The following is a 72089-nucleotide window of genomic DNA, read 5'->3' as shown; positions in this document are numbered from 1 at the left end:
ATCTTGTGGTGGACTGGAAGGTTCACGTTCACAGGTGGGTATTTGCACGTTTCGAGATTTTCTGCCGAGCCACTAGTTAGGTTGCTATCAAGGCATACGACGCCCCTGTTATCCGTTGGCTTCGAATGAGTGCTGTCTATGGGCGCAGGTTTTTTGCGCTTGACCTAGACCATATCCGAGTCTGGGATGGTATTCTCCTCGCTTCGACACAATGCCTAGACCCCGGCTGCTTCGCAGAACTCAGTCTGACTGCTACGTCCTGCGCACTCGTTCACCGATGACGTTGCAAAGGACGCGTCTTTTTTTCCTCTAAAGACGACGAACCCACGGCTTCGACGGCAGCCTTAATTGCGAAAGGCAGTGCTGCGTAGTCCGCGTCTTCTGTCAGGAAGGCGCCACCCCTGAGAGGCCGCTGCATGTGTAGAGGCTACGATAGTCTTCGCAGTGGTGCCTGGCTTTCTCGAAGTTTCCTCAGAAATTTGTTCCTTCAGCAAAACCTTCGTGAGACTGGACTTGTAAGGGTACTCTCTGGCTTTTCCTAAGTCATTTATGAAGCTGTCAAAGCCCAGAAGGCTTTGAATCTGCCCATTCAACTGTCGAAATTCAACCTGTCTTTGTTCTACCATACCGCACAAATCAATAAGCATACTTGTATTCGATGTTCACGATTCCAAGACTGGACCTGCTGTCTTGGCTTTTTCGGATATGTCCGCCCGGAGGATGACCAGCAATCTTATAAGTCGGTCCACGACTTGCCTGTCATCAGAAGCAGGGAGCACGGCGAATCAGGTGTTAGGGCGTGTGATGGCAGAGGTTTTATCTCCGGGTTCTCTTATGGCGAACGGCGTCCAGCACGCAGCCAGGGAAGGCAAAGTTTAGGAGTCAATCTCCGAAATAAAAGAATCCGACGTACCCGAGGCCGCGCATTAACATGCTGGCGCTGCACCGTGCCCCCGGTCCGTTCCTACCAGTTTTCGAGGCACCATGATGTTCTAGGACGGCACGTCAGCGCGAGTCCATGGCTTACCCGAACGGAGTCTAACGGTTTTTTTTGTCTAGCCGCGGATGGTAATAGTAGGTGGTTAACCGCCTTTCTCCTTTTTCTTTAATAGATCCGCAAGAGTGCCTACATTACTAAAATGTACACTCTGGTGTCTCTGTTTTCCCTGTGTCCGCTCGTCTATAGATTGCAGCTTTGGTTGGTTATTTGATTTGCTGGAGGAGGAAGGCGTCAAGGCCATGTGTGCTGCTTTGTTCCAGGTTGTCCCCGGTCTTCTAGCGTATGATAACGTGTTGAATGGTGCATTCTCAAGCAGTTGAGCTTTAATGACCTCATGTTTATCAGTGAGAGGGGCGCTAACTCTTCTAGAGGTCCTCGTATACCTGGGAATCACCGAAGAGGCCCTGGCGGAGCTGTTCGCAGACCAGTGTACCAGGGCCGCTGACACCCGCCTCCAGTTCTTGCGGCCTCGCTGGACGCGGCCCCAGCCACCCCACATGACCAAGGAGTGGTCTTCTCCACAGACATCACACTTCGTGAGCTGCAAGCCGCCCTGAATCGCTGCCCCAAGGGGCGGAAGGCTACTGGTATCTACGGGGTGACGTACCAGATGCTGCGGGACCTGGACGTGACTCAGCTGGAGCCGCTTTTGCGACTGTTTAATCGGGTCTGGCAGACTGGTATCCTCCCGCCACCCTGGCTCGTGGTGCTCATCTCGCCAATTCTCAAGGTCTGCAAGCCCCAGACGGAGCAAGAGTCCTACCGACCCATGTCCCTGACGTCGGCTGCTGGGAAGGTCATAGAGAGTGCAGCCCTGGCCCCTTTTGAGTGGATCGCGGAGCACAGCGGTGTCTTCCAGGAGCAGCAAGGCGGCTCCAGATGGCACCGCTGCACGGCTGACTCCCTGGGGGATGTAATCTTCAATGTTAAACAGGCCCGCCACGACAAGGACGTGGCCTTCCTGCTCCTGCTAGATATGCAGTCGGAATTCGACACGGTCACCGACGGGGCCATCCAAGAGGTCATGAACGGCATGGGCGTTGTGGGGCGCCTCGGAGGCTACATCCGGGCATTTCTACGTGATCAAACACTGCGGGTGAGGGTCCACCGGGCGACCAACAGTCCTCGAGACGTCCACTCCGGGGTTCCCCAAGGCAGCGTGCTGAGCCCGTTCCAATTCAACTTGGGGCTGGCTCCTCTCCCTGACTGCATCCCGCAAGGCTTGCGATACCCGGTGGAGGTAGCGCTGTATGCTGACGACATGGCACTCTGGACTCATGGCCCCACCAATGTCTGCCATACAGTCAAGGCATGCCTCCAGGAGGCTCTGGGAGCTGTTCAGTCTTCCTCGAGAGCGGTGGCCTGCAGCTTTCGGAGGCCAAAACGCAGGCCCTTATGCTACACCCGGAAGGATGCAGGGCTCGACGGGCAACACCACCCATCACGCCCAACAGACGGCCTCTTCCCTGGCGGATGACCGTGAAGTACCTGGGGCTGCTCATCGACTGCCGGCTCACATGGCTGCCGGCTGTCAAATCCCTCCAGGCACGCAGCGCACGGTTGCTCCAAGGGGTGCGGCAGCTTCTGGCTCGAAACAATGGCTGCTCACACCAAGTGGCGCAGCACGTGTTCCACGACATGCCCTCAGAAGCTGTTCTGTAAGCGCTTCCACTCGCCTACCTGGGACCTCGACGCAGGCAGGAGCTGGAGATCGACCAGCGTCACGCCATTCACCTCTGCCTGGGTGTCCTCTCCACGACCCCGGTGGCGGGCACTTACACCGAGGCGGACACATGGCCCATCGAGATGCGGGCCTTGCAGACGGGGCTGCAGCACATCCAGCGCCTGGTGACCCCAAGCGACGGGGCTGCGCTCCTGCAGAGGTACCGGAGCCGGCTCAACTCGCACATGGGTGCGCTGCGCACTGTCTTCGAGGAGGGAATCGAGGTGCCGAACCGAACCCGCCTAGAGCCGCCACCACCATACGCCGGGGAGGCCGTGCAGATCACCCCGACCCTCCACGGGGTCCGCAACAAGCGGACCACACCGCCCAGGCCATCTGCCACGAGGCGGCCGCCCTGCTGCAGGACGAGCTGAGCAGCTACCGCCATCTCTTCACGGACAACTCCGTCAAGCACAGCACGTGCGAGGGGGCGGCTGGTTGCGTGGTGCTTGAGCTGGGAGCCAGCCGGACCTGCCGGCTGCCTTTTCCCCACTTCTGCCGCACGGGGCGGAGCTCACAGCGCTGCACCTGGCCTCCGACCTCCGCCTCGAGAACGGGACCAAGAACCACACCGGGGCGGTCATCCCCACTGACATCCCCACTGACACTGACTGCCCTGCTGCGGCTGCACGCGGCCGACCAGCCCACCAACAGCAGCAACAACCCGGAGCGCTCCCTTGCAGCCAAGCTGCACACTGCAGCCCCCCGAGGCTGCGACCTGCGGCTCCACTGGCTGCCGAGCCACAGTGGCATCCGGGGCAACGAGGACGCCGACACCCGAGCAATGGAGGCTCACCAGGTGGGCACCCGAGTTTCGCTAGACGTCACCGCCTTTGACGAAGCCCGCACCACCCTGGCCCGCATGGTGCAGCCGATGCACCCCGACCCTCGCGTTGTTAGCAGCCTGGCGCCACAGCCGCTGCCTGCACGCATCAGCAGGGATGCCCGCAGCCTGCTTCTGCGCATGCGGCTCTACTGCTGCAATATGACGGAGCGGCTGCACCGACACGGGCGCAAGGACTTCCACACATGTGTGGATAGCCCGGAACCAGAGACGCTGGAGCACCTACTCTGGTTCTGCCTCCGCCACGCGGTCCCGATAGCATAGCTCCACCAAGCGCTCCAGCGTGGAGGCCTTCCCAGCACCGTCATTTAGGACCTTTTGTTCCCGAAGGGGCCTGCAGCAACCCAACGCGAAGTCTTCGCCCATCTGCTCTGTTACCTGGAGACGACCGGCCTCACGCAGCGGCTGTAGCCCGAAGTGCAGTGCCCGAACTGACAGCTTTCTAGTGGCTCTTTCAGGACTGATTGACTGACTCTAGGAATCTGTACCTTTTTCTCTCTCTCTCCCTCTGTCACTCTCCACTTTATCCTGTCACTCCCCCTCTACTTCCCATCCCCTGCACTGGGTCGTATGGAGGTGAATTCCCTGCCGAGCTCAAAATATCCCCAGTGCCTTTCCTTTGCTTTTACTCTCCCGCGAACCAATAACCAAACCAAATTACCGTGCTTTCCAAGCTGAGGCTGATTTGCCTAGCAACAGCGCCGGCAAGAACGGTTTCCCTATCTAAATACGCTAATCATAATATCAGTTTTATTAGATGTGTCTTTCGACTGCATGCGGGTGCGAGTTCTTCAAATGACGAAAATCTCGCGCATGACCAATTACGATCTGCGTAGGCATAGCCATGGAATTCACTGAATATGAGGTTTAACGTGCCGACGCTCCAGAAGCAATGAGGGGCGCCGTAGTGGTAGGCTCAGGATTACGTTTTACCACCTGGGGATCTTTAACGTGTGCCGACATCTCGAAACAATAGGCATTATCACTTTTCGCCTGCATCAGGAAAGTGGCCACGGCGTGGGGGAACTGAAGTTGGGATCAGGAGCACAACGCCTTAGCCACTGAACCACCACGGCCTGTCATAGCCATGAAATTATCGAGCATAGCTTGCTCTATGCTTGTGCTTACACAAACGCCCATGTACGCATATCCTTTTTCTAATCGTCTCAAAAGGGTCTTCATTAGGAAAAGTGCAATTTTCTTGCCGTGGTGGTTCACCGACATGATTGCTGGATGGCCGACGTAGTTTTTTTTAAATGGTGTTCTTTGCACCGTCCCGAGTTTTCAAGTTCGTCGGCGGCAAGACGTACCAAACGCCTGTGAAGTTAAGTGTTAAATTTGGAGGCCCCTCTTCAGCTGTCTCGGGTACAGCTTGACTGTTTTTCCGCTCTATGTGGTGCGCAGGCCCTTCGAAACTGTGTTGGCGTACTACCGTGGAGGTAAACAGCAGGAACTATTTCTGCTGCACAAGATTGTCCTTCTTTTACCCTGCAGCATAATTAACACACTGAGGATGAATATTAAACACAACACGCGGCGGCCTCATCATCAACGTGGGTGCATACCAAGTAGTCGTTCGCGTGCGTAATTCGCCCGGGTTGTAGCCACCCAAACTGTCTCACTCTACCCTACTACACATCTGGAATCGGGCCACTACGTTTTTTTTGTATACGGTGCAGCCTGAAAACTGCCTTACGATTCGACGCATTCATAAAACAAACAATTTTCTAGCTCTGGAATTGAAGTCCCGAATTCTGATTTACCTTTGCAAAGTCTAGAGTGGCCAAATCAATATTTACATTGGCGGCCCTGTAGCAGACGGGCTCTGGCAGCGCTGTTGAAATACGGTGAATCTCTCTGCTTGCCAAACTTAGGATAGCCCATCTGAAAGCTTCTCCGCCCACATTTTTTACAGTCCGCCATCCGTTGCAGCCTTTACGCAAAATAGCAAACCCAATGCCTACGGTAACCTAACTTTTTATATTTAAAACCTGTGCTTCATTGCGTTCAGTCAGCTTTGCGCCACGCACCTCACGAACAATTCATAACAGAAATCGTAAGAAGTTGCGACTGTGGAGCTCAGTTGTGGAATGAAGATTTCTAGTGGCTTCCGGATTTGAACGGTGGCACCAGTTCGGTCAATCAACAGCATGGGAGTAGCACATTCGGTTGTATGGCACGAACGCAGCCATGAGACTCCGGTACTAGTCAGGGAGCATTTGCAAAAAGAACTTCCAAAAAATGGCTGACGATTACTATACTCCCTAGCGACATTTGTGCGCAGGGCGAAGTACAGCCTTCTCCTTCATGGCGCACAGATGCCGCGCCGTGATTGCGTGATTGCGTTATCCGTGGACGCACGGCGACAGGCGGTACTCTGCCGTTAACTCGAAGAGCGTCGTCGCCTCTGAGCATGTTTTGCAAATCGTGTTAACCTACCACGCAAATGTAACGCGGTTCGGATCATCCACGCAACGATGAGCACCCCGGAGGGCCAATGTGCGTGCAGGGCTGCTGTGGTGCGGCCTCGTCATACTGCCTTCCCCTCCCTCGCGCATTCGCCATTATTTTATCCTCCCGTTGCCTGAGGGATGATATTCCGTGGCGTCTTCGTTCTCTCGGTTATCTTGGGGCGCCTCACCACCGAGAAACTTTTCACGCCGCCTCGGCATAACGCCCTCCCCCTCACACTTCCTCCACACTTTCCTCTTTCGTTTTCTTTGTTTCTTCCGTGTACGCTTGATTCGTTTAGTTGCGAGGCCCGCGACGTCGTCAAACCGCAGTAGCCAATGCCCAAGTGCTGTGGACTAAAACATTCGCCAATGCGCGTGTCGGAGCCTGCAATTTGCGTCTTAAATGTCCCCATCTTCTATATTTTGTGTGATATGACGCAACCATTCTTTGCCGACTTTAGCTGGAGCGGCCTTCATAAATGCCTAAATATACATGACCAGAATGGCATCAAGTGACGAACGTGAAACTTGTGGTACGCCGAAAAATGTTCGGCACTTTTTGTGAAAATATCGCGGCACCTTGAATTTCGGCTCCATTTTCTGAGGAAATATCACGGCGCTGGCTCGCTTCGTGGCTGCCGGTACGCCTTAGGAACGTTTTTCCTGAGCGACCTGGAAACTACAAACCACGGAGCAAGATCTAAAGAGGAGCGCCGGCTGTGGCCCAGGAAAATTTTTTGTTCGGGCCGATAATGTCCACGCGCCGCCGGCCGCCCAGCTTTCCCTTTGCTCTCTTCCTCCTTCGTTCGCCCTCTCGTCGCTGTGCCTCTGTACATGGCTTTTACCTTCTTCGCTCTCCCCAGAGGCATCGTTTCTTGCGCAGCGACGTCTGTCTTATGCCTGTCCTACTATGCAGGAGGCATGCGCGCACGCGCGGAATTTAATCACCCGTGCGCAGCCGCAATAGACGGCGCAGATAATCGCACGCCGCCGCATACATGGCGATCCCTTATTCCCAGAACGTTTAGTCGGACATTATGAATATCCACTAAAAATATTGTACTAAACCAGCACATGTAAGACGCAACTGAACGACGACGACTTCAGAAGCACCAAAGAATGAGCAAGAGTAATATAGAACGCCACAACATACAGTCTAGCGTTATTCTGCTTACGACGAATCGATGCAGCGCAAAGATTACCCTCTGTTGTTAGCCCGCTCTCCGGCCGCGTGCTTAAGTATTTATACTGCTTCTGCGCACGAACAACGCTTACAAGGGTCGCCCGGAGTTTCCATCGGCAAACGGCAATAATGCACATTTGTGTGCCAATGAGTGAATTGGGCGGCTGCCCTGTTGTATCAAGTATACAAAAACACTGTCACCTTGATAAGCAAACCAAGAATATCAAACGCAATCTTCATTGTACTCATGCCGCAACTTACCTCCCGATGTTCGCTTTCGCTCTACGGTCGTGTTATCTGGTCGATAACACCGAGGACTCCAAATAATGCTGCGATTTGTATGGCTGCAATTTTTAGGCCTACCAGGGTTCCCGGCGTATTTTTTTTTTTTCTTTAGGCGGCTGACCAGCAAAACAACCGGCTCGTTAAACCTTTTCTTTCGGCGAGTCATCACCACAGAGATATAGGGTCCGGACGAATTCAAATATCGCGAAATGAAGGCTTGTGAAAAGACGGCACTGTCAGGGACTTGATCTTCTGCAGATTGCTACGTCGCGGGCAGTCGCGGGTGATGTTATCGCATTTCTGTTCTTTTCTGATGAGCGTGTGAGTGCCGGCCCGTGTTCTAGGCACACTCTGTTTTGGACGTAAGTAGGAGAACTGGGAGAAAGCTGGGGGAGAGAGACAGAAACAACCTTTAATAGAAAAGGATGACCACTGGTCACGATGGGGGAAAGGAATGGGGACGGAGAGTAAGGGAAAATAAAGAAATTAATGCTGGTCGTTCTCAGTAGAGTCAATAACTGGGCCAGTTCTTGGAACCTGCAATTCATGGGCCATTTCATGGTGATCGCAATAGGATAAATTTTATAATCGCTAGTGATCAGAACCAATTGCTCCTTTTGCCGTTTGTAAAACCTGTTAAAACACAACCGAATTGGTATTCACAAATTTACAAAACGGAGCCACATTTTCGGCAAGCACTGCGCAACAGGTAGTGTTTGTATAGCAGCCATATGTTTGTATGTGGTCTCTACATTTTCTTTTCCCGCCATGCAAACCAATCCTTAACGTATCTTTGCCGTACGACCACTCAATTCCTTCCGGTCCGGGTTACTCAGAAGGTGCTGTCGAACAAGTTAACTGTGCAAAGGAGGCGCGCAATGAACGCGAAGCGGCGCCAAAGCTAGCCCAAAGCGGTCCGTGCCAAAAACTACCGTCGCCGAAGCAGACGACAGAGCCGACGGAATGCGTTCCGCCAACGCGCCCGCCGGCGCTCGGGGAACGCCGGCCGCTTAGCCGGCCGCTCATTTACTGCGCCATCTACAATGTGCTCCGCGAGTTATGGACATTAGGGACCCGCCGGAGAGAGCGAAGTCGGCGCTCCTATTTATCTTGCTGCGTGCTACAAACCTATACAGGCCGCTACGTTACGAACCGCCCTAGTTGCAATCACTGAACTGTAACATGTAGTGCCCTTACGCTGGGCACACCTTTCACAGCTCAGTTCCTTACGCGTTTATTTTGTTACTGTTGGCGTCAGTGTTCATGATGGCGCAGAAACTCGCTTGCCGTAAAATTAAAGACCAACCCTAAACTTAGGTTCAAGTAAGTGGCCTGTCTTTTTCGCGGCAAGTCTTTGTATTGATACATTTCTGCCCCATTTCTAAGCAACACAAATCTTGTCTGCGTTTTTTTTCTACTGATCTCCGGTTCGCAACATAAAATTGCACCTCAGCTCTAAGTGTGCTTTTCTACGGTGTCTACGCATTGTATCGTTACGATGTCCGGAAAGTTATTGTGTAGCACCAGTGGGCCACCACCGTTGACGAAATCGTAGCGAAAGCGTCGCTCAGGCCGCGTGATTATGCGCCCCAAGAGCGTGATAACAGGGCCCGCTTGCTCGAAGCCAAATAAGACAGTCTTATTCGCAGTCTAAACTTATTGGCAGTCTTATTCTGGGTCTTATGTTCCCTAGGCTATAAGACGCTTTCTGGAAACCTATAAGACAGTGAATAAGGCTCTAAATAAGAACGCAATAAGACTGTGAATAAGTCTGCTCCAAGCAGTCTTATTCACAGTCTTATGCTGACGTGGTCGGTCATTTCATCATAAAGATCGACTTCCATACCGTGAAAAACGAGCACAAAAGCCGTAGAAGTGGCGAACGATGCCGCGCGGCGGCCGCTTTACCGTCTGTTTCGAACAAATACAGTCACACCCGGCTATAACGAACCCGGATAGAGCGAATTATGCTATATATCGAACAAAAATATTTCAGTTACGGAAATACATGGGAAACATATTCCTTATAATGAAGTTCACATCCGATATATCGTACTCTGGGCGCCTAGAATGGCCGCCGAAATGCATGATCTCGGAGCGGCGATTGAGATGTGGATTGGCCGCGACCATGGAGCAAGAGCCGCGACTGAGACATTGCGCCTCGCACGGAGCGACGTGGCGCCCTATACTTTCCGTAACTGTTTCCGACGCGCGGGACTCGCGACGGAACCCGCCCAATCAGCGCGTCCGGACCAAGATGCAGCATCGGTGAACTGTGGGCCAACGTTCCCGGTGAACTGTGGACCAACGCTCGCCAACGTTCCCGACGATGTCGCGAGTGAAATCCGTCCGACGCTTATAGTGAAGCGCTTTCGGCAGTCGATGTGCTCCGCCAATGCTTCTTAGATTTTTGAGGACGCGGGCTCGAACTGGTGCAAACAATGTTTCGTGTAGAGAATGGTATGCTAGTGGAAGCCGCCAATACGAAAGTGAAAACAGGAATCAACGCTTTCTCTTTTTTTTTTTTGCAACGTGGGCAGTTAAGGCGGAAAGTAGCTTTATTACTTGCAATAAATGCATTATTTTGGTATGGTAATGGCTACTGTACTGTGTTCGTTTCTGCCTACGCGGATGGCGGAGTTGGGGAGTGGGGGGGGGGGGGGGGGTGAAGGGGCTCCCTCGAATTGCGAACTCGTAACAATAAGCTCGTTATATCCGGGTTCGGCTATATCGAACTATTGGATATATCGAACCAATCGCGGTGCATATTGCAGTTCGCTATAAACGCGTTTGACTGCAAATGCCTGTTCCGAGGAGATCGACGCCGTTGGAAACGCCGTCGGGAGAGAGGGTGGAAAGGGACAGACAACGCCGGTGCCGGAAGCCGCTAGGCCTACCTACTTTGATGTGGCACCGATGGCTGCAGCCAACCACCGTTTTCAACTTTCGCTCTGCGCTATGGGCGTGTGCTTGTTCTTTCCGGGTAGCGCGGCTTTTTTTCTCGCTCACTTCAAACAAAGATGGACAGGAATGATAGTCTGCAGCCTGATATTAGTCCCGAGCAGACATCGGGCGGCCAAACGCGCGATGTGAATGTGTGATCGTCTGCTATGCCAGCTGTCACCACAGTAGCTACGAGAAGGCGGCACGGAAAGGACGGAACAAATCTATTGTTTTATAAAATCATGCCCATTTACTCAGGAACAACAAAGAGGCATTCACAATAGAACTAAAATGTGACAACAAAATTACACACAACTGCAAAACTCCAGCAGCCTGAAGTTCCTCTGCCCGTGGGCGTCAAATAAAATCGCGTTTTCAACGAGAAGCTGCGCAGCCTTCGATTCTTTCCCATCCATGTTTCCATCCTTCTCTTCGAAAGTGGCGGTTACAAAGCTTGATTGTTTGGGTTTGTACTTTGATTCCGCATTCTGCTTGAGCATTGGGATCCGGAGGCGGCACGTAAAAGCTGCATGCATAATATCAACATTTAGCTGTATTCTACAGCGTGATTGTTTACAGCCGTAGCCCTCGCTAAGCGTGCTGCCGGCTAGGCAGCGGGTTGTTGCAATCGTGTCGCGTGTCGCCGTTCCAGGCGGCGTGAGCCGCTGACGTGCTCGTTGCATCCGAGTCTACGACGATGAACCCGAAGCCAATTCGCAACTTTCTAATTCGCGGTGAGATGAAAAGCACGACTCGGTGTTGCGACAACGTAAGGCAACGTCGCTGCTTTTTGCGTCAGCCCAGTGGGTTTCTCGGGCCCACGCTTCGAACCAGACGATCTTCGTTTATGACTTCGTTTACGCGGCCGGGCCAACGAGGCCCGGCCGCGTGAGTTGGCCTACCAAGGATGGCGGATCATTGTAACGTATTTGTGACAAGGCCCAAATACGCCGTCTAATGGTCAAAAGTTCAAAATAAGCAAGTGCCCAACGCCGACGACGGCAACAAGCGGTTTCGCGGCGTATTCTCCGATTTTCCCTAGGGGCCTCTCTCGTGCTCATCTAGGTAACTGATGTCCCTATAGTCTCCAATAAGACCGCTCTGTAGCCTGGCCCGAGTGCTTTCGAGCAAGCGCAGTAATCCGAATCTTATTCGCGGTCTTATTGAAGTCCGTGAATAAGGCTAGACTGTGAATAAGACTGCCAATAAGAACGTGTGTTCGTGCAAGCGGGCCCAGGTTTTATTTTCGGGAAATGTGTAACAGTGGAGCTTTCCTGCAATATTGAAGTGTCATCGTACAACAAAATTTGTTGGCCATATTCTCGATCTTCGGGTCCAAGTAGGTGACGGCGAATTTGAATACACCAGCACCTTCAATTGAAAGAACGCAATACTGACGGGACAAATATCACAAACTTTGCTGCCGAGTGGCTCCAATGCGTAGTGTTTATTTGTAACGCCTTTTTGTCTGATTTTCTAAGCTACGGCTTCCTGATTCTCTCTCTCTCTTCATTCAACAACGGCTTGGTTGTAATGGCCCTTGGGTGTCCAACCATGGCTACCTGCAAAAAAAAGATATTTTTTAAACAATTCAGGCTGCATCTGGTTCTAACTTGGTCACATTGGTTGCGTGTTATATGTATGGTTGATTTTATAGCGCGGAAACAGAACCGTATACCGTTTCGAGAAATGAAGTAATAGCGAGAATTCCTTAATAGATTTTTTAGGGGTGGGTGAATTTACAAAGACGGCCTTATCACTGCAGACTGCGAACCTGTGTTACATGAAACTCAACTCAGCGGCTCATTGCACAGCAGTTAGTGCGAAAGAAAGGAGGCTACAAGTAGCATCCCGCAAGCAAAGGATTCGAACCATCTAGATAAAACATTTTGCTATGGTTAATGGTCAGTTAGCCTTTTTGTTTCCCACTGTATATGTTCACACGTGGCGTAACTGCGTCGTACTCCCCTCCGAGCACGTGACCCGAAATTGCTGTTTCAGTGCGGTGCGCTTTTCTGATTAAGGCGGCAAGCAAAAACGCCCGTGTGTAAGATATTTCGGAGCACGTTAAAGATCCCCAGGTGGTAAAAAGTATTCCGGAGCACTCTACTACGGCGCGCCTCATCGCCGGTGTTGCGTCGGCGCGTTAAACCCTGCCATCAATTATTCAAATTAATCAATGTTCCGGTGCGGTGCCTTATTCGTACCTCGGCTTATTGGGGCCAATAGTCTTTCTTGAGCTGCCCAAACCCAAAAATAGGGTCTGTATGTTCATGCCAGTCGATTCAGTTAGCCCAGCCAAAAATAACGGAAATACGCGAACCGTAACTATGTGATGCCAACGATGCTTTGACCTTCTGATACTCGTTGCTTGCTATATGCATGTAAATATTATTCGCAAAAGAACCAGCGACATATTTGGGCACCGCAATACTTAAGTACCAGTAGCCACAATAAATATGTAAACAAAGACGTGAGATTGGTTTCGGCGAAACAAATAAAAACGCAGCAACAACGGTATTGAGAGCACCGGTATAACGAAATACTCAGTAAAAGATCGGTCCTCCGGTTGATCAACCACAAATGAAGAGAAAACGTTCCAACAGGTGGCGCCCGCGAAGTGCGAAAACGGGAAATATAAATTGCGCAAGCTTCCAAGCATCCACAATGGGGGTATAGAGACACAAGTGGAACAGCATGAGAAGGGGGAAAATAGCTGTTGCGAGGAAGTCGCGTCCTCTGCTGCTTTTTACATCAGCAGCAGAGGTAACAGATGCCAGGCGATGTTTGTTAAGGTACGGCAAAAACGTCAGAAGCTATACTCAGCACTTTCCATTTATTCGCGCTTTACTTGGCTGTTTCTCTACATTCCTTAAAGAAGCTTCAAGCCGCATCTCATTCTTATTTCGTTTGTGGCCAGTACGAAAACGAGTCGTTCAATTGGAGGACAGGGAACATTGAGCTGAAATTGGTTGAGCTTCCTGAGTGGAACCTTCCGGTATGCGAATGGTTGGTTGGTTGGAACCAAAAATCAGTGGTGCGTACCCACTCTGTGGGATTGGCCAAGTCAGATTGGGGAAACTGGTCAAGAATTCAAGCTAAGGGTAAAATAGAGCTGTGGAGTGTGAGGGAAGTGACGTTGGAAATTTTGAGGGGAAAAAAAAGCTATAGCATACTGAAGTAAAAACAGATACTACACGTACAAGAGAAAGAAAGTACGAAGTGTCTTTTAACAGGGTAGGCGACCGGATTGTGAAATAAAAGCGCGAAACATAAACCCGATGCCCCAAATGACAATAAATTCGATATAGACAAGGAAAGACCCAGGCGCCGGAGGGGAACCTCCAGTGTGTAATGCACACGGAGACAATAGCTTGAAGCAGTACTTCAGTGCCATCCAAAATTGTTCAACCGTTGCAAAGTGCGAGCTATACTCCTGCATGCAGCGGGTTTAAAGGGACACTAAAGTCAAAACCGAAGCTGGTCTAAATAGATTGACTGGCATCCCCAACAACGAATATACCAGACTCTGGGGCGGTACTTTGAAAATAATCCCGTAAATAATCAAAACGTGGTTGTCAGTCACCTAGCAGAGATGACGTCAACGGCGACTGAGCGGATGTGCCAATAATCAGGTGACGAATAACAGGACAAGACCCGCACACACAAGCTCTCAAAGAAACAAAAAACGTTCTTGCCAGAGAACTTTCATGAGTCATGGACAATTAGAAATGCACAGGTATAATTGAAGCCGCACCGATATTCACAACCTGCCAAGCCGCGGCGCATATTGCGGTTGCGACAGTTATTGCCGGTTTGGCGTAGTCACATGCCTGTTATCTCCATGTTTACATCAATGCAGCAAGTAGCGCATCGGCCTTCCGCTGTTCGCTCTTCTGTGGAGAGCAATTTGCATCTGATAGAACCAATGTTTGGCTCCCTTAAGTGGCGCTGTCTCCCCGAACGAAGATTTGCACCCAGGCCAGCGTCCAAAGCTGTGCATGTTGTGATCGCGTTTGTTTCTCGATGAAATGCGACGGCGAGCTAAAGCAGCTGGAATGTGCTCACTGTGTTGGAATTATTGCTCGCGACGATTCAACCCTGCACCGGGTATGTAGTTCGCGATTTCTAACAAGCCTACTTGACTTGAGCCGGAGTGAAGTGATATGCTCGTCCCCCTAAATAATCGAAATAAGCGAGTTCTACCCTTACGACGAACAAGAGGCAATCGATCCCGTGTTAATTTTGCGCTTCGGCCTTAAAGCGCTTGCCAGGACGATGTGTTTGTACAAAACCATTTCTTCATTGTATTGGGAGTTGAATGAAATGTGTGCGTGAAACCGAGTATTTAGATTCAGGAAATTGTGTGCTGCTGTGCATCTGTTACAGTGGGAACTTAGGTAAAATAAAATATCTATCAGGTTATGCACGTTTTTCTTTCCACATTGGCGCTAAGGTGTCCGTTAGTAGAGGTTTGGGCGCTCGTAAAAGTGGTAAAAACTCTAGAAAACACTCCTGGCAGATGGGCTATTAGGCAACTCACTTCGCAAAACAGTAAACAAATGCCGCAGTAAGCGTTATGGTATCACGGCGGAAAATTGTCGAAACGTTCAACTAAAACGCACGCCGTGGTGCCGACGTGGTGGGCCGCACAAATTTAAAGGGCACGCTGTTACTAGTTAAACTAACGGTATTAGGCGGAGTACATCGAGGTGACCCGACTCTCCATGACGAGAATGCCAATCAAAAGAGCGTCTCTGCATTCGGGCTGAGGTTGCGCTGTCCGCTAGACTAATTTAAGGAAAAAATAAAAGGCCGCGCGGCGCATTTACAATGTTTAACCTCCATCTTACGTCCCGTGCTGCACCAAGATTGAAGCACCGAAAACGGCAGGTAATGGAAGTGCACGCGGGCAAGTTGGTTTGTGGTATGCGCCGTGTGCGCGACCAGTGGCTCCTGTGGCCGCGATGGTTGGATCGCTAGGTTTTAGTTTTTCATCTAGACCACACCGCTGTCTCACTAGCTTTCGGTAATCGTTCATGTCACACGAACATGATGAAAGAGCGCGAGGAATAAAAGGCTTTTTTGAATTGGTAATTTCAGAGCAATTAAAGCATCGTTAACTGCCCAATGTACGGTGACAGTGCTTCAGGGCAGTTGAGCTTTCGTCTGAGCCCGAAGGACTATTTATGTTAATGTGCATTTCCATTGACGACTCGGGCACGGCACGCGACGACGCGCTACGCGCGTCGCGCGATGAGGCGGTGTTCGAACTTGCGACGAGCGACGATGCGACTGCGTTTAGCGGACCTGTTAGCCGACTAGTACGGCTTCCTTGGCGCTTCAAGGATTCTTAGATAAGCTACAATAAATTATTCGACGGGTTCATCCCAATGTTGTTTTTTGCCTTTTATCCGTGAGGGAAGGCAAGACTAAATGTGGGACGGTAGCTATCAAATGTGTTTCTTGTAGGCAAAACTGAGCGCCCATGGCGATGACCTGTGAGCGAAACAAGCTGCAGTGGGCGCTATTCCGAAAGATTGCCAAAAGAACTTTACCATCCCTTGCTGAAGAAAGATGAGAGCAGCAGAAAAGCTTTCTCGCTTTAAAACTGCGCCAGAAGTTCGTCAAAACGTCCGCTAAACGTCCGTTCACCTTTCGCTGAAAGTGCGCCCAATCGATCGCCAATTTATAAAAGACCCAAATCACAAACAAAGGACGAACACATCAGACTATTTTTCGAGCACCATGGCAACGCATCTACGAACGATCTAAGTGCATACCTCTAGGTGGTTTATAAGGTAGAGGTATTCAGCATTGTTTGCGTTGTCACCAACAGAAAAAAAAGTAAGACGGGCCAAACATACCTCGACCGGTTGACAACTTTCGTTTATCCCAAGCTTTCGCCACAATCGCACAAACCATTTGTTAAGGTGCTTTACATGTGCTTTTGGCTGTCTGTGTTCACCTGTAGTGAAAAAATGACAATAATAAAGCGCAAGTACTATTCCCCCAGTACATTATCAGCTTCTTCAAACTTCTTCAAATTTTTGCCCGAATCCTTGTAGAAGCCCACCTCCAAAACCGACCTATTAAATTTTCTACTTTTTGATACAGACGACATACGCTTTCAAAAAAAATTCATTAAGACAACACTATCAATGATGTTTTTAACATACCTCTCCCGCTATTACACACTAGTGGTAGTACCCGGCGATGCCCGGATAGATCGCTATACTAATGACACTAATAGGTATAACAGGTGCTCCTTTGTTAGTTGTCGTAATTGGCTACTTGATCATGAAGTGGTACACAAATAGGAACTCTTTCCTGCTGTCAATACATAGGCTTCAACCGGAGGCGTGTAGCGCTAATGGGAAACATCAGTAACTCATATTTTAAGGAACCCCTTGCTAAACAAATGGCACTAAGATAGTGCGCTCAAGCGATTGAGTCAGTACGTAAAAATGTTTTATTGAGCCGGTCAAGTGTGAGTGGTTCCCTATTTTAGGAAGTCATGTGATAAGCGGACAGCCTTCACTCTGAAGAGCAAGATTGTCTAAATATCCGGATAACTGTTAGTCACCAGTTTCTCTTCCAGCTCAGATGTGGGAAGGGGGCATGGACGAGGAGGAGATTGGGGTTTTGGAAACACTCTGATATGATATAAAGAAGAGTGCCGCGTTGTAAACAGAACTTGCATTCGGCAGGAGATTGCGTTGGGAACATACGATGGAGGCGAACTGGGTGAGGGAAGATGTTCCTACCAATGGGAAGTGTTATCCCAGAAGGTATGAACGATGCGCATCGGTCGCATTTTTATGATGAGTAAAATGTGATCCTACAGGAGGCGCGTGGTTGCAGAACTTGTAAACAGATGTTCAGCGCCATGTCAACGCGGGAAAATTCTACTGAATGCCGGGTCCAGAGGAATGTAAATTAAAAAATCTCGCTGGTGTTTTGATCCGTTTGTGAGGACCAAATCATTCAATCTATTTTTTTGGAGACTGGATGTGCAGCATTTGCAAGTAAAAATTAATTGGATATGTCAACAGGCTGTGTAGTTATTGAGGACTGTAAAGACATGCCGCTTACACAAAATCATAAGTCTCTATCAAGTGGGTGTCAGACAAAAATGCTGTTGAACAGTGTTTACATACCTCAGAACGTTAGCTATATAAAAAAAACCACTTCAATACCGGAAATGGCGTGCGATAAAAACATAAATATCTGAAAGATTATTTGCGCACTTTTCACTCTCTGCGTGGTATAATGTTTAAAATTTTAACCAATATTGAGCTCCAATATTGTCATCACAATGGGCTGATAATATTGGAAGCCATTTGAACCAGCAGTTTGGCTAGGCGTGTCACTCAGTCACTCAATCAGCCAGTCTGTCACTCAGTCACTTCTTTTTATAGGTATATATTCTATCAGCTCCATTCGCACAATACATGACTTGGTAAACTTGCATTTCTTATTTTCCGTTTCTTGCTAGCGCAGAACGAAGCGGAGAACAGCGCAGAAAACAGCACTCTTTCCGAACCTTCCGTTATGACATAAGGAGGTCGTTAGTTCTCTTTCTCCGAACGCTTCCCATCCATCGCTGTGCCAGATCGGGTGATGAAACATTTCCTGGGCACGCCATTCACACTATGCATGAAAAGCAAGTTCCCACGAACGTTACTGAAACGTAGTTTTGTTTATTCTTTGTTTGTCGTGTTTCTGTCAACACGTTTGGTGCGGGGTGTTCTTTCCAAAGAAAATAATGGTTGTGAGCAAAACGCATAAAACAGAATGCGAGGGTGGAATGGTCGTGTGGCGAGGCCTACCACTGCTCGGATGCTTCGTGATGCACAATTTTTGTGAGCACATTCAAACCCACTATGGTTGTAATAAATTAATGAAGTCCTAAATGAGTAAATGAATTGTTAAAATGAATGAATCGGTGCTAAACAAAAAAATGCTCACAAGAGAGCATTGCACATACCCGATGCGAGGCTAATGGCGAGTCCAAGAAAAACTGTGGCAAAAGTACTGAAGAAGCAGCTCCAACAGGGCGATAGCCGAAACAAAGGTGCGTCACTGTACGATGTATAAATGAGAAAAAAAAGTGAGTATAAAATGCATAAAATGTATACAATGTATAAAATGAAAAAAAGAGCAAAACGTATATTACTGTACGCATTTCGCCACATACAGTACACGACATCGAAATGAATCTAAGTCATAGTTCTTAGCCATAGTTATATTTGCACAAAGTGGTTCACCCAAGGGTGCGCAGGGCTAGACAGAATGACGGGTACCCTTAGGCTAGTGCGAAAACCGAGGGGGTACAACAAATGCATTCACGCAACGCTGTCATCATGTGTTTTATCTTGCGCCCAGGAGATTGTGTGGCACCTTTGTTGCAGCGGGGACGACAGCTGGGATATATCCCCAGGTTACGCTTATCAGTACTGCAATACATGAACCGCTCATACGTGCATGCCGGCGCGCAGTCCGCCAATGGGAATTTTCTGGCGCCTTTTGGACCCCGCCACTTCCACCCGCAAAAAGATCTAGAAAGTACGCTACGTGTAGATATGATGGTGCATTTGCCGGTCGAAAGATTTTATGCTCTCATCGATATCCTGGGTGAGATAAACAGAAGTGCAATGGTCGCATGGGTCGCATGGGTTGATTACCTATTTTACACCATCAAAAAAACGGGCAAAAGAAAGAAAAGTATGGTATCTGTGATGCATTCAGCTCTTAACTAGTAGCGCAAGGAGAACACCCGGATGACTGGTTCCTCCAGTCCTACGAAACAAAACAGTACAATGTTCTACAAGTGACCCACTGCAGAGCGGCCAGCATGCGGTACAGCCTTTTTGTGAGGCGCAAAAGTCGGTGTTTAATACCCCGTAATAAATACCGACATTTTGAACGCCACCGAGCATGAAGAAAAGAGAAAATAAAAGTCCAGTTGGTTTTTTGGTTAACAGTGTCTCTTTATAAATTGACAAAACTAAACTCAACCTAGCCATGTAATAGGTTTGTGAATGAGTGAACAGGTTATTAGAACTCTGCTGAAATACTGTGGAGCTCAACGATACGCCGACCGGTTCACTACATACTACGGGATCGAGAGTACGTTTACGCCATATCAAGGGTAAACACTTCGTGACTGGAATGGTGGTGACACCTGAGAGGTAATAAAACGTTATTATACTTTCTCTAAAAAGCTTAGCCGTAAACGGACCGGCAAGTACGATCCCGTTGTTAACCACACAATTTAGCGTGCGTGCATGAGGTATAGCTAGGACGTTAAAATGCTTCTTTTAAAAAGAAAAGGGGGGTTAAAACAAATCCCAATCGATCCATTTTACAATGGCGTTTGGATTCCAGAACTGGGGAACAAGTCCTTCTCTATGCCTCCCTGAAACCTGAATACTGCTAGTTGTACTACACAATGTGTCAGCGTCAGTCTTAACGCTAGTAACCTTCACGAGTAGCAAGGTCATTGAAGAACGTTTTTGTCACCGGCAGAGTTTATACACCGAAAGCACAATTATCCTGCACAGGCGGAGTTTTACATGTAGTTCGATCGGGGATGCCTCCGTTCTTTTCGAGGAAATAACCCGCTCGTGCAAACGGTAATGTCAGCCGTGGCAGTGGCTCAGTTTTAAGGCTACAATTTTAACCCTAACCATTGTACATGCCACGCAACGTCATGCTTTCAGGTGTAACATCCTCAAGCGAAACCTACGGGAAAGAGTACCGGTGGTGCTCGCTATGCATCAAGCTTCCAGTACCTGTCGACGCCGTAAGATATCAAAGCAAAATTTCTGCCCAAAGCTTAGGTACAGACCCAACATTTGCTACGTTTATTTAAGTAAATGTGCTTAAATGTACAAAGGGGACTCACTTAACCGCCCCCGCACGGGGCACCTTGAGTAATCTTGGTGACGGTATTGGCGACACCGCGGACCCCGAGCCACCAAACATAAGCTGGATCCCACCGTGGCAGTGTGTTGTGAGGTGAAGGGTAGAAACCTCAAACGGTGGCCGTCGGAGCCCAGGTAAGGCTCCGGCGGAGGGGCTCCCTGTCTGTTTACCAGGCAGGGAGCTCCGGGACCTCTTTCGGTATCAGGGTAACCCGAGCGAAGGAAGTACCACCGTCCCCTGCTTCTATACTATGCTATATGGTATTTTCAAAACCCCCCTCCAAATGATCGGGTCCTGAAAAGGGCCCGCACCGATGTAACTCTCAAACCGCAACCGACCATTGACCTTCGAAGCAAGGACAACTATCTTGGCTTCCTCCTGATGCAATCTGTAGATAAAAAACCCCCGTAAGTGAAAAATCACTCTTCCTCGTAGCAAAGTTCATCGAGAGTGTTGCAGGAACGAACTACAAGGCAAAAAAACTTTCTTCAGGAGATGTGATCATTGAAGTCACCCACAAAGAACAGGCGAATAAGCTTCTGCAACAAACCAGAATCCATGATCTAGAAATAACAGTCACTCCCCATAGCACCCTAAACTCTTCCCAAGGCGTCATCTCCGAACTCCACCTCATCGATAAAACAGAAACCGACATCCTAGAAGGACTGCGTGACCAAGGGGTCACAGCAGTCCGGCACATCACAATAAGGCGAGACAAGAAAGAAATCAAAACAAAGCACATTATTCTGACTTTTAATAGAACCCCACTACCAGAAGCCGTGACGGCAGGTTTCCTCCGATGTCCCACGCGCCCGTATGTGCCAAATCCACGCCGCTGCTTAAAGTGCCAGCGTCATGGGCATGGTACGAACTCCTGCTGCGGTAAACTCACATGTGCGCAGTGTGGGAAAACTACCATCCTACAGACAACTCTGATGCTAGCAACTTCACTTGTCCCAATTGCCATGGACCTCATGCCGCGTATTCACGACCATGCGAAAAGGTGAAGCAAGAAAAACAAATAATCACTTTGAAGGTCAATGAGAACATCAGCTTTCCTGGGGCCCGCAAGAGGTTTTCACTCTTCAGCTCCGGAAGGTATGCCGACGCTGCTCGCCAGGGGGCGGAGCGGCGCCTGGTTTCGGCGGCGACGCAATACAGCGCAGCTGATTTGCTCCCGCGCCCGCTCCACACGAGGCTGCCAGTGGCAGCCGCCCCGGTCACCACGCCACTTGCCCAGCCAGCAACGGCTGTGGTGGCAACCACGTCTGTTGGGGATGCCGCTGCATCCACTGCTTCCTCTCCACCCGCCCAAAGCACACGCAAGGGCACGGAGAAGATGGAGAAAGAGGCAGTAGCAGCGACCCCCTCCGCCGCCTCACTGCCTGGGGCATCTGTGGTGCTCCCCACGCCTTCGGCACCGGCAGTGCAGGCAAAGAACGCCCGAAAGGGTACCAAGTCCAGGGGGCCCAGTCCGCTGGGCATCCCCTTGCCTTCAGATGATGACATGGACGTCGAGCCATTCCGGCTTTCATCGCAGCGAAAGGAACGGACTCCGGCGTCCAGGTCAGTAGACAATTCGAAGAAACCCCTCTAAAGAGTCCAAGCCCAGAAAGTCGACACATAAACACGCACATATTCCAGTTGCTCTAAACCTCTAAACATATTCCAGTTGCTCTAAATGGGAAGAGAGAACATCATCCAGTGGAAATGCAAATGCCTCCTTAAACATCTTGATGATATCTATGAAATATTTCATTCCAAACAGCCAAGCCTCATAGAAATACATTTAAACTCGAAAGATACAAATTTCTTAATCAATTACATGGTATTTAGGAAGGACAGAGGTGGTGGTGGTACATCCTCCGGCGGTGTGGCCATCATTGCCCGAAAATCCTTGGCGTGCCACACTGTCCAACTACCGGCCATTCTTGAAGCTGTTGCCATTCGAACGATAATCTTCAATAGGCTTATAACACTATGTTCTGTGCATCCCTCCTGACTTCCAGCTCTCCAGCTCAGGTTTTGAGGGTCTGGTAGATCAGTTACCCGCAGAGGTCGGCGAACTCACTCATGAGTCCACTCACTCAGACTCCTTTGGACTCAAACTCACGCGTGAGTTTGAGTTTGAGTGAGCGCGAGGCTAGTGTGGCATGGTGAGTTTGAGCTTGAGTGAGTTTGAGCCGAGTGATCCCGATTGAGTTTGAGTCCGATTGAGTTTGAGTACGCCTGAGACCTAGGGAATTCTTAGTCCATTTTGAGTTCTGAGTCCATTTTGAGTTCTGAGTACATTTTGAGTTTGAGTCCATTTTGAGTTCTGAGTACATTTTGAGTTTGAGTACATTTTGAGTTTGATTACATATTGAGTTTTGAGTGCATTTTGAGTTCTGAGTACATAGGAGTTCTGAGTCCATTTTGAGTTTGAGTACATATGAGTAGCCTAGCAGGCAGCTATGGTTGGCTGTTAAGTTTCATGCGTCACTGTGGGCTCGGAATTCAGGTTACCTGCGGGTACGGCACCAATCGCGATCTGCATGATCGGTTGCGAGGGAGGGGGTGTCTGATTTTTTTAGTTTCTTGTTGAATTTTCATGGCCATAAGCACTTGCTGTATACCTAATTTTCGCGGCTGGGCGCGTGAGTGATAATTGACTGGTGAGGTCATAAAAAAAGGGCTGTCTTAACTTTTCCTTCTGACGGTTCCACTAAGAGCGTGGGAAAGGGTGGTGGGAAAGCACACGGCGGCGCTGGCGTGCTCAGGGGGGTAAAGCGAGCTCCGAGACCGTACGAATCGTGGGCGCTGACATGATACAATTCCCATGGTTGCCAGATCAATTGTATTCGGTTTTGTAAAGAGTTGTTCTTTAATTATTTAACTAAAACAAAGAACTGAAGCAAAACAGTTGCAAATAGTTGCCTCCGTAATTAAAACTAGCTCTACAAAAAACTTTTAGTGTAATTAAGCTCTAATTTGCGAACAAAAAGTAAGTGCGTAGCTCAGTTTTGGTTTCGATTTCTTTAAGTGTGCTAGGAAGTGGCGAGGCTCTTGCGCCTGACTTGTGCAGTGTGTGTGCAGCATCCAGCTCAAATCTGCGTGCGTGCAAAACGCGTACAACTGGTACAACTCGGATGCACGCTGAGCAAGTGCTTCCCGGGGCGCTTGCGAGGCTGTCATTTGTTTCTTCACGTTAAGCACCCTGTCTATTGCCCCGGAACTGACGCCGGAACAGCGATTCCGATCTGACCTTGACTACCGCAAGTTCACTACAGGCTACGGAGTGACAGCCAGCGATTGTTTCCGTTGGAAGAGAAATAAAAGGAACTTTTATAATTGTTCGGTTCCAGTTGTTTTATTCATGGAACTTCTTACAGCTCTCCGTGCTTCGAACTTTCGCGCAAACGTTCGTGAAGGTAGAACGAAAAAATAGGTAACGAAATGCGGTTTCTTTTTTAATCAGTCACAATAAATCAATACGTCAGTGTTCCCTCCTCGCGCGCTCTGTGCGGGAAATTACTGCCCATTCAGTCCCGCAAGCTTTCCCTTTGAAGTGGTTGAAAGCAGCTAGAACTTGACGAATACAGACGGAAAGGAAAACGGGACACGCCGCTGACTGTATTTCGCATACTCCCTTGGCATGCATTCTACCACTCCGTTGGCCTGCGATCGACCGCGCTCTTTCATTCCTGTGCTTCAAAGCGCCGCGACTCACCGGCAATATCAGCGTTGGCCCATGCGATAACGTTTTTCTTTTTTTGTGTGTGTCAACAAAGGTTTTACATTCAGCTACAAAGCCACAGTTCTTCACTTCACTTCGTTTGAAAAGCATTGAGCGACTCGCAAAATGTCACAGAATAGCAAACAAAGCAGCACAGCGCAAAAATGCACGGAGATCATGACGGAGATACATTTTTTCTGTGCGCCCCAGTACGGATCAGCTGATTCCTTGACGTCCTCGCGCATGCGATCAGTCGCATTCGAGCTTGCGCGCAAGTGTTGCGTGAGCGTTGCCACATCTTGCTCAAATAGCCTCAGTACATATAAGCCACACACTACACCGAAAACACGTCGGTTACCTACCCACAGGAGATAAACTACGCAATGCTGTCGACGCCGCCTATACAAAATCCGCCTGGCCAGCGGTCCGCCATGTTACAATTAATCCCGGCATGCTTCGCTAGCCGGACGCGGAAACGCCACAGTAGCCCGTTGCCAGATTACAACCCATCGCTTTCGCCGTTTTTAGCAAGCAAAAACTCAGCTGGCAACCTTCAAATCGTTGTATCATGTCTGCCACTGTGTGTCGTACGGTTCCAATGCATTGGCTCAGCGGCGCGCTTTCCCTCTAGAGTCAGTATATTATCTCTATGGGCGTGCTGGCTGCTCGCCTGCTACTGCTAACTTCTTGATATACTAGGGGTCACAAAGGAAGAGGTGAGAGCCGGGGGGAAATGGGGGGCGGGGGCTGTCCTTTCTGCTGCTTCAAATTAATTATCTGAATTGACTGGGCAGCGCCCCTTAAGACAGAATAATACCACATTAGATTGGGTGAAAAGTGAAACTGATGAGGCTAAGGCGTGTGAGGTATCAAATGAAAGGTCCGGATTAACGGAATCAAGCGGGGTAAATAAAAAAATGCTTCCTGATTGTAGTCATCAGGTAGTCATAATGAGTCATAGATTGGGTTAAAATTCAAAATGACGCTTCGAGGGCATGTGGGGAATCAAATTCAAGGTCTCGATGTGGGGAATCATTCGGGACGAAAATGAGTTATGGATATATCATGACGTAGTTATGGTAAGTCATACATTCGGTTAAAATTCCAGTTCATGACGCTAGGGCATGTGGCATATCAAATTAAAGGTCTCGATGAGGGTAATCATGTGCTTCCTGATTATTATCATAACATAGTCAAAATGGGTCATAAGTTAGGTTAAAATTCACAATGGTGCCACTATTTGTCCGGGGCATCAAATTGCAGGTTCCAATAAGGGAAATCACATGGGACAAAAATGTGGTAGGGCTATATAATGCGATAGTCATGGTTAGTCATTGATTGGTTTAATTACAAATTGATTCCGCTAGGATGTGATGGGTATCAAATGAATGGTCTTGATGAGCGGAATCACGTGGGAGAAATACAATTAATACTTCCTTGTTATAACCATTAGATTGTCATGGCGAGTCTTATATTGGGGTAAAATTTGAAGTGACCCCAATTGAGCGTCTAGGGTATCAAATTTACGGTCTCGAAGAGGGGAATCACGTGGTACAAATAAAAAAGGCTTCGTAGTTCGAATAATGAGATAGTCATTATGAGTGATAGATTGCGTTAAATTCAAGGTGAGACTGCTGAAGCATCTGAGGCGTCAAATTGAAGGTTCCAGTAAGCGGAATCACGTCGGACACCTAAATAATTCGTCCTGGTTACAGTCATGAGAGTCATGGTTATTTTGACTGGTATGAATTCCATATGACCCTTCTAGGGTGTGTGAGGTATCAAATGAAAGGTCTCGTCGAGGGGATCACGTGAGACAAATATAAAAATGCTTTCTGGTTATAATTATGAGGATATAGAGAAAGGTATATAGTAAAATGTACACACTCACACTCACACTCACACGCTCACTCACTCTCTCACACTCACTCACTCACACTCACTCACAATCACACTCTCGCTCTCACTCACACTCACACTCTCACTCACACTCACACTCACACTCACGCTCACACTCTCCCTCACCCTCCCACTCACACTCACATTCTCACACTCACATTCTCACACTCATTCTCACACTCACTCTCACACTCTCACACACTCACACTCTCACGCACACTCACACTCTCACTCCACTCACACTCGCACTCACACTCACACTCTCACTCTCACGCACACTCACACTCTCACTCCACTCACACTCACAGGCACACTCATACTCTCACTCTCACTCCACTCATGCTCACACTCTCACTCTCAGTTCCACTCACACTCACACTCACTCTCTCACTCTCACTCACACTCACTCACACTCACACTCTCACTCTCACTCTCAGTCACACACTCATACTCTCACACTCATACTCTCACTCTCACTCACACTCACACTACCTCTCACTCTCACACACTCACACTCACACTCTCACTCTCACTCCACTCACACTCACACTCTCACTCTCACTCACACTCACACTCAACTCACACTCTCACTCTCACACTCTCACTCACACTCACACTCACACTCTCACTCACACTCTCGCTCTCACTCTTACTCACACTCTCACTCACAGGCACACTCATACTCTCACTCTCACTCCACTCATGCTCACACTCTCACTCTCAGTTCCACTCACACTCACACTCACTCTCTCACTCTCACTCACACTCACACTCACACTCTCACTCTCACTCTCAGTCACACTCACACTCTCACTCTCACTCTAACTGTCACTCACACTCTCACTCTCACTCACGCTCTCACTCTCACACTCTCACTCTCACTCACACCCACACTCCCACTCTCACTGTCATTCTCACTCAGTCACACTCACACTCACACTCTCACTCTCACTCTCAGTCACACACACACTCACACTCACACTCTCACTCTCACTCACACCCACACTCACACTCTCACTCTCACTCACTCACACTCACACTCTCACTCTCAGTCACACACTCACACTCACACTCTCACTCTCACCCACACTCACACTCACTCACTCTCACTCACACTCACACTCACACTCTTACTCTCACTCTCACTCTCGCTCACACTCTCACTCTCACACTCTCACTCATACTCTCACTCTCACATTTTCACTCTCGCTCTCCCTCACTCTCACTCTCACATTTTCACTCTCGCTCTACCTCACTCTCACTCTCACATTTTCACTCTCGCTCTCCCTCACTCTCACTCACACTCACACTCTCACTCTCACTCTCACTCTCACACTATCACTCTCACACTCACACTCTCACTCTCACTCTCACACTCTCACCCTCACTCTCACACTCTCACTCTCACTCACACTCACACTCTCACTCACTCACAGGCACACTCATACTCTCACTAACAGGCACACGCATACTCTCACTCTCAATCACACTCTCATCTCACTCTCACTCTCACTCACACTCACACTCTCACTCACGCTCACACTCTCACTCTCACTCACGCTGACGCTCTCACTCTCACTCTCACTCACGCTCTCACTCTCACTCTCACACTCACACTCTCACTCACAGGCACACTCATACTCTCCCTCTCACTCACACTCGCACTCTCACTCCCCTCATGCTCACACTCTCACTCTCACTTCCACTCACACTCACTCTCTCACTCTCACTCACACTCACTCACACTTTCACTCTCACTCTCAGTCACACACTCACACTCTCACACTCACACTCTCACTCACGCTCACACTCTCACTCACTCTCACTCACACTCACACTCTCACTCTGACTTTCACTCTCACTCACTCTCACTCACACTCACACTCCCACTCTCCCTCTCACTCACACTCTCACTCTCACTCACGCTCTCACTCTCACACTCACACTCTCACTCTCACTCACACCCACACTCACACTCTCACTGTCATTCTCACTCAGTCACACTCACACTCTCACTCTCACTCTCAGTCACACTCTCACACTCACACTCACTCTCACACTCTTACTCTTACACTCTCACTCTCACTCTCTCACTGTCTCACTTTCTGTGAGGCCATTTGACTTCTGAAATCATTGTGAGTTCAAAGCCCATTTTCAGTTCTGAGTTCATTTTGAGTACATTTGGAGTTTTGAGTCCATTTTGAGTTTTGAGTACATTTTGAGTTTTGAGTTCAGTTTGAGTTTGAGTACATTTTGAGTTATGAGTACATTTTGAGTTTTGAGTCCATTTTGAGTTTGAGTACATTTTGAGTTTTGAGTCCATTTTGAGTTTGAGTACACTTTGAGTTTGAGTACATTGTGAGCTTTGAGTACATTTTGAGTTTTGAGTCCATATTGAGTTTGAGTACATGTTGAGTTTGAGTACATTTTGAGTTTTGATTACATTTTGAGTTTGAGTACATTTTGTGTTCTGAGTACATTTTGACTTCTGAGTCCGAGTGAGTTCTGAGTTTTGCGCTCAATGTGAGCTTTAGTTTGAGTGAGCGCAGATGTGCTGCTAAGCATTCAGTCTGAGATTGAGTGAGTGGTGATTCGAAAAAAAATTGTAAGTGAGTTTGAGTGAGCCGCGCCAACTTTGCCGAGGTATGGTTACCCGAACCATACATTCTCATAGGTGACCTGAATGCGCATAACTCTCTTTGGGGCTGTGCTCGCAAGGATGCCAGAGGACACCTCATTGAGAAATTCTTAACATCGTCGGGAGCATGTCTTTTCAACCAGAAACACCCTACATACTATAATATAGGACAGAACACTCATTCACACCTTTACTTGGCTATTGGGTTCTCAGTTCTCTTTCCTTGTCTTGAGTGGGGCGTGGGCACGGACCCATACGGTAGTGACCACTTCCCCACTTCACTAACATATATAGTTGAAGGCCCGAGAAGTCCATCTTCCCAGAACCGGTTTAATGAAGCAAGAGAAAACTGGAATACATTTACAGATTCATCTAAACTACACTACTCATCCATAAGACACTTACAGGTTGAACAGGCAACCCAACTACTCAAGGCGCACATCCTCGACGCCGCTGAAAAGTCCATTGCCCACGCCTCTTGTGCTCTGCGCAACCAGCGGAGGCCGTGGTGGAATGAGGACTGTAGGCGGGCGCGAGAGGCCAAGAACAAGGCGTGGGGTATCCTCCGTCGGTACCCCACGTCGGGAAAGCTATTATTGTTGAGAAGGGCAATGGCGATGGGAAAACGTGTGCGCCGTGAGGCAAAACGAGATAGTTGGCATTTATTTATAACATCAATAAACTCCTACACTGACATACGAATAGTATGGACAAGAATACGCAAAATCAAAGGACAACAAACCCACAGCCTGCCCCTGGTCAGCCCAACTGGGGACACACTCGAAGATGAGGCTGACACATTCGCACAACACTTCCAACACGTGTCCAGTTCAGCACACTACGAAAAACTTTCATAAAAAACAAACAATCGGCCGAAAAGAAGCCTTTACTAGATAAAAATAGGTCAACATCTTATAACTCAGAGTTTTCACTGCATGAGCTGAGGGCTGCTCTGAGCACGTGTAAACCCTCACCTCCAGGCCCAGACAACATCATATATACAATGATACAACACCCACACGCTGACACACTTGAAACACTGCTACATCTATATAATAAAATATAGCTTTCGGGGCAAATTCCACACTCCTGGAGGGAGGCCATAGTAGTGGCGTTCTTGAAGGAGGGAAAGGACCCCTCGTCCCCCTCAAGTTACCGACCCATAGCCCTGACGAGCTGCCTGTGCCAGCTCTTCGAAAAGATGATAAATCGCAGGCTCGTGTACTTTCCTGAGTACAACGGTCTTCTCAAGAGCTGCCAGGCAGGCTTCAGTGTGGGGCGATCGACGAATGACCAATTGGTAGCACTTGACTCGTACATCAAGGATGCCTACGTGCATAAGCTGTATTGTTTAACTGTGTTTTTCGACCTCGAGAAGGCCTACGACACCGCTTGGCGTTATGGGATCCTTAGTGACCTCAGGTCATTCAGTGTTTCGGGTACCATGTTAAACACTCTTGTTAGTTACTTGTCAGACAGAACGTTTCGAGTGGGAGTTGGTTGTGCACTCTCCAAGGTTCACGTGCAAGAAAATGGCGTGCCGCAAGGCGGAGTGCTGAGCTGCACTCTCTTCATAGTTAAGGTGAACTCTCTTGGAAAGCCATTGCCACCTACAATTTCTTATACTATGTATGCAGATGACGTCCTGGTATCAAATAAGTCATGCAATACGTCCATCTGCGAACGTCAAGTCCAGCTTGGTGTCGAAAAACTTGACGGCTGGGCAGACAAGAATGGTTTTAAATTTAATGCTGCAAAACGTTCCTGCGTTGTGTACTCCAGGAAGCGCGGGGTCCATCCGGACCCAGACATTACTCTTAATGGCGTGTCGCGTCCTGTGAACAAGGAGCGCAATTTCTTAAGTATTGTGTTTGACCACAAACTCACATTTATTCCGCACATCAAGAAACTTAAGAATAAATGTCTCAAAACAATGAATATCCTTAAAGTTCTCTCCCACCAATCCTATGGTTCCGTCAAAGAACTCCTAATGCACTTCTATACTGCTTTGGTTGGGTCTCGTTTGGACTATGGCAGTGTGGTGTATGGGTCGGCGACTAATACAGCGTTGCGAATGCTTGACCCAGTGCTTCACTTGGGGCTCCGTCTCGCATCGGGTGCTTTTCGCACTAGCCCTGTCGAGAATCTGTAAGTCGAGTGTAATAAGTGGAGCCTTGAGAACGAACGAACGTACATGGACTTGCTTTATGCTTTTAAAATTTCATCGCTGAATAACCATCTTTTTTATCCTGTCTTTAACGATACATCCACATCTCTGCTGTTTGCAAATCGCCATCCGTTCCTCCGCCCTTTTCACTTAGAGTAAGAGAGCGAGCCTCGGATCTCAGCGCTTCGTTTTTAGATGTGTACAGATCATCCTTTTCAGATATTACCTCCTTGGAAAGTTCGTCCTGTGTCCTCCGACCTTTCTTTTGTGAAACTTGACAAAAATCGGGTACCACGAGCTGTAATACTGCAGAACTTTCTGTCTGTGCAGTTAAAATACCTATGTGCTGAATTCTACAGTGACGCATCTAAAACCTCCACTATGGCGTCCTGCGCTGCTCATGGTCGGAATTTTAATGCAGCCAGAACCATGAGCGTACACAGAACCATTTTTTCAGCAGAAGCATATGGAATTTTACTCACTGTACAGCACATTCTTGAAAATCAAATTCCAATTCCGTCATCTCTACGGATTACTTGAGTGTTGTACGCGCACTATCACCGCACAAGTCCCTAAAAACCACATAGTTAATCTTGTGTTCAACACCATTATGTCTGTGTATGCTCAAAAGCATGAGCTGCTCCTCTGCTGGGTCCCAGGACACGCTGGGATCGCTGGGAACGAGTTGGCAGACGAGAGGGCCGCTGCTGCTGCACTCAGGAAGACTGTAGACATTACAACGGTACCCTATACAGACCTCAAGCCATACATAAGACAACACTTGCGCAGAGCATGGCAAACACACTGGAATGAACAGACAGACAACAAACTACATGTAATAAAGCCACACTTGGGACGGTACACAACTGACTCATACAACACATACACGGAAGTCAGCTTGGCTAGGCTACGGATAGGGCACACCCATGCAACGCACTCGTATCTGCTGACGGGATCTTCTAGACCCCAGTGCAGCAGGTGCAGCAGTGCTGCAGGGGCCCTATCCGTAGTTCACATACTAATCACATGCAAGGCACTTCACACCACACGACGCAAGCGCTTTCCAGAAATCTACAGACGACACATTCCACTGCACCCATTATACTTTTTAGCAGACGAACCAATGTTTTCTCCTCAACGTGTTTTAGGTTATTAGCTGAGGTAAAATTTCTGCAGCTCTTGTCATATCACGAGTAATTATCCTGGCCCTATACACCAGCCATATTAATAGTCTTTTGTTTGCATCATGTTTACTTTTAGTCACATGTTTTAGTATTTACAGTCTCATCAAAATTCAGTAACTTGTTCTCTCGCGCTCCTTGGCCTTAGTCGGCCTTGCGCCACTAAACACTAAACATCATCATCACTCACTTACCCGCAGTGGTATATTATATAACTCTTTGTGATGAGGAATATATGCGGTCGCAGCACATGTGGCTACATATTCAACCGCCGGGGGTGCATGCTACGGCATACACCAAGCTAATAAGTACGGAGTCTATTATGTGCAGGTAAAAGCCGACTTAGCGATGCCACCGGGAACAACAAATAATTTCGTTAGATTGAGAACTTTGTAAAACTGGGACTGTGGGTTTAGAAGCAGTTGATTCCATAAATTCGTTTTCTAAAGTGTGCCAAATCGCAGTAGCTACGATGACATCATAATTGTTGCTACCGCGGCCATTAAGTTATGCCATTTAGCAAATTTAGCAATTCGCGAAAAGTCCTCGCTGAAAATAATAACAATAAAGGTAGGGGTTCTGAAGAGGCGAATTTATTGCCGAATCTAAAAAAAAACGCTTTTCTCATGCTGGTAATCCGGAAGAACTTTTCGCATGCTGGCAATTCGGACGAACGAGCGTGTTCAACGCGTCCTTGGTTCTTTAGTGAGCCCCAGTAAAGCGCCTAAGCAAGTTAATACTGTCCATTTACTGGCCCCGAACAGGAACAGGAGCTTTAGCAATTTTTGGGTTGTCAGCTTCCACTGATAGCAATTGTGCTTCGGTAACCAACTGTGCAATTTCTTTATAGTTCAAAACCTCCGTCGTGCCGGCGGGTGCGCTCAGATAGCGGTTGAAGCTCAGATTTGCTCTCACCTTTTTAAGCCCACGGAGCTGTTCCAAGGAACTGGGCTGGATTTGTTCTTGCTTTTGTTGAGGGCTTGCGGAATTCGATGCAGCTTCGGCAAGGCCACCAGTGCCTATTGCTGTTCGTACCGCGCGCACTATCCTTGTTATAGATGCACAGCAGTCCGGCACTTCGGGGTTGTCTCTCACCACACTGGCCGATTCGCGTTAGCGGCATTGTCTTACGTGATCCTGTTTGTCGAGCATACCCAGTGTTTCAAGAAACGAATACAACCAACCGTTACAAAAACAAGCAAGGTGCATATAAGGTCAGAAACATTGCGAGGGCGGACAGAGGTCCTGTGCAGTATGGTGGCGCCATTAGGGTGACTGACGGTATAGACTGCTTCGCAGTACGCTGCAGACCAAACAGCGTAATAGCGTTATTGTGTACCTGTCCTCGTCACGTCAACGCAGACGTCACAAAAGACACGATTTTTGCGGGAGAATCAAAATTTTAAGCTAAATTTATTAATGAATGAGCGAATAAAGCATTCCTTGTTGCCGGACAAGTGCTGGCGGCACTATAAAATACCAATTCTTTTGAATAAAAGAAACTTGTATTTTGTGTGCATGGCCCATTTATATTTGGTTGAAATGTTGTGTCCGGCTTGGAAGTTCAGTAAAATGGTGCATTCTTAACGCTGCGCACGAGAGGGTCTCCCATCCACTTACCCCTGCGCCCATTAATGCGGCTGCCAGTGCCTTGACACCCCAAAGTTGACCACTTCACTGTATGATTACACATGTATTTCCAATCCCCGCGGCCACGTCTTGGAGCTGACGGTAAAATTCTACCAGGGGCGAAGCATAGGGACAAAATTTCGTGAATGACTTCGCCAAGAAGCTACCATACTAAGATTTCACAAAGCTCCCAATTGAGATATTTTGAGTTTTGATAAGAAAGGTTTCAGTGGCCATTAAAGAGATTTCCCAAGATCTACAAAACACGAGATATTATGTCGAAACAAAACAGATCCAGCCTTACAATAATTATGGCAGCCTAGACTGTAGTAGTTGCTGTATGTGCTAGGATAAGCTTTTTTTAGGATAAGCTCTACCTTTTAGGTAGAGCACCTGAAGAATTGTTCTTTCTCCCGTAAATGAAGGTACGGTTGTCTGGGCAGTCGTTCAACGTAGCAGGCATACGAGGTGCCCTTGGTCCATAGTGAACGTCTTGCCACAGAATAAACATTTGGAAGGCCAGCATCAGCAATGTCGAGGTTCCAGCTCCCTATGAGAAGGAGGCACCAAAAGTGTCATTTATGGTAAACTTTTCAATATTGATTTCAATGCGAAACTTCCTCTTGAGTTATAGTAGCCTTATAAATATGAGTTTAAAGTCCATTGTTTAGGATTACAGCAGTTCTTTTTCATATTGCCATTACCATAAGCTAGTCTTGGTTGTTCCGGCCGAAGTGTTTGTAAAGTGTCACATTATTTCGCTCGTCAGATATATTTGTGCCTTTTCCGTTACATTTTTTATACTACTATTCAGCAGGACCCCTGACATCACTGCCGTTCACGTCGCTAGGCTCAGTAACTCTTGTTGGTTTAGCAGGCCAAAGGTTTGGTTCCGTACGTTACACTTATCGAAAAATTTACGTCTGTATGTCTTAGAATTAAGTCAAAAAGTTCTCAAAACTTTGGTGCTCCTTCTGTGGTTTAGGCCTTTTGACCACAACGTGCAAAAAGTATCTTTTTTATCTTTGAATCTGCATATGATCATATACTTGCAATATATCTACTATGATAGCATCACGGCGACAAAAATTGCTATATTTATGACCATGGTAGTGTGGACCAAGACCGATAAACTCAGTTACAACTTTGAGAATTTTTAGTTGAATAACAATTGAGCTACCCCATGTTTGGTCGGCAACCACACACAATAAAGTACTTTATTTTCTAACGCAAACTGATATGTAAAAAGAGCAACACAAGGAATGGAGGAACAGTCATAAAGTTCTTACATTGCGCACTATACTCACAAGGTTAAGTCATGGTATCTGAATTAATATTGTGAAAAGGGAAGCCTGCTTATTCTACAATGGACTGCTCCTAGGTGTAGGGTTTAGGAGTTACCAAAATGAAGTATCAAAGCATAGTTCCCGCATGGGATTCACATACGAAAGGCGCCTACCACATCCTCATAGTAGGAAATCCACGAGCAGAAAAGAATGCTGATTGGCACTCGCGCAAGTTTCACAGCTGCAGATTTACGCTGAATAAGCTGGATTTAAAATAGCAGAAAGAACGAAATGTCTGAACGTTTTATGCTGTAGTGCAGGTAAAATATTTTCTTGAATGTTTCAATTGATGCGAAATTTTTAAAATTATATTTAGTATTTCTCAGCCAATACCAATGATTCTACATAAAACTGGACACCTGGTTTCTAAGATTTTATATTGGAGTTGCCTTTATTGTTTCAAATCCCATTTGGTACATCAGATCACGTAGGGTACAAAACTGTAAGCGTATAAAATATCAAAAATATTCTGCGCAAAAATACATATCAAACAAGCAAAAACAAAATATCGGATATTGTGGTTAGCCAATTGTGGAGTGCTTCGGACATAGAGAAGGCGTTGTCCCCGCTTTTTGTTATTTTACATGCTCGGGATTTCCTTCGATCTACATGAAAAAATTCGCCACTATGGTACAACAAAAATTATTTTGTGTGTGCGTTTATTTGTTTATTACTCTCTACAAATATTTACGTGATTTGAAACGTGCGCAGTGTATCTGTAACAATTCATTCGTCCTCGCCTGTCCTTTTATAAAAATGCCACGCCATAGGTTCCTATTTGCAAGCAGCACAACAACCATTGGTGGCAGACAACTGCGTTCCAAATCTAAGAAAGGCAGTGTAAAATTACTGTATGGATTGTTTGTTCCAGATAAAAATATTAGTGTGCCATTCTGCAAGACGTCAGCGCATCAAAAGGGGCGTGCAATAAGCAATAATATCCATTAACTATCACACACCTTTGAGTGTACGAAAGGGAAGCCGACGGCGAGTAATAGGAGGCCAGTGAAGGGACCCGTAGCTGCAGACTTCACCATCAAAATGACCTGCCAATGAATAAAATGTTCTTTGAGGTTCTTCGCTTTGTTGACGCGCTGCGATTGCTGACGTGATGTCCTATAAAATTCTTACTCTGCAAAAGTAATTGCATAGCCAGAACACCTAGGTTTGGTTCGTGCAACAATAGGCAGGCGGGAAATTAGTTGGTGGTCTTTGGTCGTGACTACTGAGGAGCTTCACAGACCCCAATGTCAAGCACATAAAACGAGATACGCAAGCTTTCCTCTGGAGATAAGTGGAAGAAGCTAAAGCCAGCTGCACGCCGCGGAATAAAGTAAGGTGCTACGTGGTCGCTGCATTCTATCGTGCAAGTAGAAGTGAAGGCCTCCCGCGCTTGGAGTCTTCGAACGTACTGGTGTAGTTACAATTTTTATGAGGGGTGGGCTGGTTAGGATTTCTTTAAGTAATGGTAAACCAGCAGTCAAGTCCTCTGTTTCCAGCCCCAACTTCCGTTGACTTAAAAAAATTTGCCAGCTTACACCTACGTATAACAAATCATCACATTTCTGCTAACTTGTACAAAGAAGTGTCTGAACCTGAATATTACTTGAGGGCAGTGTTCCTGTCTGAATAAAAAATTGGACTGTTGGGTTCTATACTCAAATTTATTTCATGCTTATAACCCTACGACCGAAGCAGAAGTTAACACAGTTTGCGTCAAAAATATCACTCAGTAACAACCACATCTGTGTTCAGAAATTGGGCTGCATGTTGTACAAAACTCATCCGGCCGAGTGTATTTGTACAGAAAGCCGAAAAGCTGAAAAATATTTTCTAAGCAAGACCGAAATTGCGATCGTGTCATTTGTCCATCACAAATACGTTTTTTTTTCTTGCAGTTGCAAGCACCAAAAATTTACCAGTAAAAAACTCCCACCTCCCCTCGCGGGAACCCCTGTGTAGATGAGACGCATAGGCGGAGCGGCGAAGCGACCGCTTTTTATAGCGCGAATAACGTTGAGCGGACTGCGTAAGCAGGTCCCAGTCGATGACGACGTTGGCGTACTTGTAAAGCGGCGTGGACTCTAGTTGTTTGAGCCAAGCGTGGATGTTGCTTCGCCGGAGAACGGCACACCGGTTATATGCGCAGCGTGCCCAAAGGAGAGGAAACCGCGGAAGAGAGAGTACTGCACATGCGCCGGCCCCAGCGCGTCTGCCGCCGCTATGACGCAACGTGCCGCGGCTATGACGCAACACAATCCAACACAGTCCACTTTAATACAATCCAATCCAAATTCAATCCAATCCAATTCAATCCAAGCCAAGCCAAGCCAATCCAATGCCCCTCGCGATAGAGTGTTCGCTATCGGAGAGGAGAGGGGGTGAGCGGCGGATAGCGCAGCTGGCTCGGCGAGGAGAATGGGGGAGGTGTGGACAACGCCGAAAACGACGACGACGACGACGACGACGACGACGACGACGCCGGAGGGACAAGGCGAGTGAATCAGATGCTCTGCATCTAATAAAGTTGCGACGGAGCACGTTTGGAATGCATGGCTACACTACTAACGCACAAATTGTGCAGGAAAGCACTCCTGAAAGGGGTCGTGCAGACAAAATACATTTGTTTTATTCGAAAGATTTGGGGTTTTACAGTGCCTACAGTGCCAGTTCGGCAGCAAGGGATGCTTTATCACTAAGACATTATTCAATTTACTTTAAAAGATTGATTTTCCAGCAAAATAGAATTTCGGGACTTCGGCGGTGGCGCAACCAATACAGGTCTTCGAACGAATGTTAGTACGCTTTTTGTCATCAGGGGACTGCGGAACGTTGTTCACCGTCAGTCTTCGTTGATTGCGCCACCATACTGCGCAGGAGCGCTCTCCACCTTCGCTTTGTTTCTGAGCATATTTGTCTCTGTCTGGTTTTTGTTACGGACTTTAGCAATCGTTTCGTGAAATATCGGGTATTCTCGGCAAACAGGGCCACGTAAGATAATGTCGCTTACGCCAGTAGGTCAGTGTCGCCTGAGACACCCCAAAGCGCAGGACAGCTGTGCAGCTATAATCAGCATAGTGCGCGCAGTACCAAAAGCAGTACTAACAGCTACTACTATGTTTTGTGTACTTTTGTAACTTTCATTGTTTACCTCACAATTCTTATCGCTATAAAATGAATACGCATTAAATCTGAGCGAAAGCAGTCCATTCCGCAAGCTTATAAGCCGTGCCTAACTTCCGTTTGCTTTTGCTGACCGCAACCAATCACACGGCTGTGAACATTATGGCGTACGTTATACTGCGGGAAATGGGCTGTTGAGTCACATGGCCATTTTGTTTCCTACTAATTATAGAGCATATCAGCGCAAAATCTACGTTAAAAGTGGTGTCTGTATGATGCGAAAAAGGGATTATTTCGAATGAACCAAACGTGAGTTTTGTCTGCATGTCCCCTTTAAGGGTCGATTACATGAGCAGAAAAGGACGCGTCCGCGCACCCGCCGCATCTGCCGCTTCCGCACGCGTATAGCCTGCTAGATACTTTGCCGCGACGCGTCTGAAGCCGAATTTCTCATACGGGAGTGTGTCTGCCACTGTCAGAGCTTGGTCGGTGCTATAATGCCAGTAACTTTCAACAACCCACCAAAGTTTTCCATAATAACATGTCTAATTACGTCTCAGTGGCAACGTGACGGACATAACAATTGTTCTAAAGAATACAGGGATGGTGCTTTTCACAAACAATTGTTGGTTTACACTACCCGTGTCGATGATTTCTGCCTCTTACAATATCTTGTAGCTTCTGCATGAGGTCGTTCCTGTTCATAAAAATGGTTGCGGACTTTTTACAATGCAAATATCAAAAACAAATTTCTTGCCCATTGAGAAATTGCACATGATTAGTACTCGCTGATAATGTTCTTCTCACCCTTGTTATGGATCCCAGGTAGACACAGACACAACTGTAGAGTGTCATTACCGCACCGAGGAAGAAGGCTTCAGGAGAGAGAAATGGTTTGCTCTCTTAGCACTACACAATTGCAAAAACAAGAATTACTGTTACATTATTACATGATTAAGGCATCTTCGTTCACGCCACAACGCAAACAAATTAGCCGATACTTTGAAGGCATGGTAACAAGAAGGGCAGTAGAGGAAACACCACAGTCTTTTTTACAACTATTTCCAATATTTTAATTTCAGCCCGACATATTGTTCGTGCAATAAACAAGTTTTAACAAGAATTAACACCGCGCACCCAACTCTGCATAATATGAATAGGCGCTGTGCTTCAACGGTCTCGATTTGATTTCACTATTTAGCCCTCGATACGTATTGTCTCCGTCTACTCAATTATAAGTTTAACTTAAAAAAACGGAGAAAAGGTAACAAATATTGCTGTTCGTGTTGCTGAATGGCGCCAGCGGCAACAGTAGGCTCGATCCTCGCACGCTTCTGCGATTGTAGAGCAATGACGCGCTAGTATGCTACAACGTGCTTTGGTCTTCCAGCCTCCAACCTAAGCGTTGGTTGATGTTTTTAAGCAAAACATCTAGACGTATGTACTTTAAAAAGTATTCTGCGTGTCGCTTGCTTTACAGCGCTGAAAGAGACTGCGCAGCTGGAGCGCCATCGATTCGGAGACCGAGGGACCGTGCATTAGCGATTACGAAGTTACGCCCTCGAATGTCCACATGACACGAGAGCTATGTGGTTTCGAGAGAGCCCAGTGGCGACGCCTTGCCGATGCGAAACACGAGGCCACACGCCGCACCTGCAACACTTGCGCTCTCGAGGCTAAAAGTTGTTGCAACGCTATAAATGACCTCGCGAGACAGCGTAGTACAATCTTCCCTCTAATAAGCGCTCTTTATACCTCTTAAATATTGGCTATGTTTCGTCGCTGTCGCTGTGCTAATCTGTTGATAGGAGCACTTGAATGAAAAGAAGAAGATTATTTCAATATAAAAGCAAAGAGAAGCGAGAAAATCGGCTAGACATACAAATATTTGCGTTCTTCGAAATGTACAGCAATTTTAAAAATGTACTACTAGTGAGAGCGAAAGCTTTTCATTGTTTAGTTTCTTCTAGAGCTGTTGCCACTTATTTTCTTACTATTGTATGTGTTACCTTTATAAAATCTTTTTATGGAAATGCAGAACGTGACAGGGTTGGTTGGTTCCCAATTTTTTGTTTTTTGTGTGTGTGTTTTGGGGACTTTTACGTCTGTCTCGTTGTCGCGTGTGGGTAGCGAAAGTACAAAATACATGCTTGATTTTATGAACTTATATTTCAAGCATTTTCTTAATTTCTGTGTTTTCAAAGTTTGTTCCTCCAATCCTTTTCATGTACACTATTACAACAATTTACTCATATAGTTCTGCAACCATACATTTTGTGCATATGGAGGGGGCTCTGAGGTTTTTACTTTTCCCGAATTTTTTCGTGTACGGGTGTTTTTTTTTTCCGGCATTGCTTATTTTAGCCTTTCACGTGCAGTTGCAGTGTTTATTCATTGTATCTATGAGTTTGTATCTTGTATGGTTGTTTTTGAAAATTTTCTTTCACCACATATTTGAATTCACACTTTTTATGGTTATAAACTGAATAGCTATACCAATTCCACGTTCTTGTGAATATGCAGCGCGTTACACAATTGGTTCATTTTCGCTACGCCGATGTTCCTGCTTCGGATTGTTTTCTTGCAGCTTTATAAAGGATAATATTTCCGGGCTGCACAAACGCAAAAATTTCAGTTGCTGTGTGTGTCCTTGTTTTTCAACGAGGCTGCGAGATATTGAAACATTGCTTCCGCAATAGCTACATAAAGCCAAGACCGTTTCAAACAACAAACATATTTGGCAAGGATCCTTGATGTAACTTTTGTGAGCCCCAAAAAAACGACACCTGTCTTTGGGGCGAAATGTTTGCGCATAACATGCAGCAGAAATATTCATTTACTTGCTAACGCATGTAATCTTTACCAAGTAAATGAGGAACAACGCCGTATAATGGCAGCATGGACGCTTTTTCACCACAATATTTTTTTTGTTTTATGGAACTAGTTATGAGAATTCACTTTTTATGCTAGCTATATTGGTTTCTTGGTAATATTAACTGCAGTTAATAACTCGTAATAGAAGCTGAACCTGGTGAAATTCTGGGCTATTCTTGGGAAACAAAAGGGTATCCAGGACTAGGTAAAAGGAGAATCGTGTGCAGGGTAATGAGAGAACCAGACTCAGCAAAGTCCCTATCCGACCATCGCTCAGTGAGGTAGGCATCCAACTTTCAGATGCCGTTGGATTTAAGCTTAAAACAAATTTGAATGAAAAAGCAGCTGAGGTTAGTCGAAGGAGGAGAAAAAGTACGCGAGAAATAAGCAGAAAAGAAGCCAGGAGTCCATCTGAGGAAACTATGTGTGTCTATCCCTCAATTACCATGAAGTGTAAACTGCCTAATGCTTTTTGAAGGCGAGGGGACTGTAAAGCGGCGTTACGTGTAAAGTCACTGTGACAGATGGAGGAAGAAAAATAGGAGAGGGGCTGGTGGCTACCGGTACATTGAGGAAAGTGTGGAGGGAAATGTGTTTTTTTTTCACGCTCAACGGTGGTCAGTGGCAAACGCGTCCCCGCAATCAGACCGAATGCCGCCCACCCAGGCCCTAGGTCTCTGCGTGGCCCAGCCGCCAGGCAATGTTCGGCAGCAGGAGACGAAGCGGACGACAGTGAAGCGAACGAAGGGGGAGAACGTCTTGGGTACTCCCAAAATACGAGCACGAACCGGCGGCCTCCAAAAATGACACTCCGGCTTCAGTAGAGGTGACTTCAGGGCACTATGAACCTGTTTTTTCAGCATCATCATCATATTCACGGGAAACTGAATTGAACTGACGAAGTTCCAATTGCTTGAACCATCGAAGGAGCGATATGCAGGAAAAGGGTGTGAAGGGGCGGAGAGGAAAAATGAAAAATTGGTTAGGCTGCATGGGTGTCACAATACTATTGTCTGTCGACAACATTTGCCGAGAGGCAACAAGATAAGCGGAAATCTTTGAGATTACAGTTTTTAATCGTCGTAAAGGCAAAAAGTTTGGTCGGTATGCTGTTGGTCTGCCTGTACCTCGATTGAGTGCGAACATGTCAAAGTTGAAGTGAATTAGCAAAGGTGTATTGCGTATATCATGAGTGGCCCGAGACAAGCCGAGAATAGCGTGAGAGGTGGGAGGGGAGAGAGGAGAGACAGCTATGGGGCGGGGACTGCGGAAGAATATCGTCCGTCGAAGACTTCTGTAGCAAGACAAGCGCAACCCGGGAGTCTGTTTTAAAAGACGATAATCTTTCTTGGCTTACTTAAACGCGAAAATTTCATTTTGTACTATGTCTAGCCGTCTCTGTCTTTCGATTTACCCGCCCAGCCGAAAGCGGAACTTTTTGAAGAAGTCGTTTAATACGCAAAACATTTACACTATACTAAATGCGGTTGCAATGTCCCCACTGCTCAGAATTTTTGAGCGAAATGAAACATTGGGCATGTTTGAGGCAAAAAATCAATACACAACTGACATTTGCAGTGTTCTCTTACTTACAAATACAAGGATGCTTGACTTTCCTGATAGCAAATAAAAATACGCCTCGGATAAAGTATTTTGTCCGAAAAATAGAAGAAGCGCTCCCTGCAACCCCTCCAGGCCGCATTGCAACGAGCCAAGAGTTAGGAAACGTTCCCGTGTGAGCGCAGGTGTTGTGGAACGCGGCAAAATATAATTTACTTGAGCGTACCTCCACTTCGTGTATTGTTGCTGGAGCTAGACTGTAGGCGAAGAGTGTGAGAGGCGGGCGTGAGAGAGAAGAGAGGGATGTACATGGCAGAGGCAGCAGAAGACTATCTTCCTTCTGCGGTGTTTTCAGCGACATGAGCAGATACTGTGCCAATGTTTTGTTTTTGCCACCGTTGCTTGTGGGCGGTGAAAGAAAATGTAGTGCCAATTCCGTCATTCGTCGCTACATTTTTTTATTATCTGTAATTTAGGAGATTTTAATTCTTGCGTCGAGAATGCGCTTTCTTCAAAAATTGGGGAGTTTTTGTCGATGCCTGTTGTTTAACGGTTTCTTACGGTGGGTACCCAGCAATGAATCCTTGTAGCATAATGATGATGATGCAAACTTTAGTGTTGTATTTCTTTAAGTTCAGTTTCCATGAAATTGCTGAAATCTTTGATGCTTACCAAGTGTGCGTGTCACCAGCTTCAAGTGAGAATCAATGTTGGGGAAGAGCTGAGACAAAGCATCCACGTACAGCACAGCCGCCTGAGAGTTGATTATTGAAGAAGTTGTGCTAGTGGCAGGAAACAGTACATATTAAGTCATTAAGTCACACATAAATAACAAGCAAGAAAATACCCTTATTAAGTAAATATATTTATAGCTGTGTGCACACTATGACACCCCTAATGCCCCACAAAAGAACGTCTTTAAAGCAAGAACATCTTTAAGCCGGTCTAAAAACACGAAATTGATACGTAGTGTTAGCCTTGTAGGCATGATCAGTCTTTTCTGCACGGCGTACGAGATAATATTATCGAGACTTTGCTAGAAATGCTTCAGTAAAGAAGAAAGACTCATTTAATAGTTTCCTTTTTCTGTCACATAAAAATTTGACCTTTTTTCCTTTTACCTGGTAGCAGCACAAACTACAGCAGCCAAGAAAATTCCGGTGAATCCTTTGAACTGCCCAAGGTAGTGTTTCACATAGAACGGAAGAATCTGTCACAAAATAAAACCAATAGCTGTAACGTGGAGGTACAAGGGTTATATTACATTTCAAATCAGATAATAGCACTTATTTTCCATTTTACAAAGGAGGGGCAGCTGCAAAAAAGCCCCCGGTTGAGTCATCTTGAGGAGGCGACTGCTCCAGTTTGTGGCAGCGGCAACAGTACTCGTGTACACAATAGAAGCAAGGTGGCGTACCTTGGAAAGTAAGAAGCAAATATAAAAACACTCGCGAAACATCATGTGACATAAATGGAATTTATCAACCTAACAGTAAACGCATAATAAAACACAGCTCAATCAGAAACTCTAGCATCTTGTGAAAGTCATCAGTGCTTAGCAAGTTCTATATTGACAGAAGAGCCGGCACAGATACACACTCTTACAGACAACAAAATTTTCGTTTCTTTAAAAGTTTATGAAGAAATTAAGATAATCATTATGGCCTCGAAGGTCCGTAATAGCATGCGAAAGCATAATACAAAAGAGCAAAAAAACATCATATGGACTGTTGAAGTAACAATGCAAATTCGCATGTTTGTATGGGTTTGTCACCAACGTCTAACTTCAGCAACCGTCTCGATTTTCACTGCGAATCTCATTTGCCTTACAGCATTCCGCTAAACCTTATGTGTTGTTGGTTTTTCCCTACTTCAGTGCATTCTTTGATTCTACAACCTTGCTAGCCACGTAGAAACTGCATCATATGGAGTAAAAAACTCCTTTTCAATTGAGCTGTTCCCCATTGGAACCCTTCAACAAGATTTGCCAAGACTGCAGCCCGCTCTTTACGGCAGCATTGCTATCGCAACAACCGGGGGGTTAATAATTTCTCTGCGGAAAATCGTGTGAAAAAACACTGTAGCAAGGTGGCACGTTGGGCGAGTTGGTGTACTTGCATCTTGGGGAACAGCGCGAACTAACAATACACAGGATTCTGTGTATGTATAAGTAGTTACGTCTTTTTCAATAAATCCAGTTGTAAGTCAGCGCTTTTCCTGTTCACTTCTCTCTTATTTGTGTCCCTGTTAGTTCGTGCTGTTCCCAAAGATGACAGAACACTACCGTCACGCTCACATATCTTACCGCATGACGTCTGCGCTGCGTCCGTCCCCCTCCCCCCCCCCGTAAGAAAAAATACATTTGTAAATCCTAATTTTGTTTAAGAAACATTGGGCCTACTTGGAAGATGCATGCCATATACGGAAGGTACTATAAAGGGCCCCCACAATCTCGCAAGACATTATTCGCGTATTATGTGACCCTTCCTTGCGGGGCAGCCATTAGCACTATTCACATACTGGTGGCCGTGAGTTTAGGGCGGGCTCAATGATTTCCACCGCGAAGATCCTGCAAATTGCAGTCACTACACAGGCGCGAAGTGGAAGAGAACAGCTACGAAAACCAAGCAGATAGACGCAAACTGACAGTAACAGCATCCAACACCCGACGACGCATCCACGTTGCCCTCCGCGGAAATCTTTGCAATTTCCGCCTTCCGAATACCATGCACCGTACCCACAATCCCAGTTGCTCCCAGCTCACATTCCTCCCTTTCGCAAGGCTTTAAGCAACAACACCTAACACGTTCGTTATATGGACGCGGCTTGCCATCTTAAGAAGCCGGAATAAGCAAAAGCGGTGACTGCAACGCTTTTTATACCCCATTACCTTTATTTACACGCATAGCGCAGTGGCTGAGGAAGGGGCTATTGCCTTCTCCGCTGCCAGAGACACCAAGATTCTTTTTTTGGTTACAAACCCCAAGGAATCGTGTCATCATCTCTGCGCGTGCCGTATCATTCATCCCGTCCATCGTATTCTCACGACGACTCCCGGTCCTACTGATTTTCAAGTCGTCAAGACTCCGGCAAAAGTTAGAAGTGGGGGAACTAGTGTTCTGATGCTACAGTTCGCACAAACAGCTTCCCAGCGCGAATATCGGGGAAGGCGATCATGCTGCTCCCTGCATTTTCCCTAGAACCCCACTCGCTATCGCGTCTCATGGAATGCGCTCTCGCTACCAGACTACCGATCCACTAAGAAAAACGCACTGACCATTCACTTCTGCAAACCAACATCTACTCCCCAGAGAAAGCTTCTCCGTGCCATCACCTTGCTTTATATTCCCGTTCGTTCATACAATGTCGATTTAGAGTCACCTTCTGCCAGGTGCTTTGAGAATGCCTGCCACCTTTCACTATTATTCCCATTCCCTTCGCTACAGCAAGCAGTTATCCCATGCGCTGTCTAGCTAGGACCCAACCCACAAGCTTAAACTAGACAACATGACCAACCTGGCCAGCACAGCCAAAAGAACCATGAAGCAGGGAGCCCTCCCACGGCTCCCGGACATCCAACAGTGCGATACTGCTATATGCCCCGTCGTTTTCCCTATTTGTCTACTGTTTTTTTCACTATTTGCATATAGGAAGACTGCTATTGTTTTGGATCAGGAAAGCTTGCTCCGGGTCATAGTCCTGTGGAGTAAATGTTTAGAACACCTGCCAATGTTGGGGCTCCAGTAAAACATAAATAGGAAAGGTCCGGGTACTCGCCTGATCATAACGCCTAATAGCGCCAGCAAGCTGGGGGTCGCATCCTTGGAACCACACTATTAGAGTCAGGGTCATTGCCACGCTGAATATACAAATGATGAGAAGCATGCCCGCTCCCATAAACAAGGTCCTGTGCGTAAAAAAAGTGAACATAGGTTGGCCAGCGTCAGTGGTAACAATCTCAGTAGTTTGCTTCCCTTAAGTTTGCTGCAGCACCATTCTTCCATATGCTGGGGGTTCGGGGCCCCGTCGACGGTTTTAGTATGTAGAGTATTAGGTAAGCCAGTGAGAAATCAACTAGGTAGGAAGAGCAGTTAGTAAGAAATAATGGTGGGTATAGTCCACTTAGTATCCATTTCGATCCATAAGTCCCTCCAGGGGTGGTATTCTCGCAACTGTCCCTTTTGAAAACGTCCCTTTTGCGCCCCTTTCATCGTGACGTACTTCCGGTTGAGCAGTCGGCGCTGGCAGTATGTTTGCCGCACTTGCGTTACGTCACTTCCGATTGTTTGCTTTTAGCCAATCAGGACTCGCTAAAAGGGACACTTTTGAAAGGGACGCAAAAGGGACAAAACTCAAGCATACCGCCCCAGGTGTGTTTCGGCTGTGCAGGCCCCTCTTTTGCTTTTTTACTGCAGCACTGATCGCATAGATTCACTGGTTGCCTACTACCGATTGGCGAAATCTAACGGAGGTTTTCTGTGTCGCGAAATGTGTTTCTGCTTGTGAAAGTTTCAAGCGAGTTCAATTTACCTACCTTCGGGCTTTGGAGAGGGTTCTACAAGCCATGTACCTCTGAACAACGACCTGGTCTAAACCCAGTCGATACAGGCAAGCCATTGAAGATCCCAAAAGAGGGCCCCAGACATTTTCATCGTGAGTGATGTCGAACGCCGTGCTAGATCAGAAAAAAGCTACGCGATTAATAAAGAGTTATAGCAGAGCGGAGAACCGGTACCGGTACGGTACCCGGTAGGCGACCGGCTCCACTGCGCGTGCGCCGAGGCGAAAAAACAGCTTGTCCGCATGCGCAAGCGTACCGGGTACTCTACCGGTAACGGTTCCCCGCTCTGCTATAACTATCTAATCTGCGAAGGAATACAACATGACGTTTTCGGGTGGTGTAGGTAAAGCAGTGGCCCACAAAATACGACCAAAAAACGTGGAACAAGTGTAGCAAGGTGATCTATGATATTGCTGCGTGCTCCAGTGTCCTTTTTAACGGGGCACTACGTTACAACAATTACGACGGTGCCACTAAACAGGGCACGTAAAGACCTCACTTGGCGTTGTGCCGTCTTTTCCTGCCTTGTTTAGTAGGGCCGTTTTCACTAAACATGATCAGGCACCAATTTACCCATATCCCGCTTTTGCGGCACTAGGCTGTGCTATATGTAAAACTGCACCAAGTCTTTACTGTGGGAGAGACGTTGTCGGATATACTGAGACTCAATTCGATGTTAGTTTACGAAAGTCGATATGATAGTAGCTAAAGCAGATTGCTTTAAAACAATCAATAAAAGTTGGTCATTGTTCAGTGGTGGCATTGTTCAGTGGTGGAAGCTTGTTTCTCACATTGAAATGCAGACGAAGACTACGATTTTTTGTCGTAAGTAATATCAAAGATGGGAAATTCTGGATTTAATGGATATCTTCCCAAAAATACTATGCCTATATTCGCTGCTACCTGGGAAATCCTCGTTGCACTTCGGTTCACCGCAGCCTCGAGTAAATAACTCGATAATTTATCACAGTAGGCTACGAGTTTTGTTATGCTACAATAGCTAAGAAGTATCTGTAGGCAACTATCTTGCACAAGCGGCGGGATTTCGTTTCTACTCGACGGTTTTTCCAGTTTAGTAGGCAGCAGGGTGGCCTCCACCCAGCCTCATGTGAATGATCTGAACCTTTCTATAGATGTTGCATAGTTGTGTCCTGAATGAATGGCTATCCCTTACCCTATGAGAAAACCTTCCTAGTGACTACTAGTGCCGTAGGTGAAAACATACGCGCAGGGAAACCTATCCTTGTACAAGGATACGCCACAGATTAAAAATTGCTTTCTGTAGTTCTTTCATGCAGGCGCTTTAAGCTGTACAGGTTAGATAACGTTTTATTTGTACGAAAACGCAGTAATTGCTAAAACAACCAATTATTCTAACTTTCGGAGTCCGAGACATTTTGACAGACGTGTAATTGCTGTCACCGTGTAAACAATATTGCTGTTTGACATCGATAGAATATTTTGTCAGGTGTTAATCTATTTAACCAAAAGCGCTTTCGATGAAACCTTGCTCAACCATTCCGTACTAATGACACGATTGAAGAACTGATGTAGCGTAAAAAACACTAGCTCAATCAGCATGTCGCAAACTAAATCCGATATTTGGCTGATTCTATGACACGTGTTCGGCATTCCAGAAGTTTATTTGTCAAAAAAGAAAGGTTACAGTTCTTTTACTTTAGAGGCGATGGGCGCGACATCCAGTGATTTTCACGGCACCCTCGATGAGCAAATGCAATGCATCAATATGAAGCTAACAGCAAAAATGTTGCGCAGTGTAATACAGAAACCAATAATGGCATCAAAATTAGTAATCGGTAAGAGCTTGAAATTAATGCAACATAAATGCTGGTAAGGACAGGTTCACAGTGCTTTGCAATTCGGAACATGAAACATAGAAGCATGATAAACACAAGTTTAAAATATCTAACAATACGCGCAATTGCGGGAACAGTTGCTCTGGAAAATTCAAATATTCTTGTCAGTACATGGATGTGACAAGAACAGGTGCTGTGATGCAACACGTGGAAAGGCTATTTAGAGAGTGCTAAATGACCCAAAAGAAATGCTAGTTCTGCTGAACAAAATGATTTTTTGCTGTTTTAAATACAGATAAGGACATGCTGGAACTAAGGTGCAAAGTTTAAGGGTTCCACATAGAAATAGAAGTAAAGTGAGCAATCCGTTCTCCGTAAATGTTACACACTCTTGACAATAACAACTTCCAGCAAAGGGCGAACCTTGTGGTTATTGTAATACGGAAACACTGAATATCGATAAATTGAATTAAAAGTTTGTTGCTAATTGTTATTAAGAACACCACAGCATGGTTTGAATAAAAAGAACGATTGAGTGATATGTTGTGCGAATAATATAGTTGTTTTTACCTAGGTTATGATGCCATTATTAGGTGGCTGTAAATGAATAAAAATAAAGGCGCAGCAAACCGGGAGTAGAGAAGTGAATCGCCACCGCTGCGGCTGGTGCTTTCCTCCAGTTTCTTTGCTAGCCCAAAAAAGACTAATAAATGTAATTTCACAAAAATAAAGATGTAAAAAGTCGAACTACTCCCCGCTACTTTATATGGCGCCCTGGACGGCTTGGAACGCCAACGCCCCTGGAACGCCAACGCCAAAAGGCGTTGGCGTTGTAGACTGCCAGCGTTTCTTTCTGTATTTTCTAACGAGCCCCTCATTTCCAAACCCTATATATATATATATATATATATATATATATATATATATATATATATATATATATATATATAGTGAAAGAAGTCGACTGACACGTTTCCCGTTTTTTTGTGTCAGTCGACTTCTTTCACTATTTTTATACTGGCCCATCGAACCTCATGATCTCGATATATATATATATATATATATATATATATATATATATATATATATATATAGACAGAAATAAGGGTTGGCGGTCAAGAATAGAATGCCTCGGAAAGCAAAGGGGGAGATTGTGGTGGGTCATTAAAACAGAAAAAAAAATTTGAAAGACAGAAAGAAAGACTAGAAAAAATGACCACAAGGCGGGAATTTTTTCTCCACTTTCTTTCTGTATATGTGTCTGCATGTGTGTGTCCTTTGGTGTGTGCATATGTCCGTATACGTACAAGTGTATGTGTGCCTCTGAGTGTATGCCGCACCTTACTGCGAAGAATATGCACCACTTAAGCCGGTTTTTAAGGTTGTAGCCAGTTTGTTTCTCCAACATAGCTGTGCATTTCGGGATGGTATGCATTTTTTTGCCTCCCTAAATCTAAGAAAAGACGTCAACATTTTTTGGTGCACACAATTGTGTAGCATAATGAAAAATTACTGAAAATTTTGAGTAAACATTATTGTACCAAAAGCAAAGGACTTGGTGGTTTTGACCTAATTTCACCGCAAAATTAGGCTTCCAATAAGCAATTATTAGCGGCTGCTCTCCGCTTGGTGCACTTTGTGTTTGCACTAAGATTTCAAGGTAGCGAAGCTGTACGCACCCTTCACGACCATCATGAAGGTTTAAGTCCACCATTGCGGCCGATTTCCTTCTTCGCTGCCGCAACGACGTCTACTCCATAACTGTTGCTGTAGGTGTCAGTTTCTTTTCTATTTCGGAAGTGTTAATCATTGGACATCACCTTGGAGAGGTGCACGCTATAACTTGTCTTTCTCGCTTAGTGCAAGTGTTGCCCCGATGACGACCGAACGCTAGAGTCTTTCTCGTTCCGAGCAAGTGTTGCCACGATAACAGCCAATGCTGGAGTTATTTTGGCTAGTCTTGGCCAATCTTCCTAAGTGGGTATGCTTGGCTTGACAAATGTGCGCAGGGGACGTTGAGCGGCCGCCGCGAAGCCCACGCTCACGTGTGCACGCTGGGAATTTCTAGGTATTATTACCGCGGACACAAAAAATTACGATTTGCTAAACATTTTTAACGTGAAAAACCTTTTGTTTCGCTCACCGTTTAGCATTCCTGGGGAAGTCCAGGCCACCGTTCAAAGTATTTTACTGAATAACAATGACGTACTTGCCAAAGTATTGCCCAGCGTCCAATGTGGCAAAATGTTTGGGGGTGCTCGTGGAATGTTTCAAATCGAAGACAATTTTTGTAATTACGGCTCCAGGTCCGAGCAAAATCAAAAGCAGCTGCAGGCAGTCCGTCCAAACGACGCCCCTAAGTCCACCCTTGTTTACGTCAAAGAAAGACAAAAATTGTTTCCTGCTAAACGACACGTAGAGCCCGTTTTATATCAACGCAGCACAACTTTCCCAAATTACAAGACAGAACTATCAGCGTCGCTTGTTTATCGTTCTTCACAATATTATTGTTATCAATTATCCTTCGAATGGGCCTAGTGATACAAAAATTATTGGCGGTGGACTGTTTCTCTAACCTACAATACCGAGAAATCTTTATTCGCAGACTGCTTATTGTGTTAAGACTGCCGAGCGCCCACTTTCCAAAAATTGGCGGACAATAACTAGCACACCGTAGAACGAGCATGACGTACCTGTTTACACTGCGTTAACAGGCCTCCTCATGTATTTAGAGTGGTGAATTTCATGTAAAATTCAGGAGTTTAAATACTGAAGCTCACGCTTTCCAGGGAGGCATGATTATCTCTCTGTGTTAGGTATCGTGAGGTGGTCTCTTTAATTGCGACAACTTTCATTCCCTCAGTGAGCGGATCACCTGTGCTTATTTTCCTCACTTCCTATTCTCTATCTACAGAAAAAACTGAATATTTTTGGACTGTTTTAGCTTCCCTGGGAGACGGTTTTTACTGGGAGGATGTAAGAATCACATGGTGCCCTTTACTGTCTCAATGACTTACAAAGGCAGTGTAGAGGGTTCCACCAAATCCAATGAGGATATTGCACCACAGTAGAGGGACTTCGAAAACTGGAAAGAATATTTAGTCAGAAATATCTCGTAACAATACTGAGAATAAGGCATCATCGCTGGTGAAAATGAATGATTAAAATAGACGCACCACGTAATGTTAAAGTGCAACAACCTAAGAAATAGCTTTTGCTAATGCATTCAGTATAGTGTTGGGAACCTGTACATTGGATAATCGTAAAAGTAAACATCATTATAGCGTTTTACCATTTTACAATAGAACAAGTTAAAGTACAGAATAAGGCGATGACCACACTTTCGGTCCAATGTTGAAAAGAGCATGCAGGATGATTTTATGCCACAAAGCTGAAGGCAGCTCTAGCCGTTACCCAAAGAAAAGCTGGGGGGAGGGGGGAACAACCCACTTATTTCAGCGTCAAATTGCTTGGAGGTTGTTCTGTGGCACTAGGAGAATTACTGTTCTAAATTAAGAGAAGGCGAGTCGTTGGATCTACCACTACGTTTTTCTTTAGCGTATCCTGTAAGAAAACATTGTTAAAAAAATAACAAAACAACTTCCAGGCGTGTACGATCTTGCGAAAGACCTGGCTTGAGATGGTGGCTGTAACTGCGTTCTTCAGCAATGATCCGGGAACATTTTAGGTTGAACTGAGCACTTGTTGGTCTTATGCTTTTGGTTTACTTAGAGAAAAAAATGACCGCAATAAAAATAGCGCTGATAGGAAAAATAATGCTGTAATTAACAATAATTATTTGAACCACTCTCTTTAGTGTGCTAGCTTGTCGTCTACTTGATCGTGGCCGCTGGTTGGACGTGGCGTAAGCAGAGTAAAGTTGTTATTTATGCACATCACGCCAGAAATAAATGGTAGTGGGGGCACCCCTTGCGGACTCCGAACGCCTATTCACTACTCAGGAGAGTTTGTGACGATGGGGTATTCACACCCCATATCCTGTAGCGCGATCGTATTTATTGATAATGACAGAAAACCTTTCAAGCTCTTTAATCACGACCTGTTACTTCGACGTATCGTAATAGAATTTAGAATTGTCAACCGCAAATTCTTTAAAAGTGGTTATTTAGTTAAAATATGAAGTTACTGGTTCAAGTGAGAAAAAAATTCAGCGTACGTCAATGTGACCAGAAGTATAGTTGCTTTACAATTACTTACCTGTGGCGATCGCTAAACTTGCAGCAAGAATAGACAAGGCTCCTACACTTTGCTGAAAGGACAATGCAGGTGTAAATGGCAGAGTTAATTTTCGCGGAGGCGCTGCTTGACTGCAGGCAATGCGTTCGGGCGAAATCAAAGTGGCAGTCTTTTGGGCAGACATCACGCAGTTAACCACTACACTGTTCCCATTCCAGTGCAAAGCGATGGGCAGAGATTGCTGAACACGCTTACACAGCGTATCCTGCGCTAAATTAACAAGTGTTAAAAAAATTAAAAACAGTAGGCAAGGACCCTGCACAAAAATTAAAACCCCCGAATGGCTACCAAGGGCTGCCTGTGTGTTTTTGTTCATGGCAGCGGTCGTGCTTGCTGTTTTCTTACATTGAATTTCAGGAATTCCGCTTTAGTTATTATTAGACACCCAAAACGTAATTCGTCGAGCATGATAATCCTAATGGCTCGCCGGTTCTGAACGAAACGATGCTGTGTAACAAAATATTTGACATACCTCCGCCCTTTTCATGAACACATGATATGTATTCTTGAGCAATTGTTCCTGAAACGCGTTATTTTATTCTGTCAGCATTTTTTCTTTTGGCATTATAAATTATTCATTGGATGCATTAAACTTTTCGTGCTTTGACGGGCCTGGGTCCTCGTATAGTAGGACGTTGTCGGCTCCATTCACCCACCTAAAACAAGGTTAGCACCAGCCAAATGTCTCGGGGGGGCAGCATTGGCTAACGGTTCGGGCACATGCGTACTGGTTACCGTCCTACATGTAACAACTGAGGTTACGAAAACTTAATTGTTTTAGGTTTTCGCTGAAAGTGCTTTTCGATTGCCTTGGCTTTCTAGAAGGCTGTCACGATATTTTTAGATGCGAAGCATCTCATGCTCGGGGCTGTGTCCCTCCCGCCCTCGTTGTCGTCGTTGTCTGCCGTCCGCACTCTACTGCGCATGCGCGTCTCTTCAGCCCCGTCAGCGTTTGGGCTGACGTCAGCGCAGTCCACTATATAAAGAAATAGTTAGGTGGCGCCCGGTTTCGATCCCGCGACTTTCTGGCCGCAACAGGAGGTACGTGGCGCTCTTCCCACTGCGCTACAAACCGAGACGGGAGCATGTGCTACGAACGCACCTTATGTCCTTTACTCATTCAAACTACCTCAAGAAGCTACTGATACAACGAAGGCACGCGATGCTGAACGTCAACGGAAACGACGAACACAAAACTAATGGGAACTTCAGTCGACCCCATGGCTGCTTCGCATACTACTCAGGGTTCCCCTACGGATGCTATAATTTTTTGCTAGCTACCTGATTTTGTTACGCCGGGCCTTGTTTGACGCTTCGCTTGCAGGTTGACACACTTTATTCTACCAGGGCCTATAGAGGTTTTGTGAAGTGTTGAAGTTTGGAGGAACGGCACTTCAAGGCCAACTGCACTCAAATTTTCGACAACGTAAAAATAATGTCACCTAACAGTTCATATAAAAAGGGTGCGAAATGCAAAATACTGCGCTTCAAACATCAACGCGCGCGACGCAAACGGCTCGCGACATTCGCGTTTTCGGAACCGAAACTGAATAGAAAAGGCGGCCATAGCGGCGGCCGGACGTGACGTACGTGAGGGAACGGAAGCGACCGCGCCAGAGCCGGCGGCCGCTCAGAGCCGCCTTCAAATGCGCGTGGTAGCGCCGCGTTTCCCTTTTTTATTTCCACAGAAGAACTTCCACTAACGTTTGCCCATGATAATGGAGTTGGGCGCAATTCCGGCATCCCGTTGCTATCAATCGAGATGAAGTAGACCGCCAGACAGTAATTTTTTCCATCATAATAACTGCCGGAATAGCAATTTTCGGCATTGCAAGTAAAAAACAGACCCTGATTTACAAAGCCATTTGCTCGTATACGATATCGAAAAACAGCTTTTATTATAGCCGACCCCTCGGCTATCACGTCGCCCTCTCTGAAGGGAACAAATCACACGCGGGCGGAGATAAATCACTATTTCTACTATACATTACATGCAAACAGCTTCGTGAATATCGGCCCAGTATTTTTTCCCCTGTGTGCACATCGAGAATCGAATTATAAAAGGGATCAGAAACTATAAGCCCGCCTCCAGAGCTAAATGACGCACTAAAACACGAAAACACTTCCTATCTACCGCTGTTTTCTACTTTAACCAGAGACAAGTACTGTTGAAAACGTTTTACCTTCAAATAAACTAAATCTAATGCTCAAAGTAAATACTTCACTTGGGAATCCAACAAAAAATATAATCTATTGTTTAGGACAGGAGCAGTTTAGTTTTCGCACTTCCCAAATACGACGGCCAATATTTGTGCGGGTGTATTTGTTACTACGAGAAAGGCTGGTTTTGTTTCACTCAGCTAGCGAGACAAAAGTCGCACAAATGTTTATAGCCGCGTGTACAAGAACTCTATTTGGGTCGTAAAACTTTTGGAAATGTCTAAAGATAGAGGTGGCGTTGGGCCAGCCCAAATGAGGCCAAGATTGGACGCGGAAGTGCAAGTGGTCAATAATTTATACTATATCTTTTTTTTCTGTTGTAAATGGTAAATGCAATAGGAATGACAAATGTAAGGCAAGTGCTCCTTTCGCGCTATTTTTTTGTTTTTTTGCTTGCGAACGTGTACACGTTCGCAAGCGCCTGAATAGGTTTAGGCTTCTAATCTTTTTTTTTTTTTTGCATTGAGAAAAATGGGGGATATTACTGCCTATGCGGTTAGTTTAAACACTTGATGGCGACGCCGGTACAGCCCGCTGGTGTAGCAGAGAAACCCCGGGCGAACGCATCCCTGCGCCCGGCGGAGCGCCCTTCAAGTCGCCGGAGAAGCGCGAGCTTCACGGGACAGGTTCCCCAACCTCCGTCACAGGCCGCTCGGAACCTGTTTCGGCGACTCGCCGCCAGGTGCAAACGTCGTCTGCTCGGAGGTACTTTGAACGGAGGTACCTAGCGCTCTCTGTGATTACCAAGCTAAGGATTTCGCCATGGTGATTTTAAGAGCATAGACTACTTATTTGGACAAAAAAATTTGAGTGCAGTTGGCCTTTCAGCAGCGCCATTCAAAAGCGCTGTGGTGAAAAGACCCTTCTGGGCCTCAGTATTTCATAAAAGCGTAATACAGTTGCAATTTCTCTGGGGTGATGGAGGGCGTGCTGAGTCCCTGTTACATTTTTTACTTCGTAACTTAGAAATACCAAAGATAAAGAAGACGCCCGAGATGGCGCCCATGGGTCAACCGAAGGAAGAAGAGAAAAATACCGCCATTATGGAACCCCATATATCTGCCCGTCATTATGAGTCCACTGTAAAATACAGTTGGTGTTTGCGGTATTGTGGCCTTCGACTGCTTTCTTAAAAACCCATTCTTAGAAACGGGGGGGGGGGGGGGTCGTGTCTTTCTCTGCCCAGAACCTCCCTTTGGAGCCCCTGATCGGATGAGGTTGGTTGCGCGGGCACACTTAGAGCATCGTAGCACCTCATTGAACCGTAATTTTTTTTTTGAATTCTCTGAAACAATTCGGTGCGTGTGATTTGAGCGAGCAGCGCAAACTGTATATTGCCCTCGTGCAATATATTTATTTACTTATTTGCAAGTACCCTCAAGTCCGAAGCATCGCAGAGGGGACTGGTAAGTACAAACATGATGAAAAACGGTGAGCAGGGAAAAATACAATAAATTTCAAGGAGGCTTAAAACCCATAACCTTCAACATAGAATGGGATTTATGCAATGCTATATACAGTTAAACCTGGATGTAACGAAGTAGACGAAAAATCGCAAGTTTTCGCTGCATGCAGCTTTTCGTTACATGCAGGTGTCGAGTTAAGGCCCGCATGAATGAAACAGAGACGAAGGCAAACTGCTAGACATCAGTGATGGTGAACTCGCCTTTAAAAGATTTATTTCACAGCGAAAAACTGCGTTATTTGCGCCTGCTGCTTTCCCACTAACTTAGTGACTGCATGGCACTCCAAAGACTCCAAAGGTCACTTACCCCCTCATTCGCGAACGTTCCTTCAGTACCACTGTTGCCTTTTGACACTTCTTGATGCCTTACCCGTTTCAACAACCAAACGTTTGCTGAAAGGTCGCCTTTAGCGAACTTGATGCTCTTTGCCGCACTCAAAGTTGTGGAGAGGGTGCTAGCTGGGGTACTGCATCTGGCGGCGACGTTCTTCTTTCTCGCTGGCGGAGACGGTATTTAAAATTGCGAGCTTGTCTTCAAAAGGCAAAACATGTCGTTTTCTTGCCACAGAACTCGTCCCCATTGAACCGAGACCTCATACGGCAGTTGATACGCGCGACTACATGCCGACAAGCAGGCCTAGCCCCTTACCGACAGCGCACTCAAACTGTTAACGCACAATAGTTTGCGGTACGCACGAAGCTCGCTAAAGTATTGCATTTCTCCAGCCTATTTTTCAGAAAAAGGGCAACACAAAACTGCTCATCAGCGTGGCGAATTCGTTACATCAAGGTTAACAGTCGCAACGCCTTCGTTAAAAAGAGGTCACACACTCGTGGGTTTCAACAAGCGGTCAATAGGGAAATGAAAAACTTCGTTAAATCCAGGAATTTGTTACATAGAGGTTCGCTACATCCAGGTTTAGCTGTACATACATACTTTTTATTCGTGTGACTTGAATCTCCACCCGTTGTCGCGCTCATTTTGATGTGTAAATTCCATTCTAAAACCTTCTGTATAGCCATCCCTTTAGTTTAAGTTTAAGTCGAGTCGCCGACAATTGGCGCCTCGACGCTAGCGTCTTCGTGTACGCGGGACGAGGGTGAATTGAGGCACCCTCCATCACCTACTGCTTCCGGTTTCGGTTTCAGTTAGGTTTCGTTCACTAGTTTTTCAAGAGGCTGTGGTTTCAGTCGGATTTACGCACTGCTCCGGTGCGTGAAATCCATTGTCAAGTGTTTATGCGTCTAACTGTGCCATACCGACGTAGTATAAATAGCGATGTGCAAGTTCATATGGATGCACAATAAATGCTCTTGTGAAGGCATATTTCACTTTCGTGCGAAAGAAAGTTTGACATCTACCTAAATGCAGACAACGGCTTTAAAGGAAAGCTATACAGCTTTCTGAGAAACTTCGCAGTTGAAGAAAAATTCTTCCTTGTCCAGGATTCCAACCCGGACCACCGCTTAACCGGAGAAGTCGCTCTACCAACTGAGCTAACCAGGAGGCTAGTCGTTTGTAGCGCGAGCGCGAATTGATCACCAGCTCGAAGTGAAGGACAGGCGTTAATCGAACAGATTTAGGGGAAATCCCCAAGGTGGAGTACGCTACAAGCGACTAGCCTCCTGCTTAGCTGAGTTGGTAGAGCGACTGTTCCTGTTAAGCGGTGGTCCCGGGTTTGAATCCTGGACCAGGACGAATTTTTCTTCAACTGCGAAGTTTCTGAGACAGCTGTGTAGCTTTCCTTTGTAGTCGTTGGCTGAATTTAAGTGGATGTCAAACTTTCCTTTGTACAAACTTACTTCACCTTTGGATTTCCCCTAAATCTGCTTGATTTCCCTTTCGTGTTTTACCGATTCCTATGACAAAGGCACCAACCACATTTTTTTATGTTTGTTCCCCTATTTTGCTCGAATATCTTCTTCCCAGTCTCCCCGTCATTGTTTCCGTGAAACGTAAGTTTCCCTTAAAACTGCCTTCAAATTGGAAATTCTTTTTTGTTTTCTATTGGTTTTTGCTATCCATATTCGTCAGAAAAGCGTTACCGGAATTGGCTGCAGTAAGCCCACAGTCTTTTTCTTTGTCTAGTTTTGTTCACTTTTTCTATTATTTCTTTCCGTTCCAGTAGATGTTTATCCATTAGGTAGGTGTTTGTGTCGACAAGCCACAATAGCTAGCTCAGACGACGGCTGGCTACGCTCGCTACGAAACCCATGTACGCTCCCGGCAGTGAGCGAGCTTCAAAGTGCTCTTCAGGCTTTCAAACAAATGACTTGCAGCTGCATCATCCAGCTGCCGGACTTCTAGCCTTAGTTTTTGTAGATGTAATTTTATATTTATTATCCGGCATATACACTGCATTTTACACACCCGCATTACAGTTTAGTCGAAGTTGCTCCCAAATAATTACAAAGTAGCATAATAACCTCTGCTCCACTTACCGTAAGGAATAAGTAGCAGGCACAAGCGGTTAACGAAATCACCAAGTTGAAGCGCATTCGAACGTACTGGAGAAAGAAAGTAGTAGAACGCTACTTAGAACTTGCAGCTACAAGGACCCAAGTGAAAATACTTTCTCACCGGCTGCCGCAGCTTTACAATGTGTACGAATAGAAATTGATGCTGCCTGAAGTGGCTTGGTTCTTTCAATTGCGAAAATAGAACATTATTGAGCCGGAACATGCCGTTATTATGAAAAAAGCGGGCTACTGAAATACGTATTTATAAAACACCAGTTTCAACCACCATAAACCTGAACCGTGGTCATTGTATTTATACTAGGCCACATAAACAAGTTGTCAAGCTCTCGCAGAAAATTGAAAGTAGGAACCATCAGGTTCGGTACGATTGCAACATCACCCACAGCAGTAGACCACCGCAAAATATGCGGGGTTTTAACGCTAGTACATTCATGCGTTGTATTAAAGCGAAATCTTAATCATCTTGGTTCTAAGACGCCGTACTAGTGAAAAGAAGTTGGAGAAAATCGCGATAGCAATGTACTTTGTCGAAGCTTCCTTGAGATCCAAGCAAACGTTCACAAAATTTAAAGACATACTGTTTGCATTCCCTCAAGTAGTAGAGCCAAAGCCTTAATTATGCCCCATCAAATCCAAACAGTGGCTGTCTTCGTTGGTGCCGTCAACACGAATGGTACCAAAACGGCCGCCGCTGAATTGCAGTGTTAAACGCATATTCTTTCATGTGGGATCTGAATCCAGGCCTCCTGAGCAAAAGGCAAGCCTGGTACCACTGCACAAACTCGGCAGCCTGTCAAAGGAGGAACAATAGTTGGCCAGCTGCGTTTCAATTGTAGATTATGCGCGAGGACACACTAACAGCAATTGTTGACGTCGGTATTTATAATGACACGTAATAAATTATTTATTAGAGGTTGACAGTAACTATTGCTATGACACGATTAAGCTGGATTATGAAAATAAACATATATAAAAATAAATGAGACTATTACAATATATTAAGGCGAAAATATCAGGAATTAGGGTATGAATATTTTCGGATATGTTAAATCGAAAACAATAACGTTGGATTAATGAGGTGAATTGACATGAATTTTTATTTCATATCTGCCGCACAGCCACCGAGGTTGCTGCTAAAAAATTTTAACTTAAAAAACTGTTTGTCGTGTAATGCCTGAAATGGAGCGTGTATTCTAGGCACCAATTGAAAGAGATGAGCTCCTATATAAATCTTCAGTTTGTAAATATTCGTTTTCTTGTGTTGTGGACATCTGCTATGAAGTCTCCAACAAACTAAGTATTGACACGTTAATACTAATATCTGCGGGATTGCGCGCCAGAGAGTATGTCGATTTGCAATGCATAGATGCATTGTTCACGACATTGTATGTCATCGTAATGCACGAGAGGGTGTACCGATGTGTAGCGTCACAACCGATTGGTGAAACATCTGAAGATATTTGGCACCCTGAGGCTCACGCGGAGAGCAAGCTAAGCCTACTGACTGCACTTTGGACTCTACGCGGGACGCCAACGAGTAACCAAGCCCTTCACGAGCAGATCGCGCAGCGATGTCCTACAACCCGTGATTTAAATGAGAACAGCCTACATTGGTGACATAAAGTATAGAAGCAGATTCCGATGACACTGCGACCACCCAGAATTACAGCGAAGTCGTTTTGCGCTAGGTTTTAACCAAAATTGCGTGCGTCTATCGGGTTTCGCGCACAACGAATGGCACGCGTTCGCTCCGGACGCAGTGTAAAATGCCCTGTACAATCGACAGTTTGACTTGTTGTTCATACATCTTTAGGTAGCGTTTGAGACACCATGAAGAAGAGATACACACGACGAAGAAGAGATACAGAATAGCGCCGTCGTATGCATCTCTTCCTGCCTCAAGCACTAATTAAAGGAGCCATGAAGAGAAAACACAAGTTTGGTTCATTCAAAAGATTGTCTCGTTAGAATCATACTGACACCACTTTTAACGTAAACTTCGCTCAAATAAGCTACATAATTAGGAAAAACGGGAATGGTCATGCGACCCACCAGCTCATTTCCCGCAACAGAACCTATGATGTCACATGAGCTAAGCTCTGCGATTGGCGGAGGCTGGCAGAAGCAGACGCAAATTAGGTAGAGCTTACAAACTAGACGAACGAGCGATTTGCGCTTAAATTTAGGGCACATTCTTTACAAAGGAATAAGAATGATGGAACAAACAGTGGAAGTTACGAAAGCACATGTAAACATAGAAGTACTGATGCGTTCTGCTGTTCGTACTGCGCACGGCATGCTTGGTTTAGCTGCACAGCACTACGGGGCTTGGGGTTGTCTCAGACGACACTGGCCGATTAACGCAAGCAGCGGTGTCTTACGTGACCCCATTTGTCGAGCGAGCACTGTTTCAGGGAACGAATATTTTCTCCCAGAACAAAAACAAGCCAGGTTTAAATGCGGGCAAAAACAAACCAAACGCTTGCCACGGTATGGTGGCGCCATCTAGGTTACGGAACGTGACGAAACGCGGGAACAAACCAACACCGCTGTACAGGGTGGAGACAACCTTTGAACGGTCCCGTACCGCCGCAATTGGGCCAACGGGCTCAACGCGTTATTCTTTTCGTTTCCCACGAGACCTAGCAACGCGAAACAGACAATATGATTCAAACGTCTTCAGTAAACCGCGTTGCGGCGTTAATTTTAGCGCGGTTTTGACACAATGACTTGCTTCGGCGGCGAGCGAGCAACCGAAAATGGCGGCGCCAGCGTATACGTGTCTCTACTCTGTACGGCGGATGCGCGAATGAAGGTATTATATGCTGCAGAGCGGTCGGTTCCTGTGATGTCACTTGGGACCACGAAAACGCACGATTGAGCGAGAAAATCAAAATTTTAACTTAAATGGTTTAATTTCTCGGTGAATAAAGCACCGTTTGTATCCGGACAAGCGCTGGGGGCACTATAAAACGCGAAATCTTTCGAATAAAACCAACTTGCATTTTCTCTTCATGGCTCCTTTAACGATAAAATATGCTCTGTAGCTACCAATTTATTGTACCGTAAAAACAAATTACGATGGACTTGGTTGGTAAGACGAAGATATCGCTATCATGAGTTTAAATTACTTGTTACTTCTTAGTGGAAAGTGAAGTAACAAGCGTTAAGCTATTGACATGAGGTGCAACGCGCCGACGCTAGAGAGGAGATGAGGCGCGCCGTAGTCGAGGGCTCCGGATCAAGTTTCACCAGCTGGTGATCTTTAATGTACACCAAAATCACGAACACACAGGCGTTTTTGCTTTTCGCATCGAACAGAAAAGCGGGCGCCGGGCCAGTGGGGCACAGCGGCACAACTGAGCCACCGCGGCAGGTCGTTAATAAGTTCCCGGCAGCTTTCTACGCATGGCCGTGCACGGCAGTAGTACCGTTTCAAAAAACAGGTGTTACCACTGTTTCCTAGAAACTATCCCGACAACAATTAAATAAAAATGTTCGCTATTACGACTCATGCGTACGGTGAGTGTCATTTACACAGTCACAATTATAGTTGACAGTGAAGTTTTAAACGGTAAAGAATTGCCATCTTTTGCTAATACATGCCCGCGTACCGAGGGACTATGGCTGCATAAAACGGCCGTTTCATCTGTTTTATCGAAGCTACCGCCAAACAAATTACATCAAAATAATTAATAAATAATGCTGAGGCCGTTCTGTAGATGTTGCTTTATTCAATCAATAAAATGGCAGCATCTCTACTCCGTGGATGATGGCGAGGGTGCGGAGTACGGGGACTCGAAATGACATCCAAGTTGCGCCCCCAAGTGGCATCCTATTTGCACTCCGACCGTCATTCGATTTGAGCCATGAGTTGCACCTTGATTATTCCCTAAATGAAACTGCCACTCACGGCTGAAATCGAATTTCGCTTCATTTTCGCTTGATGGTGGTGTGCGCACGGATGGACGCGGACGGCCATTGGGAGGTCCTAAGGTACTCCGCACAGTTACAGGCGCGGGAATAAGCCGTTTGACTCTAACGCACGGTCGTAGCCCAATGGGTAAGACGACTGACACTAACTCTGTCTGGTTTACCAGACACAGGCTGGAATCCTGCCGGTGCCTGTCTGAGTTTTTCCGATTGTAAATGCTATGCGCGCGGACGCGAACGAACATTGTGCGGTCCTAAGGTACTGCGCACCTAATATAGTAGGTCACTGTGATGGGGGATTGGGCCCCACCACCATTATCACGCACGGCATCTGCACCAATGCTTACCCGACACCACCGTCATGGGAGCATCGGAGTGCCTAGGGTGCACAGGAAGACGAGGAAGCAGAGGGAAGAAAAGGAGTGCGGGAGTTCGAGAACGGCAGCTGTTCAAAGACGCCAGGAAATCGGGTTCAGAGGTTTACGAGCTGTGCTGGTACAATATCCCGGAAAACGTATCGAGTCTCCCGGGGGCGAAGCTCGGAAGTGGCTGCGCACAACTCCGGGTTCTCGAACGCGCCCTAACGGAGACTTTTAGCGGCCCGACGCAATCACCAAACCTCGACCGGCAAGTGCCATCCGTCGGCGCCTTGTTTACTCTCCTTATCTTGGCACTGTTTGACTCCCTTGTGTTCCCCTTGAGACGTGTGGTTCATAGTTCGTGGTTGGCCGTACCCGCTCCAGTCAAATGGGTGTAGTCTCCGCTTCAGCGCCCGATATACGTCTTATCACTGTCAAACGCGTGCAGGGGGAATTAGTTGGCCACCTGACCAGCAATCACAACTCAGTCACACAACATAACTATATGTAGTTTTCCATGAAGACAGCTTCGGTGGTCTCCCCTCTTGAAAGTAGTCGAAGAACTCTAAATTCTTTTCGTTAAGAAGTGCCTAGCGACATACATTTCGCAGACTAGTTCTGTTTCACAATGACTTTCACTCATCATTTGGAGTTTAAATTTTATGCCCAAAAATATCCAACATTTCATATGACGAATGGTATTTTTAGGCAGGTGCGGATCCTGACTGATCCCGAAGTATGGAAGGAGCAGGCATAAAGGTGTGTTACGTTGGACCTTGACTAGGAGGGAATAGAGCCCTCTGGTATTCACACCGCTACTTTCGGGGAGGTCTACGAGGTGTGGACTTTAGCCTTTCCCGTAAACCTGCGGCGGATTTTCGGTGGCCCCCACATTTCCTTCCGTCCAATTCTCAATATGGCACTTGGAGAAAGAAAACATAGGTTATACTCATACTCACCTCAAACACAGACGTGATACGCAGGTCGTAAAACACGGGCAAGAAAAGGTGAGCCGCAATGGGAGCCATGAACAGCGTGGTCAGACCATTCCACATGAGGTGAAAGCCGTATGCGTAGAAGTGGCCCGCCATTCCTACCAAGCCCATCGAAGAGAACAGGCTTGCCACCACAGACGCAGCCAGAGGGATCGCACGCAGGGCTCTGCCTCCAAGAAACACTTCAGCCGCTGTGTCGGCGGAACGGGCCTTGCGTCGCAGTGAAAAGTAGAGCCCCAGTGCGAGGTTGAGGGCCACCAAAGTTCCGAATACAACGTGTTCTATGTGTGGCATCATCCCCACTTTCAACGTTGCCCACTTGACTGGGGTTACGATTTGTTTCCTGCAAGGAAGACTCTCGGCGTTTTGAAACAGCACGTTTCCGTGTCGTAAGCACGCACTCACAGTTTTTGCCTGCTTAACCATTTTTATGCTTGACACCTTTCGGCTGGTGTCCTGGTGACGTGGCAATAACACTCTGCACAGTGTGGTTTGTCTAGTCGCACCCTTTTCAGGGCCAGTATTATGATTTCTCAACTCAAAGCACTTGGAGTTTACAGGAAGCAAACCATAGGAATTAACATGCAGAACACGCGAAGGCGAAGCCGAATTGAAGGTTATTGATGATAGTGAAAGAATAGATACATGCACCACCACTTTGCCAACCACTCTACGCGTGCGTCTAGTTTATTCATTGTACCGGGTAAACTCTATCTATCTATCTATCTATCTATCTATCTATCTATCTATCTATCTATCTATCTATCTATCTATCTATCTATCTATCTATCTATCTATCTATCTATCTATCTATCTATCTATCTATCTATCTATCTATCTATCTATCTATCTATCTATCTATCTATCTATCTATCTATCTATCTATCTATCTATCTATCTATCTATCTATCTATCTATCTATCTATCTATCTATCTATCTATCTATCTATCTATCTATCTATCTATCTATCTATCTATCTATCTATCTATCTATCTATCTATCTATCTATCTATCTATCTATCTATCTATCTATCTATCTATCTATCTATCTATCTATCTATCTATCTATCTATCTATCTATCTATCTATCTATCTATCTATCTATCTATCTATCTATCTATCTATCTATCTATCTATCTATCTATCTATCTATCTATCTATCTATCTATCTATCTATCTATCTATCTATCTATCTATCTATCTATCTATCTATCTATCTATCTATCTATCTATCTATCTATCTATCTATCTATCTATCTATCTATCTATCTATCTATCTATCTATCTATCTATCTATCTATCTATCTATCTATCTATCTATCTATCTATCTATCTATCTATCTATCTATCTATCTATCTATCTATCTATCTATCTATCTATCTATCTATCTATCTATCTATCTATCTATCTATCTATCTATCTATCTATCTATCTATCTATCTATCTATCTATCTATCTATCTATCTATCTATCTATCTATCTATCTATCTATCTATCTATCTATCTATCTATCTATCTATCTATCTATCTATCTATCTATCTATCTATCTATCTATCTATCTATCTATCTATCTATCTATCTATCTATCTATCTATCTATCTATCTATCTATCTATCTATCTATCTATCTATCTATCTATCTATCTATCTATCTATCTATCTATCTATCTATCTATCTATCTATCTATCTATCTATCTATCTATCTATCTATCTATCTATCTATCTATCTATCTATCTATCTATCTATCTATCTATCTATCTATCTATCTATCTATCTATCTATCTATCTATCTATCTATCTATCTATCTATCTATCTATCTATCTATCTATCTATCTATCTATCTATCTATCTATCTATCTATCTATCTATCTATCTATCTATCTATCTATCTATCTATCTATCTATCTATCTATCTATCTATCTATCTATCTATCTATCTATCTATCTATCTATCTATCTATCTATCTATCTATCTATCTATCTATCTATCTATCTATCTATCTATCTATCTATCTATCTATCTATCTATCTATCTATCTATCTATCTATCTATCTATCTATCTATCTATCTATCTATCTATCTATCTATCTATCTATCTATCTATCTATCTATCTATCTATCTATCTATCTATCTATCTATCTATCTATCTATCTATCTATCTATCTATCTATCTATCTATCTATCTATCTATCTATCTATCTATCTATCTATCTATCTATCTATCTATCTATCTATCTATCTATCTATCTATCTATCTATCTATCTATCTATCTATCTATCTATCTATCTATCTATCTATCTATCTATCTATCTATCTATCTATCTATCTATCTATCTATCTATCTATCTATCTATCTATCTATCTATCTATCTATCTATCTATCTATCTATCTATCTATCTATCTATCTATCTATCTATCTATCTATCTATCTATCTATCTATCTATCTATCTATCTATCTATCTATCTATCTATCTATCTATCTATCTATCTATCTATCTATCTATCTATCTATCTATCTATCTATCTATCTATCTATCTATCTATCTATCTATCTATCTATCTATCTATCTATCTATCTATCTATCTATCTATCTATCTATCTATCTATCTATCTATCTATCTATCTATCTATCTATCTATCTATCTATCTATCTATCTATCTATCTATCCATCCATCCATCCATCCATCCATCTATCTATCTATCTATCCATCTATCTATCTATATCTACCTCTCTCTCTGTAACAAGGGTACAGATGGTATAATAACGCATTCGCCCTTCACCGAAAAACTTTCACAGAGTTCTCTTGTTGTTGCATTTTTTATTTCACAGGCTACGTTGTAGCTTGGAAAGCTCGATCGGATTTAGGATTCGCGAAAAAAAAAGCAAACTTACCGGAAGCGACTGCCTGCGGCCACAAAGGGAAACGCTTGTCTGTATAAGCAGTGGTTTCAAATTAAGGCAACTTATTGTTCGCTTTACATACGACTGGTTGCGCGAAAGGGGCAATTTGTACGCTGTGGCCATGAAAGCACACACCACCCTTGTGCATATGCAGTACACCATAATTTTTGTTGGTCTACTATAAACTCAAAGCGCTGTTCACTAAAAAGTGCATCAATACCAACTAAACAACATCGTTAGTTCGACTGATTGCTTGATTGCAGGGTCTAACGCACTAACGCCACACAGGCGATGAGGCGCGCCGTAGTGGAGGGCTCCGGAGTAATTTTCACCATTTGAAGATCTTTAACGTGCGCCGAAATCTCGTACATACGGTTGTGTTTGCTCTTCGCCTCCGTCAGAAAAGCGGCTGTCGTGGCTGGCATTCGAACCCGTGACCACGTATTCAGCAGCACAACGCCTTAGGCACTGATTCACCGTGGCGGGTACTGAGTTGCATCAGTATTTCTTATAACTTCTAAGCAAAGAACGACAGTCGAACTGGTTCTTGCGGCGTCACGGCCCCCGTGACGCCGCAAGAACCAGTTCGACCGTAGTATTGTACGTATTGTACGCCAGGTTTGCAGAAAAGAGAAAAAAACGCAATGTTCAGCCAACTGGTAAATTTCGTACAATGTTGATGACACACCGAGCCTTTTCAGCTGGCGCTCTCGCTCTTCTCGGTACATGTTTTTGTAGTTCGAGGATCGTTTGCACAGTCGTGCAAAAGCACCAAGTTAAATATAGCGATAAACAGGTAGAATCTCAGCATGTGGTGGGCATGCGTGACATAGTTTTTGGTTCCAGCTGCGGTATGAACGTTGCCGGAGGATTTCAAAATGGCACGCGCATGAAAAGAGAGCAATTCCTAGATGCTTTTTCAGGATTTTGAATTAACGTTCGAGTGAGAATTCTGTTTCTCCAGAACAAGTCCAAAAGTAAAACAAGAAACGCGCTGCTTAGAAAAAATAACTCAGTGTACAAACGGCGAAAATGGCCCAAAAAACTACAGACTGACGAACCAAACTTTGAAATATTTACGTTGCAACTTCAATTGTAGGATGTTGCTGCAGACACACGTAACACGTGAGTAGCGAGGTTTGTCACAGAAACAAAAAGTACAGCAAAAGAAAAAAAAAACTGCAATTACTGAACAAAGAGCAAAATCAGCCTGAATGATCAAGAGCGATGAAACAAGCGAGATATTTACCAAAGCTGTCACTGAAGAGAAAACCTGTGGTGGCGTGATTCAAAAAGAAATCTGGATTGCCCGAAGAAGAAACGGGCAGTAGACTGTCGCAGGCTAAAAAAGACCACTTATCATGTTTGAGGCTTCGATAGCTATGCGCTAGAGATGCATCTCTAAGGCTTAGGGCCTTAACTGCTCGAAGAAATGAGCGATGACGCATGTTTTGTACGTAGAAAATATAGTACATAGATTCAATCTAGAGAGTGGTGGATATTCACCAGATGTAAGAACGCCTAAGTTACATATAAAGGGGCATTCCTGATGCATACAGGGTGTAAAAGGTTCTCAATTGCCCAAGTACCGCCATTTATGTGGTTGGAAGACTTTATTTGTTCAGGGGGCTTTGGGAGGGAGAGCAGAGATCTTACTGAAGGCCCAAAACTAACACACGGTGTTCACAAGGCGCACCACTATGCAACTAGGGCGATTGGTAATAAGGTAAAAGCCTCGTCTAGCAGTCGACTCGTCTAGTAGTCGACCTTTAAAATTCTTGAGTGAAAACCGGCCGAAATCCTGGTCTAGTAGGCGACATGCCGAAAGCCTGGTGCAGCAGTCGACTGGTCTAGCAGTCGACCTTTAAAATTTTTCAGTGAAAATAGGCAGTCCGCACGTGTTGGTGCAACAATGATTGTGCACGCCTTTCGCGACTTACTGTGGTCCAATGCATGATTTGGCTTGAGGCTACCATAAAAGAGTTGCCGAGCACTAAGAGAACCAAATTGAATAAAATAAATCGAAGTGCAATTTACGAAGCAAAAATTTAAGTGAATACCATGAATCCAACTGAAAGAACATGGGTTAAATTGATGTACAGCAATTGCAGTCAATTAAGATAGACCACATTGAGTTCATAAGGAAGACAAAACATTACAAAAAAACCAGAGAATTAAGTGATATCCAATTGAAACAAAGCGGATGACCGAGTGAGTTGCGTAAAACTAAGGGCAATAATAAAAAGAAAATAGAAACACGATATTCAATTAGAAAAAAAGGGCAATGAACTGAATAAATGTGGATCATTTGGAACTTATGATGCATAAAATGTAACAAAGCGAATAACATTATTTAGCATGAATGGTTAACCGGTTTAAGAACACAACGCCGGGGTGCCTCAGTGGCTAGACCGTTGTGCTGCTAAGCCCGAGGATGCAGGCCCGATTCGCGTCCCCGGAGCGCACTTTTCTTCTAGGTTCAAAAAACGAAAACGGCCCTTGTGTTTAGTGACACGTTAACGACCCCCATGGGGTCAAAATTATGCCGGAGCCCTCCACTACGCCGCGTCTCATCGTCTGTGTAGCGTCGGCGCGTAAACCTCATAATCAATGAGTCGATATAAGTGAACTGCTATGGAATTCACGATAGATGGCTGGGCGAATAAATTGAGTGTCTCAGAGAATTAAGATGGCGGACTAAGCGAGTAACAAAGATGATACTCCTATAGGAAAAAAACTAACCGAAATGATGGAATGACAGCTTTCTAACGTAATTTAATAAGGCGAATGGAATGCACACTGCCGAACAGGAACGAATTCTTATAGCGGCTCACGCTTCGTGTATAATCTGCAAAATTTTGTTTCGGGATACCACACAACTAACTGTCTAATTTATACCTTGTACTGCCAAAGACCAGAGTGCTATTTCCAACCAAATTGAAGCGCTGTTTGGCATAGAATCGTGTCGGGTTGTGTTTCTTCAATTCTCTATAGATTCGGGTTCTCCTTGCTCAGTTCTATTTACACAGCACGAGTGTCGAGTGCAGATTAGACCGTCTCACTTTGCGCTACTCGATTGCGTTCCTGGCACAACGTTGTTCCGAAAGCACTAAAGTGCACAAAGCTTGAATAAATATGTCGGGTGTACTAAATAAAGACGAAATAGGCGATGAGTTGTTCATGCTTCTGGCGGTTTCTGAATGCAGTCAATTTTAGAGGTCAAATTTTCCTCATATATTCAAAACATCGTGCTCATGGGTAAAGGCAGTGCGTGCTTTCGCACTTTTCACGTTTTGAAGAGCCTCAAACTGGATGCGATACCAAACGGATATACGTACCCGGAGTTACCTCTAGTTCGCCCCAGCGGATGTTCCTCTGAGCGGGGCAATATCTCTGAAAACATTTCCAACCAATCTTCTCCCAGCAGCTGCCGTTAAGGCCCCAGGTGCGTTCCCAAAACGCGAGAACAAACTCATAACAAAAAGGACGCGTGGCTTCTAATCTGAGACACCTACTTTCACGTTGAGGGTCGCTATATCTCGGATTAGTGCCTTTAGACACGTCACGCTGATGTTTGCGAACGGCGCAGCAGCGTGAACCGATCACGCTGATGAAAGGCAAATATTTTTGCACACAAGATTGGCGCAGCTTGCACTCGTTACGCAAGGCTGCAGAAATACAAAAATTAACGGCCTTTCTACTTTCGTAGTAGACCCGGCTTTTGCACCTAACGTGGATTTCCAAACTTGTCGCCGTAAGTTCCCCGTGACTGGCAGGCCCGGACCGTTTTAAAAAGTCCGCAGCCTTTCACGTCCTTCATGAAGTGTACCGCGTTAGCACGCTCTAGTATCCGCTGCAATTGGTTTCACGAACTGAACGCCTGCAGCGGGAACTCGGAGTCTGTGCACCCCACGTTTGGAGCGAAGCACACGAACTGGGAAGCGGAACCGCATGCCAGAGATCACCCCACTAATGCTGGGCGGAGTGTTCTCGAAGGTCGACCTGGCTGTCGCGGGCGCTCCTTACGAGGTTTACGATCACGTGCGTCCGCTATTTTTCTCGGTATTTTTTGTGAGCGCCTCGCGTAGCGCAAGCCCACACGCAAGCCAGGATGACGCCACTGCACACGAGCCGTTCCATACCATATGGCATGGTAGGGCTCGTACCATACTATAAGGTCTGGCAATATTTTATACCTTGTGTTGCCCAGTGACGTCATGGCGTGACTGGCGCCGGTGTGGCTCGGCAGAGCTACGCCTAGCCTAGCGCAGCGAGGTCGAAGCTATGCAAAGCTGGGCCAGGGGTTTCTAGGCAATGCGACCTGACGTCATCGCTCGCCGATGTTGTTTGGAGCGACGGGCGGATAACGCTCGGCTTAAACAGCTGTGCTGTTAAAAATGGCGCGCTGGTTTATAACCATCTCTGTTCATACAATTCAAGCTACGGAAGCGTCGCCTCTCCGCTAGAGTTGTGAATAGTGATTGTTATGAAGCGTGAAGCCACAGACCTTTTCAAAACAAAGACGTCTGGGGAGATGATGAGACAACAGAAGGCGCAAGAAGATAACGGTTCTAAAGCATAGCATTTGAAGCGA

At 45.8% G+C, this 72089-nt stretch overlaps 1 protein-coding gene across 10 annotated transcripts; it reads right to left on the bottom strand.

The window, feature by feature from the left end:
• Nucleotides 1-11859: 11859 nt before the first annotated feature.
• LOC144151813 (sodium-coupled monocarboxylate transporter 2-like) lies at nucleotides 11860-70867 on the bottom strand. 10 transcript variants are annotated; one of them, XM_077682951.1, is made up of 16 exons: nucleotides 70834-70867; nucleotides 64546-64924; nucleotides 59256-59321; nucleotides 53090-53141; nucleotides 51889-51956; nucleotides 51081-51238; nucleotides 47028-47168; nucleotides 46271-46400; nucleotides 43615-43703; nucleotides 43166-43275; nucleotides 38867-38934; nucleotides 35896-35982; nucleotides 33968-34140; nucleotides 18422-18516; nucleotides 16299-16399; nucleotides 11860-11993 (listed from the first exon to the last, which is right to left on the bottom strand). In XM_077682951.1, exons 2-16 carry the CDS (start codon nucleotides 64876-64878, stop codon nucleotides 11913-11915), a joined length of 1752 nt encoding a protein of 583 aa, XP_077539077.1. In that variant the 5' UTR covers nucleotides 64879-64924; nucleotides 70834-70867; the 3' UTR covers nucleotides 11860-11912. The 10 variants fall into 10 exon arrangements, 7 of the variants coding, with proteins under 7 accessions (XP_077539077.1, XP_077539076.1, XP_077539078.1 ...); XM_077682950.1 differs by lacking the exon at nucleotides 70834-70867 and adding an exon at nucleotides 67869-68082; XM_077682952.1 differs by lacking the exon at nucleotides 70834-70867 and adding an exon at nucleotides 67487-67840.
• Between the last annotated feature and the right edge of the window lie 1222 nt (nucleotides 70868-72089).

The sequence above is a fragment of the Haemaphysalis longicornis genome, unplaced genomic scaffold, assembly GCF_048455015.1.
Source record: "Haemaphysalis longicornis isolate Haplotype H1 unplaced genomic scaffold, Haemaphysalis longicornis Haplotype H1 scaffold_9, whole genome shotgun sequence".
Lineage (NCBI taxonomy): Eukaryota > Metazoa > Arthropoda > Arachnida > Ixodida > Ixodidae > Haemaphysalis > Haemaphysalis longicornis.
Note: the sequence above shows the minus strand (reverse complement) of the source record. Positions and strands in the feature narration are given on the sequence as shown.

Coding starts and splice junctions, on each gene's coding strand:
- LOC144151813 (XM_077682947.1), bottom strand. CDS start 65,007: ATGGTTAAGCAGGCAAAAACTGTGAGTGCGTGCTTACGACACGGAAAC. Junction 51,957..53,089: donor AAGTTTAGCGATCGCCACAG/GTAAGTAATTGT, acceptor TATTCTTTCCAG/TTTTCGAAGTCCCTCTACTG. Junction 51,239..51,888: donor GAACCCTCTACACTGCCTTT/GTAAGTCATTGA, acceptor GACGTAAACAAG/GGTGGACTTAGGGGCGTCGT.